Below are 72,089 nucleotides of genomic sequence, written 5' to 3'. Positions count from 1 at the left end.
TTCTAAACCCTTCTCTGGACTTCAGCTCCTCATTGAACTGGGTAAGTCCAATTCAACTCAATCGCTTTTGAACTCTAGAGGTGTGACAGTAGGGGTTATTTTCATGGAAAACCGAGTCTTACATGTACTCATGGTGACATTAATCAAGGATCAGGGTGTTCTTCCATAATTATCTTGTGTAGTGATTTAGTTACAGGAGCTGGTGGATTCATGATTTATTTCAGAGCAACATATGTAATTGGGAAAACTATTTCCTCTTAACTGGAAATAGATTTTAGGGTATGGAAATCTTTTCAGTAACTTTAGAAAGTCATTTAGCCATTTTCACTTAGCCGTATTAGGAAGAAAGTTTCCCAGGTTAGTCCAGTAAAGACGTATTAGGTGGTCTTTTACTTTCTTCAGATGCAGTTGTTACTAATCACTATTGGAGACAGGAGAATGGATTAAGCTGACAAGTGGTGAGATCCAGTCTAGCAATTCTTATGCTCTTTTCAGCAGAAATACCCCTTGAAGGTGCCTTTCCTCAGATGATGTAATTTAGTGTCCCTCCATGGAAGTCAGTGGACCTGAATCCCCAAGCTGAGGAGCTTGTCCTTAGTGATTTCTTTGGAGAAAAGTAAAGTTTTCTGTGTATTCATTAGCAAATATTGTTGACTCACAAGCTTTGGAAAATCAAAGAACTACACTGGGATATCGGACTCAAGTGGTTTGCACGCAGACATTAAATCCTCAAACGAAAGGAAGTGATTACCATGATCCCAGTCATATTCTCTTTGAGAAATGTCTAAAATGGACACAGAATGCCAGGTGTCCAGCATAGAAATAGTGACACTTATTCCAGTCGGCTGGAATTCCAGGCATTTCGAGCGGCTCAAGGGGGCCAGTTGAGAGGGAAGTTTAATGCGAGTGGACAAGAGGTATAGAAAGAGGCTATAGAAAGAAAGACATGGCCATGAACTAAGTCCACTCTTCCTTTCTCTCTTGGGCCGCACCGAGCTTTGAAGCCTTTCTTCCACCAGCCCTTCTACCTTCTCTTTACTCTAGTCCCTGTTGTGTGTTTCAGGTTTACCTCCATCCCAGAAAGATGACTTTCTCCAGCCTGTGCTATCCAGAATGCGGGGTGGCCCGACCCAGTCCAGTTACTGGCAGCTGCAACGAGCCGTGCGTTAGGCAGTGCCCTGACTCCGAAGTGGTGATCAGACCCTCACCGGTTGTCGTGACCCTCCCAGGACCCATTCTCAGCCATTACCCTCAGGAGAGTGTAGTGGGAGCCGTCGGAGCACCTGTGGTCGGAGCCGGTTTCGGGGGCTCATTTGGTTTGGGGGGATTGCATGGCTATGGAGGCCGTTATGGAGGATTGTACGGTTTAGGAGGATATGGTGGTTATGGCGGCCATTATGGTTATGGGGGATTATGTGGTTATGGGGGATTAGGCGGTTACCTGGGCGGATATGGTTATGGGGGATTATGTGGCTCTGGGGTATCTTGCCATAGGTACCTCCGTGGAAACTGTGGGCCATGTTAAACCCATCAGGAATATTTCGTGAACAAGGAAGAACCAGGATATGAACAGCAAGATACAGATTCGCGGCTGATCTTTTGGGCATGGCTTTCAGAAGTGCTGGGCAAACAGGGCTCCAGCTGAACTCAGTGGGAGCTGTGTGTGCTCAGCACCTTGGGCTGACAGCCATGCTGCATTTCTAATGTTACACTTTGTGACTCTTTCTGCCAAGGCTTTCCCACCCGTGTGGTGATTCTCACTTTCACCTGTGGACTCATTCTGAATTACATGCAGGCTGTTTACACAAACCCCACTGTTTAAAGGAAATAGGGGCCTTAAAACGGGCATCAGCTACATTTATTATTATTTTATGTCCCTTGAGAGTGGGAAAAAGAGACCTTGCTGGGAAGGAGAATTAGACCCTGTCTGTTCGATCCTTTCCACCAATACATGTCTTTAGCGTCTTGCTTTGACCTTCTCTCTGGCAGATGTTTAATTGAGAAGCTGCGTAGTCCTCTGCTTCTGTTTTGCTTTGTCTCACTTCTCACTGACTGGGGTAATAAAAGTAGCTTAACATGGGTGCAGAGGGGACTTGTCAACATCTACAGCTGCAACAATGACAAAAAAACATTGTGTGTGAAATAGATCCCATTGAGGTGGGTGATTGGTTGCAACCTTTCTTGAAAAACTGAAAATCTGTTTGTTCCGCTCTAGTATTTTTCTTGTAACTGTGTACTGCAAATGTCACTCGCATTAAAAACTCTTGACGCATCACAATATCTGTCTTCTGGTTCTCCTTGTTCCTCCCTCCTTTTTTAAACATTCCCCTGGACAAAATTCATCCCTGAAGAACCAGCTGCATCAGGCACTTCTCAAGATGTGACTTTTTGAATCCCTGGAGCAATAGGAGAATTCAGCCCTTGAAGTAGTTTACAGCATTAGGAGGGGCTTCCCTACTGGGGTGCAGTTCCACCTTGCATTACCGGCTCTAACAAAGTAAAGTTAACTCTGGCCCGAATTCCTTGAATGGCAGAGCAACTTTCAGGACAAGATGCCTTTGCTTCTAGAGCGCTTTGAAAGTTTGGCTCTTCACTAGGAAGCTCTTCCCAACAAGCACTACACAAATCCCCCTCCCTGTTCTATGGAGCTTCCCTTCCCCAGGGTTTGGGGGTTTCAACAGGGATTATTCATACAGGCGAATGTTGGGATAACTTTACTCACCTGACCATTTGTTATGGGTACTTTCTCTGGAGCCGTCAGATCAAATCAAATCCATTTCCATCACTACCTCTCCTCCCGGTGCTAAGGCTGAATGTTTAAACCAATGTATCTCTGGCATGTCATTTGAGAGCATTTCCAGTAAAAAACTCTCCAACAGAGACTCTGCTGAAACATCACTATGGAGTCAGCAGCCCTTTTTTAGACTAATTCTCCTTTTTCCAGGAAATTCTTCTCTTCACCTCTGACGGGACCTCCAGTGACATGTAGCATGTAGCACCCATCTCGGAAGCAGGCTGTCATGACAACCTAGTGGGAGGTGTAAATTCAACCAGCTCTGCTCCTTGACACCAAGTTTGCACTCACTTTGCATTGCTGGAGATGAGCTGACAAGATTTACGGCAATGGGGCAAAACTAGTTCAGCTTCACTCTGAGGCCTGGTCTACACTAGGAGTTTATGTCGAATTTAGCAGCTTTAATTCGACTTAGCCGTGCACCCGTCCACACCAGGAAGCTAATTAGTTCAACCTAGAGGGTTCTTTAGTTCGAATTCTATACTCCTCCCCGACGAGGGGAGTAGCGCCAAATTCGACATGGCTATGTCGAATTAGCCTAGGTGTGGACGGAAATTGACCTTAGTAGCTCCGGGAGCTATCCCACAGTGCACCACTCTGTTGACGCTCTGGACAGCAGTCCGAGCTTGGATGTTCTGACCAGCCACACAGGAAAAGCCCCGGGAAAATTTGAATTCCTTTTCCTGTCTGGCCAGTTTGAATCTCATTTCCTGGTTGGACATCGGGGCGAGCTCAGCAGCACTGGCAGCGATGCAGAGCTCTCCAGCAGAGGTTTCCATGCAATCTCTGAATAGAAAGAGGGCCCCAGCATGGACTGACCGGGAAGTCTTGGATCTGATCGGTGTGTGGGGTGAGGAGTCTGTGCTTTAGGAGCTGCGCTCCAAAAAACAGAATGCAAAGACCTACGAGAAGGTCTCCAAAGCCATGAGAGACAGAGGATACAGCCGGGATGCAACGCAGTATCGCGTGAACATCAAGGACCTGAGACAAGGCTACCAGAAGACCAAAGCGGCAAATGGACGCTCCGGAGCCCAGCCCCAGACATGCCGCTTCTACGAGGCACTGCATGCCATTCTCGGTGGGTCTGACACAACTGCCCCACCAGTGACCGTGGACTCCGACGATGGGATAGTGTCGACGGCCAGTTCCTCGGCGATGTTCGCGGACGGGGAAGATGAGGAAGGGTTTGTGGAGGACGAGGCAGGCGACAGTGCTTACAACACTGGTTTCCCCGACAGCCAGGATCTCTTCATCACCCTCAGGGAGATCCCCTACCAACCCTCCCCAGCAGTTACCCTGGACCCTGAATCAGGGGAAGGATCAGTCGGTAAGTGCTTTAAACGTAAACTTTTATTATTAATGTAACAGGAATCTGAACTATGTGAAAAGGAGGTCTCTCTATATATGGGGATAGAACAGAAATCCTCCTGGGAGATCTCCACTAAGCTCTCCTGGAGGTAATCGAAAAGCCTCTGCAGGAGGTTCCTGGGGAGAGCTGCCTTATTGGGTGCTCCGTGGTAGCACACTTTTCCATGCCAGGCTTTCATGAGGTATTCTGGGAGCATTGCCTCCACGAGCATGGCAGCATAGGCCCCTGGTTTGTGCTGGCTTTCACGCAGCATGCGCTCTCTATCTCCTTCAGTGACCCTCCTCAGGGTGATCTCACTCAGCGACGCCTGCATCTAATTAGGGGAATTACTGTAATGTTACGCCTGGTCCAAAGTATTTTTAAAAAATCTCCAGAGAGACGGCGTAGCAGAGACTCAGCACGCTACTGCGTGACAAGCGTAACGGAAAGCCAAAGAATCAAATGGATGCTCATGGAGGGAGGGAGGGGGGACTGAGGATGCAAGCTATCCCACAGTTCCTGCAGTCTCCAAAAAGCATTTTCATTCTTGACTGAGCTCCCAATACCTGTATGGTCAAACACATTGTCCGTGGTGGTTCAGGGCATAGCTCGTCAATGTACCCCCACCCCCCACCCCCAGAAGGAAAAGGAAAAAAATCGTCTCTTGACTCTTTTAAATGTCACCCTATGCTTACTGAATGCTGCTGGTAGACGCGATGCTGCGGCACTGTACTGTAGCATCCTCCCCCCACCGCCTCATGAGTGGCTGACGGTGCAATATGACTGGTATCCGTCCTCATCATCAGCCTTGTGGCAGATGGTGTAGTGCAGTAGGACAACTATCCGTCCTCGTCATCAGCCCATATGTAGACGGCCTGCTAACCGTCTTCATCATAGCAACAGGGGGCTGAGCTCCATCAGCCCCCGCCCTTCATGTGAAAAGAAAAGATTCTGTACTGCCTGGACTATCATAGCAGCAGGATGCTGGTCTCCTCTCCCGCACACTGCTTAATGTCCTGTCTGGACTATCATAGCAGCTGGAGGCTGCTTTCCACTCATTTCATTTCACTAACAAGTCACTGTTTCTTATTCCTGCATTCTTTATTACTTCAACACACAAATGGGGGGACACTGCAACGGTAGCCCGGGAAGGCTGGGGGAGGAGGGAAGCAACAGGTGGGGTTGTTTCAGGGGCACTCCCTGTGAATGGCATGCGGCTCATCATTCCTGCATGATCTGACACGGAGCAGCTGTGCTCTCTAGTTCTCTGATACACTACAGCCCTAGTACACTTGCCCCATATTCTAGGCAGGACTGATTCTATTTTTAGATACCATAAAGGAGGGATTGACTCATGGAGTCATTCCCAGTTTTGTCTTTTGCGCCCCCGGCTGATCTTGGCCAGGGGCACCTTTGACAGCAGCAGAAGGTATAGTGCAGTAGGACTGGTAACCGTCATCACATTGTCAATTTACAATGGCATGGTAGATGGTACAATATGGCTGATAACCATCTCTACTGTCATGCAAAAGCAAAGGAATGCTGCTGTGTAGCGCTGCTGAATCGCCTCTGTCCGCGGCATCTAGTACACATACGGTGACAGTGACAAAAGGCAAAACAGGCTCCATGGTTGCCACGCTATGGCGTCTGCCAGGGTAATCGAGGGAAAATGGGCTCGAAATGATTGTCTGCCGTTGCTTTCCCGGAGGAAGGAATGAGTGACGACATGTACCCAGAACCACCCGCGACACTGAAATTTGCACCATCGGGCACTGGGATCTCAACCCGGAATTCCAAGGGTTGGGGGACACTGCGATGGGGTGGAACAGGGGCAGAGTTTATGCTTTCCGGATTGCCTGGAGCAGGAGTGCGCACGAGATAGGTGCTGTGCATGGTCTTGTTCACAGAGACAGACTAGACTGTGTTCATTGTTCGCAGAAATGTATCTTTGCAAGGAATTCACTCCCTTTTTCCCATCACACAGCTTCGACTGTCTCCAGACCTGCCCCAGCATCCCCCTCACAGAGGCTGGCAAAGATTAGGCAGCGAAAGAAAAAGACACGGGACGAGATGTTCGCTGAACTTATGGGCTGCTCCCAAGCCGAGGCGGACCAGCAGAGCCAGTGGAGGGAGAACCTCTCTCTGTACCAGCGCTCACACAGCGAATGGGAGGAGAGGTGGCGTGAGGAAGAGAAGCAGGCGACTCAAACGCTGCTTGGACTAATGAGGGAGCAAACGGACATGCTCCGGCGCCTTGTGGATGTTCTGCAGGACCGCAGGCAGGAGGACAGAGCCCCCCTGCAGTGTATCTGCAACCGCCCTCCCCCGCCACAAAGTCCCATACCCCCCTCACCCAAAATAACCAGAAGGAGGGGCGCCAGGGGCCGTGAAAACTGTCACCGCACCCCAGCAGAGTGCTCAAGTACCCAAAAGCTCTGATTCCCTAAATTTTGAGAAGTCCTTCCCTTGCTGACTCACCCAAGCCCCAATCCCAGTTTCATCCCCTAACTGTCTAGTTAATTATTAAAAATACTTTGCTGTTAATTACTGTTTCCCTCATGTTTTTTTACAGAAGACTGTGTTTGAAGGGAGGGGTGGGGAAGGGGGTTGGTAATTGCATAGGACAGTCCCCTTGCCAGGGTACAGACACGGTGGCAGGATCAGCAGCAGGTCACACACACAGTGCAGTCAGTAGGCACCCTGGTCGGTATGGGAGGTGGTTTCCAGGTTCTGTGTGGGTGGGGGGGTACGTGACTTTGTAGCGGGGGAGGGCGGTTACAGATCTTATGCAGTGGTCCTTGTCCTGGACCACAGAGCCATGCAGCAGAGGAATCTGTATCCATCCTCCTCCGCCACAAGGTCACATAGCCCCCGCACACAGAGTCCCAAAAAGGAGGGATGGCAGGCTCCGTTGAAACAACCAGTCTGGCACTGCGGACCGCTCTAGGAGCAGGAGCCTGTCATTCCTTGAGTTTAGAGGCGGTCTTTACATCACCGCACACCTAGAATTACTCCTGCGTATGAGAAGCTAGCAGTTGCCAGGCTAGAAGAGAAGAATGGCCCAATGCAGTATCCTGTCTCAATGAGTGTCATTCACCAGCTGCTTCAGAAGAAAGCAGAAGCACAACGAGTTAGTTCTTTATGGAGGAAAGATGGAATTTCTTCCTAAATCCTAAATTAAAAATTGTGGGTGAGATTTTTCAGAGCTCCCTAAGGGATTTGAATGCCCACGTTCCAACTAAAATCAAGAGGCTCTAGTGTCTCAACTCCATCTCTTGCTCCGAAAATCCAGAGCTTAACTTCTAAACCATGAAAAGACCAATGCCTGCAACTCAAAAATGGGGAAAAATGAAAAGACCCCAATCCATTCCCATTGTTAAGAGTTATAAAGTGTATGTGCAAGATTCAGTGGTAAGTTAAAAGGATCACTAACACATCATATGAATGTGGCTGGAGCAAGCAAATTATAGGACATCTCTAGTTCACATAGGAGAATAAGTTAACGTGCTTAGAAGACCCCGTAGTCATGAGTGTTTTAATAAACTTTTTTAGACTGGCTGGAGGACTTGAGTCCCTTTTTTCCTGAAGGCCTGATTAGCTACAAACCAATCTTTGATAACTCCTCCAATAGATATAATTTTTTTCGGTGTGTTTTTGATGATTAATTTTTTCTAGGATTGTCTTTTAGTTGCTTTTAACTTACACGATTAACAGAAAAAAATTAATGACGACTAAAAAAATAATCGCAGTTTTCATCGTACTGTTAAACAACGGAATAAGAATTGAAATATATTAAATATTTTGGTTGTTTTTCTACAGTTCAAATATATTGATTTCTATGATGTCACAGAATACTTTTTTTGATTACAAATATTTGCACTGTAAAAATGGAAAACAAAAGAAATAGTATTTTTCAATTCACCTCATACAAGTGCTATAGTGGAATCTCTTTATCTTACGACACCGGCTACAACAGTGCCATGTCAACACCTGTTCTCACTTTCAGGTGATATTGTAAACAAGAAGCGGGCAGCGTTATCTCCTGCAAATGTAAACAAACTTGTTTTTCTGAGCGATTGCCTGAACTAAAAGTAGGACTGAGTGGATTTCTAGGTGCTAAAGATTTACATGGTTTGATTTCTGAATGCAGTTTTTTTTGCACATGATTTTACCTTTGTAAATTCAAGTTTCATGATAAAGAGATTGCACTATGGCACTTGTATTAGGTGAACTGAGAAATACTATTTCTTTTGTTTCTTTTTTACAGTGCAAATATTTGTAATAATAATAATATCAAGTGGGCACTGTACACTTTGTATTCGGTGTTGTAATTGAAATAAATATATATGAAAATGTAGTAAAAATACACAAATATTTAAATAAATGATACTCTATTATTGTTTAACAGTGTGATTAATTGTGATTAATTTTTTTAATCGTTTGACAGCCCTAATTAATTCCTAACTCTAAGTGGTGTGACGTGCACACAAGACTGGCCCTAGACCAAATGGTGCCCCAGGTGAGGAGCATCTTCAATGGTCCCTCCTCCAATTTTCAAACTTTTGAATACCATTTGTAGCCCATTTCTTGACCTTGATGTATGATTTGCATGCATGATTTATCCCTGTCACATAAGACGATATAGTTGCATGCTAGGGTCTGTAAATCTATATTTATTCATGCCATATATAAGCAATTAAAGACAGTCATTTCCTCTAAGCTTATAGAATTTTTTTTTTAATTTTAAGAATAACTGAACTGTACTAACATCCAGCAATTGAACTGTGCACCAACACTGGCTAGATCAGCATTAAATAGTATAGTATTACCGCAGGCGACAGCCTTAGGATGTTACCCTAGTGCTTTAGTTCAGAAGTTCGCTTTTCTAACCTTTGCCCTTGCAAACTGAAGCACAGCATCAGAGAGATCCAAACACTGGCCAATGGCATTTTCAAGTGATAAAAGAGCAAGCAATGTTAGTCTCTCATCGGCCATCATTGATTGAAGATATGTTTTTATGAGCTGGAGCTTTGAAAAACTGCACTCATCACTAGCCATTGTGACTGGCAGTGTGAGCAGAATCCTCAAAGCTGTCCACACATTAGGAAAAGTGTCCTTCAGCTCTTCATTATGAATGAATTGGAGAAGTTGGAGTGGAGAGTGCTTCCCATGTGGCAAAATGTGATGGATGTTGTCCAATTCGACACAGAGGTCTTTATCATTGAGGTCCGAATAGTCCCCATGCATCAGCATTCATTGATGATCTGTACAATTGGTCAAGAGTCTTTTTGTGTCTGTTGGCAGCTTTTTACGGTCATACAAAAAAACCCAGGTCTTTTCTCTGTGCTTCATTTGTCTGAACCTTTCTTCGATGAACACTCGAGCAGTGTTGACGAGTGAGCAAAAAAACTCCCTCTTGAATTTTTCTTTGAGCTTCCCATCACCTCGTCTCTGCCCTCATAACCAAACTGTCTCTTCTGCCAATGAATACGAATTTCCTTGAAGACAGCTCAGCTGCTAAGTTTTCTGCCATTTCTTTGGCAACAGTCAGGGCCTCTTCAAATCTGTTGTCTCTGTAGGCCACAACGAAATCAAGACAGCATCTCATCAAAATAGTAGCGGTCATGACGTCCATCGACTGAGTTTTTATTGTCTTTCTTACAACGTTTACTGGGAATGGGATATTGTGCTAAACCACTGAAATCAGTGATCTGGTTTGCCAACTTTTGCACCTCGTGTCGGATTCCAGCCTGTGAAAGAAACTGATTGGAACATCTCTGAGAGTGAGATTTTCTTGTACTCAGTTTCTTAATGTATTAGTCTTAGGGTACGTCTACACTACAAGACTATTTCGAATCTGCTTAATTCGAATTTGTGGAATCGACCTTATGAAGTCGAATTTGTGTATCCACACTAAATACACTAATTCGACTGTCTGAGTCCACAGTAACGGGGCCAGCGTCGACTTTGGAAGCGGTGCACTGTGGGAAGCTATCCCACAGTTCCCGCACTCCCCACTGCCCATTGGAATGCTGGGTAGAGCCCCCAATGCCTGCTGGGGGAAAAAATGTGTTGAGGGTGGTTTTGGGTAACTGTCATCATTGAACCGTCAATCACGCCCTCCCTCCCTGAAAGCGCCGGCGGGAAATCTGTTCGCGCCCTTCTCTGGTCGGTTACAGCGCGGACGCCACAGCACTGCGAGCATGGAGCCCGCTGTGATCATCACTGCACTTATGGCCATTGTCAACTCCTCGCACCTTATCGTCCACCTCTTCCACAGTCAGCTGCTGAGAAATCGGGCGAGGAGGCTCCGTCAGCGCGGTGAGGACAGGAAGTCACAGAGTGGCGCAGACCTCTCAGAAAGCAGGGTACGCCGCCCAGTGGAGATCATGGTGGCAATGGGTCAAGTTCATGGTGTGGAACGGCGATTCTGGGCCCGGGAAACAAGCACGGAGTGGTGGGACCGCATAGTGCTGCAGGTCTGGGATGAATCACAGTGGCTGCGAAACTTCAGGATGCGTAAGGGCACTTTCCTTGAACTCTGTGACTTGCTGGCCCCTGCCCTGAAGCACCAGGACACCCGGATGCGAGCAGCCCTGACTGTGCAGAAGCGAGTGACCATAGCCCTCTGGAAACTTGCAACGCCAGACAGCTACTGGTCAGTAGCGAACCACTTTGGCGTGGGCAAAACTACCGTAGGGCTTGCTGTGATTCAAGTAGCCCACGCAATCGTTGAGCAGCTGTTCTCAAAGGTAGTGACCCTGGGAAACGTCCAGGTCGTCATAGATGGCTTCGGCGCGATGGGATTCCCAAACTGCGGTGGGGCTATAGATGGCACTCACATCCCTATCCTGGGACCGGCCCACCAGGCCAGCGAGTACATTAACTGAAAGGGCTACTTTTCTATGGTGCTGCAAGCACTGGTGGACCATAGGGGACGTTTTACCAACATCTACGTGGGGTGGCCGGGCAAGGTTCATGACGCGCGTGTGTTCAGGAACTCTGGTCTGTTTAAACGCCTCCAGGCAGGTAGTTTCTTCCCGGACCACAAAATAACGGTTGGGGATGTGCAGATGCCTACAGTGATCCTCGGGGACCCAGCCTACCCGCTACTGCCCTGGCTCATGAAGCCCTATACAGGCGCCTTGGACAGTGAGAAGGAACTCTTCAACTACCGGCTGAGCAAGTGCAGAATGGTGGTGGAGTGTGCTTTCGGACGTCTCAAGGGGAGATGGCGGAGCTTACTGACTTGCTCGGACCTCAGCGAAAAAAATATCCCCGTTGTTATTGCTGCTTGCTGTGTGCTCCACAATCTCTGTGAGAGCAAGGGGGAGACCTTTATGGCTGGATGGGAGGTTGAGGCCAATCGCCTGGCTGCTGATTACGCTCACCCAGACAGCCGTGCCGATAGAAGATCCCAGCGGGAAGCGCTGTGCATCCGGGAGGCTTTGAAAGCTAGGTTCCTCGGAGAGCAGGGTAACCTATGACTCTCCAGTTGATTTACAGAGAAGCTGAACCTGAGCCTGTTTCAGTGACTGTTGACTTCGATCTGCGGTTACATACCCCGTTCTCCAGGTTTCCCCCCTTCCAACACACATTTTAAAATAACTTTAATGGAACACTGATTATTAATAAAGTTTTCTTTAATTATGAATTCCTGTTCAAGGGTTGAAACATGGACGCGGACTGTGGTGGATACGGTGTGCACTGATGTCCAGACCGCTTCTACACTAGAGGAATGACAGGCTCCTGCTCCTACAGCGGTCTCTGGGGGGAGGACTGTTGCAGGTGGGTGTGCAGGAAGGGGTGGGTTTGCAGGAAGGGGTGAGGGGTGCCGTCTTTGGGACGGAGTTTGGATGCAGGCTCTGGGCTGGGGGTTGGGGCGTAGGAAGGGGTGAGGGGGGTGTGGGAAGGGTGAGTATGTGTCCGTGGATGAGGGCTCTTGCTGGGGCTCAGGGCATCGGAGAGGCTCGTGGCTAGGGTGGAAGGGCATGGTAAGGGCAGCCTGCCTTGCCATTTGTGGATGTCAGGCGCTAGGACCCTGGGGCAGCATACACCTCACAGACTGACCTGGGGCAGCATTCACCTCCCAGAATGACCCTAGTGCCTAGTGACTGCAGTCTGTGTGTGTCCTGCTGTTGATCCTGCCCCCAAGTCTGTACCCTGGTAATGGAGGCTGTCCTATGCAATTAAAAAACCCCTCCCCCCCCTTCACACAAAGTCTTCTGACAAGGAAAACGTGACGGAAACAGTGAATAACAACAAACTACTTTTAATAGTCAACTACACAGTGGGGGGATGAAACTTGGATTTGGGACTGGGTGATCCAGGAAGGGAAGCACTTCTCATACTTTAGGGAATGAGAGCTGTTTGGTACATGAGCACTCTGCTGGGGTGGAGTGACAGTTTTCACGGCCCCTAGCACCCCTCCTTCTTGTGATTTTTGGTGAGGGGGGGACAGGACTTTGTGGCGGGGGAAGGCGGTTGCAGATACAGTTCAGGGAGGCTCTCTGCTCCTGCCTGCGGTCCTGCAGAACATCTACAAGGCGCCAGAGCGTGTCCGTTTGCTCCCTCATTAGCCCAAGCAGCGTTTGAGTCGCCTGCTGGTCTTCCTGCTGCCACCTGTCCTCCCGTTCGCTGTGTGAGCGCTGGTGCTGACATAGGGTCTCCCTCCACTGTCTCTGCTCGGCCGCCTCGGCTCTGGAGCAAGCCATCAGTTCCGAGAACATGTCGTCCCTAGTCTTTTTCTTTCGCCGCCTAATCTGCGCCAGCCTCTGTGAGGGGGATGCCGGGGCAGTTCGTGAAAGAGCCGCAGCTGTGTGATGGGAAAAAGGAAGTGATTTCCTTGAAAAGATACATGTTTGCGAACACTGAACACAGTCTAGTCAGTTTCTGTGAACAAGACCATACAGGGCACCTAGTCTCATGAGCTCTCAGGACAAGTTAGAGATTTCGGAATACGCTTTCATTGGCTGCGGTCTTGCACAGGAGATCGGACAAGCGGGGCGGTACAGCTGAATCCGTGTAGCAGCCAGGCCTGGTAAGCACTACACTATAGGCTGCTTAACAGTTAATGGATAGCTGTGCCCTCCCGCTGAAGGCAATCTGTAAAGCATAAAGTCTGACCCTGTTCCAGCCCCTCGCGGCTGTGCCCGGGAAAGATCACTGTATGCTTTTCCTCTGCGGCCTCCAACACGTGGCTGTTAAACGAAGGTCATTGCTATGCAAAGTAAAAGTCAAGCATTCACAATAGTAACAGTACACTAATTGCCCTAATTAGATGCAGCAGTCGCCGAACGAGATTACCCTGAGGCGGGTCACTCGGAGAGAGAGAGAGAGGATGCTGCTAGAATCCCTGCACAGACCAGGACCGTACGCTGCAATGCTGGTGGAGGCAATGATTCCGCTGTACATTAGGATGGCCTGGCGCGGAAGAGTGTGCTTCCACGGAGCACCAAATAAGGCACCTCTCCCCAGGAACCTCCTGCGGAGACTTTTCGAGCTGCTCTCCGAGAGCTTCGTGGAAGTGTCCCAGGAGGATTTCTGTTCCATCCCTATATGTGTGGACCTTCTCTTTATATAGTTTTTTAAGGAAAAGTTTTTATATAGTTTTTACATATTTTTTATTCCTGTTTTTAAAAAAATAAATGTTTCCATGTTTATAGCACTTACCGACTGATCCTTCCCCTGATTCTGAGTCCGGGTTAACGGCCGGGGAGGGTTGGTAGGGGATCTCTGTGAGGGTGATGAAGAGATCCTGGCTGTCGGGGAAAGCGGTATTGTAAGCGCTGTCGCCTGCATCGTCCTCCACAAACCCTTCCTCATATTCCCCATCGGCGAACATCGCCGAGGAACTGCCCCTCGACACTATCCCATACTCAGAGTCCACGGTCACTGGTGGGGCAGTGGTGGCAGACCCACCTAGAATGGCATGCAGTGCCTCGTAGAAGCGGCATGTCTGGGGCTGGGCTCCGGAGCGTCCGTTTGCCGCTCTGACTTTTTGGTAGCCTTGTCTCAGGTCCTTGATTTTCATGCGGCACTGCGTTGTATCCCGGCTGTATCCTCTGAGTGCCATGGCTTTGGAGACCTTCTCGTAGGTCTTTGCATTCCGTTTGTTGGAGCGCAGCTCCGAAAGCACAGACTCATCGCCCCACACAGCGATCAGATCCAGGACTTCACGGTCTGTCCATGCTGGGGACCTCTTTCTATTCTGGGATTGCATGGACTCCTCTGCTGGAGAGCTCTGCATCATTGCAGGTGCTGCTGAGCTCGCCCCGATGTCCAACCAGGACATCAGATTCAAAGTGCCCAGACAGGAAAAGGAATTCAAATTTTCCCGGGTCGTTTCCTGTGTGGCTGGTCAGAGAATCCAAGCTTGGACTGCTGTCCAGAGCGTCAACAGAGTGGTGCACTGTGGGATAGCTCCCGGAGCTACTAAGTTCGATTTGCATCCACACCTAGCCTAATTCAAGATAGCCATGTCGAATTTAGCGCTACTCCCCTTGTCGGGGTGGAGTACCGAATTCGAACTAAAGAGCCCTCTAGGTCGAATTAAACGGCTTCCTGGTATGGATGGTTGAGCGGTTAATTCAAATTAACGCTGCTAAATTCGATTTAAAGTCCTAGTGTAGACCAGGCCTTAGACTTGCATGTTTCGTTTTACTTTGCTTGGTAACTTACTTTGTCCTGTCTGTTATTACTTGGAATCACTTAAATCCTACTTTTTATACTTAATAAAATCACTTTTAACCCAGAATAAGGGATTAATAGCTGTGGGAGCAAACAGCTGTGCATATCTCTCTACCAGTGTTATAGAGGGTGGACAACTTATGAGTTTACTCTGGATAAGTTTACACAGAGTAAAACAGATTAATTTGGGGTTTGGATCCCATTGGAAGCTGGGTGTCTGGGTGCTGGAGACAGGAGCACTTGCTAAACTCTTTTCAGTTAAGTCCGCAGCTTTGGGGATGTGGTTCAGACCCTGGGTCTGTTTTGCAGCAGGCTTGTGTGCCCTGTCTCAACAAGGCAGGGTACTGGAATTCCCAAGCTGGCAGGGAAAATGGGCTCAGAGGTAGTCTCAGCACATCAGGTGACAGTCCCAAGGGGGTCTCTGTCACCGAACCCATCACAGTGTTCCTTTACTTGAATACAGCCATCCTCCTGGTCCTTACTGTAAAGGACATCTTTTCACTGTGACTAATGTTGGGAGTCCAGTCCATTATTACGGCATAGTACTTTACTTTGCTGAGTTGTATCAATGTTATCAAGCACCTTCCTTGCCATAAGGTCAATCGATTTTTTTTAATTGTTTTGCTGCAGTAATGGTCCATAATTTTTCTACAAACTACTCGACTTAGCTGGTCACACATGACATTGTCGTATTTTCCACGGAGCTGTACCACACCAAGGAAATTACTTTTATGTTCATCGAACAACCTACCCGATGAGCTCTGGCAAGCCAAATTATTCTTTGCAAGGAAGAGGGTAGTTGAGATCAGACGCTTGAGCACATTCCTCCAGTGCTGGGTTTCTACATTAATAATGTACTGGTTTTCTGTGTCTATGCGTTTATTCAGCTTGGGCCTGGACTTGACCTCCATCCATTTGGAGTAGGCCATAAAATGGCCGGGTGACTTTTCCTGTTGCTTCAGAACATCAGCTAAGTTATGCCAGTAATTGTATCCGAAAAGCTCAAGCAGAGACTTGGCATTCTTGTCAACTATTTTGCAACAAAAGCAGAAGACTTTGTCAGTTCATTTTGAGTAACTAGCCCAGGCCAAGTCAATTTCTCACCATTCGTGAGCATTCTTTTGCTGTGTGATCTGCTCATTTACTGGAAACATCATATCTTCCATTTTGCCAGAGCCCTTCAAAATTCTATGATCAATATCAGTAGAGATTAGGATCACTGATGAGAAAACAGGATCTGATTAATCCAGGGGTCAGCAACCTTTCAGAAGTGGTGTGCCGAGTCTTCATTCATTCACTCTAATTTAAGGTTTTGCGTGCCAGTAATACATTTTAACATTCTTAGAAGGTCTCTTTCAATAAGTCTATAATATATAATTAAACTATTGTTATATTTTAAATAAATTGGGTTTTTAAAACATTTAAGAAGCTTCATTTAACATTAAATAAAATGCAGAGCCCTGTGGACCAGTGGCCAGGACCCAGGCAGTGCCACTGAAAATCAACTCGTGTGCCGCCTTCGGCACCCGTGCCATAGGTTGCCTACCTCTGGATTAATTGATTTGATAAATGAAGCACATTACATTTGTCCTTATTGAATTTCATCCTATTTACTTCAGACCATTTCTCCAGTTTGTCTAGATCATTTTGAATTTTAATCCTACCCTCCAAAACTCTTGCAACCCCCATCCAGCTTGGTATCATCCACAAACTTTATAAGTGTACACTCTATACCATTATCTAAATCATTGCTGAAGATATTGAGCAGAACCAGACACAGAACCGGACACAGAACTGATCCCTGTGGGACCCTACTCGTTATGCCCTTCCAACATGACTGTGAACCACTGATAATTATCATCAGTTTCCTTTATTCTGCCAGGAAAACTGGATGATTCTCCATCACTTTCCTCACATTTGCATTCCTTATCTTCAGCTACATCTGCTCATTCCTTAGGCCTGGTCCACACTAGGACTTTAATTCGAATTTAGCAGCATTAATTCGAATTAACCGTGCACCCGTCCACACCAGGAAGCCATTTAATTCGACATAGAGGGCTCTTTAGTTCGAATTCTGTACTCCTCCCCGACGAGGGGAGTAGCGCTAAATTCAACATGGCCATGTCGAATTAGGCTATGTGTGGACGGAAATCGACCTTAGTAGCTCCGGGAGCTATCCCACACTGCACCACTCTGTTGACGCTCTGGACAGCAGTCCGAGCTTGGATGTTCTGATCAGCCACACAGGAAAAGCCCCGGGAAAATTTGAATTCCTTTTCCTGTCTGGCCAGTTTGAATCTCATTTCCTGGTTGGACATCGGGGCGAGCTCAGCAGCACCGGCAACGATGCAGAGCTCTCCAGCAGAGGGGTCCAGGCAATCTCTGAATAGAAAGAGGGCCCCAGCATAGACTGACCAGGAAGTCTTGGATCTGCTCGGTGTGTGGGGTGAGGAGTCTGTGCTTTAGGAGCTGCGCTCCAAAAAACGGAATGCAAAGACCTACGAGAAGGTCTCCAAAGCCATGACAGACAGAGGATCCAGCCGGGATGCAACGCAGTGCCGCCTGAAAATCAAGGACCTGAGACAAGGCTACCAGAAGACCAAAGCGGCAAACGGACGCTTCGGAGCCTGCCACCACTGCCTCACCAGTGACCGTGGATTCTGACGATGGGATAGTGTCGACGGCCAGTTCCTCGGCGATGTTCACAGACGGGGAAGATGAGGAAGGGTTTGTGGAGGACGAGGCAGGCGACAGCGCTTACAACACTGGTTTCCCCGACAGCCAGGATCTCTTCATCACCCTCACGGAGAGCCCCTACCAACCCTCCCCGGCCGTTAACCCGGACCCTGAATCAGGGGAAGGATCAGTTGGTAAGTGCTTTAAACATGTAAACTTTTATTATTAATGGAACAGGAATCTGAACTATGTGAAAAGGAGGTCTATATATATGGGGATAGAACAGAAATCCTCCTGGGAGATCTCCACGAAGCTCTCCTGGAGGTAATCGAAAAGCCTCCGCAGGAGGTTCCTGGGGAGAACTGCCTTATTGGGTGCTCCGTGGTAGCACACTTTTCTGCGCCAAGCTTTCAGGAGGTGTTCAGGGAGCATTGCCTCCTCGAGCATGGCAGCATAGGCCCCTGGTTTGTGCTGGCTTTCACGCAGCATGCGCTCTCTATCTCCTTCAGTGACCCTCCTCAGGGTGATCTCGCTCGGAGACTCCTGCATCTAATTAGGGGAATTACTGTAATGTTACGCCTGGTCCAAAGTATTTTTAAAAAATCTCCAGACAGACGGCGTAGCAGAGACTCAGCACGCAGCTGCGTGACAAGCGTAATGGAAAGCCAAAGAATCAAATGGACGCTCATGGAGGGAGGGGGGACTGAGGACGCAAGCTATCCCACAGTTCCTGCGGTCTCCGAAAAGCATTTGCATTCTTGGCTGATCTCCCAATACCTGTACGGTCAAACACATTGTCCGCGGCGGTTCAGGGCATAGCTCGTCAATGTACCCCCCTCCCCCACCCCCAGATGGAAAAGGAAAAAAAATAGTCTCTTGACTCTTTTAAATGTCACCCTATGTGTACTGAATGCTGCTGGTAGACGTGATGCTGCGGCACTGTACTGTTGCATCCTCCCCCCCCCCCGCCTCATGGGTGGCTGACGGTGCAATATGACTGACATCCGTTGTCATCATCATTAGCCTTGCTGTAGATGGTGTAGTGCAATACGACTGGTACCCGTCCTCGTCATCAGCCCATAAGTAGACGGCCTGCTAACCGTCTTCATCATAGCAACAGGGGGCTGAGCTCCATCAGCCCCCGCCCTTCATGTGCAAAGAAAAGATTCTGTACTGCCTGGACTGTCATAGTAGCAGGATGCTGTTTTCCTCTCCCCCACACTGCTTAATGTCCTATCTGGACAATCATAGCAGCTGGAGGCTGCCTTCCCCTCATTTCATTTCAGTAACAAGTCACTGTTTCTTATTCCTGCATTCTTTATTACTTCAGCACACAAATCAGGGGACACTGCAACGGTAGCCTGGGAAGGCTGGGGGAGGAGGGAAGCAACAGGTGGGGTTGTTGCAGGAGCACCCCCTGTGAATGCCATGCAGCTCATCATTCCTGCATAATCTGACACGGAGCGGCTGTGCTCTCTGGTTCTCTGATACACTGGATCTCTACTACACTAGCCCCATATTCTATGCAGGAATTATTCTATTTTTAGATACCATAAAGGAGGGATTGACTCGGGGAGTCATTCCCAGTTTTGTCTTTTGCGCCCCCGGCTGATCTCGGCCAGGGGCACCTATGACAGCAGCAGAAGGTATAATGCAATACAACTGGTAACCATCATCACCTTGCCAATTTACAATGGCATGGTAGATGGTACAATATGGCTGATAACCATCTCTGCTGTCATGCAAAAGCAAATGAATGCTGCTGTGTAGCGCTGCTGAATCGCCTCTGTCCGCGGCATCTAGTACACATACGGTGACAGTGACAAAAGGCAAAACAGGCTCCATGGTTGCCACGCTATGGCATCTGCCAGGGTAATCCAGGGAAAACGGGCTCGAAATGATTGTCTGCCGTTGCTTTCCCGGAGGAAGGAATGAGTGACTACATGTACCCAGAACCACCCACGACACTGAAATTTGCACCATCAGGCACTGGGATCTCAACCCGGAATTCCAAGGGTTGGGGGACACTGCGATGGGGTGCAACGGGCAGAGTTTATGCTTTCCGGATTGCCTGCAGCAGGAGTGCGCACGAGATAGGTGCTGTGCATGCTCTTGTTCACAGACACAGACTAACTGTGTTCATTGTTCGCAAAAATGTATCTTTGCAAGGAATTCACTCCCTTTTTCCCATCACACAGCTTCGACTGTCTCCAGACCTGCCACAGCATCCCCCTCACAGAGGCTGGCAAAGATTAGGCGGCGAAAGAAAAAGACACGGGACGAGATGTTCGCTGAACTTATGGGCTGCTAACGAGCCGAGGCGGACCAGCAGAGCCAGTGGAGGGAGACCCTCTCTCTGTACCAGCGCTCACACAGCGAACGGGAGGAGAGGTGGCGTGAGGAAGACAAGCAGGCAACTCAAACGCTGCTTGGACTAATGAGGGAGCAAACGGACACGCTCCGGCGCCTTGTGCATGTTCTGCAGGACCGCAGGCAGGAGGACAGAGCCCCCCTGCAGTGTATCTGCAACCGCCCTCCCCCGCCACAAAGTCCCATACCCCCCTCACCCAAAATAACCAAAAGGAGGGGCGCCAGGGGGCGTTAAAACTGTCACCGCACCCCAGCAGAGTGCTCAAGTACCCAAAAGCTCTCATATCCTAAATTTTGAGAAGTCCTTCCCTTCCAGACTCACCCAAGCCCCAATCCCAGTTTCATCCCCTAACTGTCTAGTTAATTATTAAAAATACTTTGCTGTTAATTACTGTTTCCATCATGTTTTTTCACAGAAGACTGTGTTTGAAGGGGGGGTGGGGAAGAGGGTTGGTAATTGCAAAGGACGGTCACCTTTTAGCAGGGTACAGACACGGGGGCAGGATCAGCAGCAGGTCACACACACAGTGCAGTCAGTAGGCACCCTGGTCGGTATGGGAGGTGGTTTCAAGGTTCTGTGTGGGTGGGGGGGGGACGTGACTTTGTAGCAGGGGAGGGCGGTTACAGATCTTATTCAGCGGTCCTTGTCCTGGACCGCAGAGTCATGCAGCAGAGGAATCTGTATCCGTCCTTCTCCGCCACAAGGTCACATAGCCCCCGCACACAGAATCCCAAAAAGGAGGGATGGCAGGCTCCGTTGAAACAACCAGTCCGGCACTGCGGACCGCTCTAGGAGCAGGAGCCTGTCATTCCTCGAGTTCAGAGGCGGTCTTTACATCACCGCACACCCTACCCAGCACAGTCTGCATCACAGTTTCAACCCTTTAACGCAAAGTCATTAATAAAGAAACCTTTGTTAAGTAACAATGGGACATGTATTTTATTTTTACACGTGTGTTGGAAGTGGGGGAAACGGGGTGAACGGGGTATGTAACTGCAGAGAAAGAAACAGGGGCAGGTTCAGCTTCTCTGTAAAGAAACTGAACAGTCACAGGTCACGCTGCTCGCTGGTCGCTGGTGCTTGAAGAGTTCCTTGTCGCTGTCCAAGGCGCCTGTATAGGGCTTCATGAGCCAGGGCATTAGCGGGTAGGCTGGGTCCCCGAGGATCACAATAGGCAGCTGCACATCCCCAACAGTTATTTTGTGGTCCGGGAAGAAACTACCTTCCTGCAGGTGTCTAAACAGACCACAGTTCCTGAAAACAGGCGCGTCATGAACCTTGCCTGGCCACCCGACGTTGATGTTGGTAAAACGTCCCCTATGGTCCACCAGTGCTTGCAGCACCATTGAAAAGTAGCCCGATTTCTCAGCAGCTGACTGTGGAAGAGGTGGACGATAAGGTGCAAGGAGGTGAAAACGGCCATAACTGCAGCGGGCTCCATGCTTGCAGTGCTGTGGCGTCCGCGCTGTCACTGACCAGAAAAGTGCACGAACAGATTGCCCGCAGGCGCTTTCGGGGAGGGAGGGAGGGCGTGATTGACGGTTCAATGATGACAGTTACCCAAAACCACCCTCGACACATTTTTTCCCCCAGCATGCATTGGGGGCTCTACCCAGCATTCCAATGGGCAGCGGGGACTGCAGGAACTGTGGGATAGCTGCCCACAGTGCACCGCTTCCAAAGTCGATGCTGGCTCCGTTAGTGTGGAATCACAAAGTCGAATTAGTGTCCTTAGTGTGGATACACAAATTCGACTTTGTAAGGTCGATTCCACAAATTCGAATTAAGTTGAATCGAACTACTCTTGTAGTGTAGACATACCCTTAGTAATAGGACTTTCCTCATTTATGCTTCGCTCCTCAATTTCTTCTGCACTGGGACGATGGCCAATGCCCGGTCTATGTAATTCTGTTTCAGATATTTTCCCATCAAATTTGCCCCTTTCTGCAAACTAGATTGTAACTGAGCTTTTTGCTCCTCTACTGAGCTCCTGAAGGCTTCTTTGGGGGCATCTTTTACTTTCTGTGAAGGAAAACAGAGAGTATTAGGGAGAGCAAAGGTCTATGTTCCGCAGTCTTAGAAAGTCATCAAACATTACATGTTAAGTATGGCAAAAGAAGTAATGGTAGATTTTTATATTGTTGCGTAGATAAGGGTTCGATAGATACCACATGTGTCTCGTTAAATATGTCCTGTATTAGTCGCTACTTACACTCTTCACCTCTTAAAACACAAGTACATTTTCACAATTACACAATAAAAAAAGATTGATGGTATCGCAGCTCGGCTCTCACTTCGCTTCGTTCTTATAGCTCACTGCCTGACTAGCAAGACCCCACCTCTTATACACCCGTGAGGGCCTGGCTGACAAGACTGTAGAAGGTTTGAGGAAAATATAGTTCTGAGGAGGTTAGTGAAAATGAATCCACATTCGGAATACCTGAAACATTTTACTTCAAACATTCTACTTTCCTTTATGCTGATAACAACAACAACATAGAAGCACTGTAGTGCAATCCCTTTATCGTGAATGTGCAACTTACACATATTGATTTTTTGTTACAGACTGCAGTCAAAAACAAAAAATGTAAAACTTTAGAGCCTACAGGTCCACTCAGTCCTACTTCTTGTTCAGCCAATTGCGAAGACAAACAAATTTGTTTACATTTATGGGACATACTGCTGCCTGCTTATTATTGACAATGTCACCTGAAAGAGAGACCAGGCATTCGCATGACATTTTCGTAGCTGACGTTGGAAAGTATCTATGTGCCACATATGCTAAACATTCGTATGCCCCTTCATGCTTTGGCCCCCGTTCCAGAGGACATGCTTCCATGCTGATGGTGCTCGTTAAAAAAATAATTTGTTAATTAAATTTGTGACTTCCAAAATCTGAGAGGAATGAGGTGTGGAGCATGCTTTCAGAAGTCTTTAAACAGCAACACTCCAATATGAAAACTTCAGAACCCAAATTTCCAAAAAGAAAATTAACCTTCTGCTTGTGGCATCTGACTCAGATGATCAAAATGAACATGCGTCAGTCTGCACTGCTTTGCATCATTATCGAGCAGAAACCATTATCATCATAGATGTATATCCTCTGGAATAGTGGTTGAAACATAAAGCAACATATGAATTTTTAGCCATTTGACACATAAATATCTTGTGACGCTGACTACAATAGTGCCATGTGAATGCCTGTTCTCACTTTCAGGTGACATTGTAAACAAGAAGTGGGCACCATTATCTCCTGCAAATGTAAACAAATTTGTTTGTCTGAGCGATTGGCTGAACAAGAAATAGGACAGAGTGACTTGTAAGTTCTAAAGATTTCCATAGTTTTATTTCTCAATGCATTTCTCTTTTGCGCATAATTCTATATTTGTAAGTTCAGCTTTCATGATAAAAAGATTTCACTACAGTACTTGCAATCGGGGAATTGAAACATACTCATTCTTGTCTTTTTTACACTGCAAATATTTGTAGTCAAAAATCAGTATAAACTGCGCACTGTGCATTTTGTACTCTGTGTTGCAATTGAAATCAATATATTTGCAAATGTAGACTACATCCAAAAATATTTAAATAAATAGTATCCTATTATTAACAGCACAATTAGTTGCACCATTACTCATGATTAATTTTTTTAATTGCTTCACAGCCCTAATACATATAAAAGGAAAATGCAAAGAATTTCAGAGACTAGGAATCATGAACTGAGCACTGGAGTGACATCTGAGACCTTGACACTCATTTTTAAAGTGAATCTAATCTTCAAGATTGGAGCATCTAATCCCAGTACCAATACATCTCTTTGACCATATTAACTCGATGAATGATTGTAAAGTGCTTTAAAGTGTTTAGATCAGAGGACGCCTCAGAGCATTCACCATGAAAGTTATAATTATACCTGTTTGACACGGAGGTAAATGGAGGCACATTCGGGTGAAGATCACACAGGGTGTGTTTCACAGGGTCAGAAATAAACCCCAATAGTTGGGACTACTCATACCAAACACTAACTGGTATCTCCTGAACCTACTGGACACTTATATTTCATGGCTTCCAAATACATCACTAATGGGAGAGTAACTCTTACACAGCCCATTCTGCATAGCACTGGAAGGGAGTGTGTGTGCAGGAGGGTTCACCGGACTGTGTGTGTAAGGGGGGTTCCGTGCAGGAGGGGGGTCTGGGCTGGAGCAGGAGTGCAGGGGGGACAAGGGGTGTGGGCTCTGACTGGCCTTACATCAGGCAGTTCCCGGTAGGTGGTGCAGTGGGTTTAAGGCAGGCTCCCTGCTTCCCCTGGCCCCGCACCACTTCCAGGAAGTAGCCAGCATATCCCGGCAGCCCCTGGGGAAGGAATAGGGGGCTCTGCACGCTGCACCCACCTCCAGTGCTGACTCTGCTGCTCCCATAGGTGGGGGACTGCCTTAGATCTGAGTTACATATTGGCCTGGCTATGTGGCTGATCTCTTAGGATAAGCAGAATCTTCTATATGATGAAATAGGTTTTTAATAACCAGTCATCATAAAGTGTTGGGGTGATGAAATAAGGGCTGGAGACTGCATTTTTGAATTCTTGTTAACCACTGTATTGAGACAGAAATTTACTTTTTTACTAGCTTGGGATCTAACGTCAGAATAACCACCAGCGTGAGGTGAGTCTGCCATATCCCTCAACAGTTTGTCCTGAATCTGGTATTCTCAGCTGTGAGCCACTGAGGCCAGGTGACACATACAAAAACCAGGGTCACTGTCGTTCAGTGACTCACCCAGATGTTCACCACGAACCATATGGTTAGTCTTCTTGATACCAAAGGAAAAACTTATATTCTTGAAGTGAAAAATGGGTCTATGTTTTCCAGGAAAAGACTCTTTGCTAAAATAGGTAACACAGGGAGGAACTGCACCCTGGTACCCAGGGCCTGCAGAAGGCTATCAGCCACTCCAAGGGACGGATTCTCCTATCACTCCAGATCTTTGAAAATTGCAAGTGGAGAAGTGCCCAGTGCTGCCGGTTCCACAGGGAGGAATTTTGTGATTTTTAAGCAAGGAGGGAGGAACAAGGAGAACCAGGAGACCGATATTATGATGCAGCAGAGTTTTTAATGCAAATGAAATTGGCAGTACACAGTTACAGAAGTAATACTACAGAGCAGAAAGAATGTATTTCCAGTGTTTCAAGAAGGGCCATGACCGATCGCAGGCCTCAATGGGTGTATTTCAGACAAGATGTTCTGCTTGCATTGGTGCAGCTGCAGAGGTTGACAAACAGGTCCCCTTTACAACCATTTTAAGGACCTTGTTTTACCCCAGTGGTTGGGAAATGAGACAAAACAAAATAAAAGCAGAGAATTAGGCAACTTCTCCCTATATGTCGGCCTCAGAAAAGGTCAAAGTGAGGTGCTAAAGATACGTCTTGATGGAAAGGGTAGAACATGTTGGGCCTAATTCTCCTTGACATGAAGGTCTCTTTTTCCCTTCTAAAGGGACTTAACTAAGAACAAATGTAACTGATATCTGTCTTAAGGCCCCTGTTTCCTTTACAAAGCGGGGTCAGTGTAAAAAGGCTGCGCCTAATTCAGATTGAGTCCACAGGTGAAAGCGAGAATCAGCACACGGGTGGGAAAGCCTTGGCAGAAAGGGTCATAAAGCGTAACATTAGTAAGGCAGCATGGCTGTCAGCCCAAGGTGCTGAGCACACACCGCTCCCACTGAGTTCAGCTGGAGCCCTGTTTGCCCAGTACTTCTGAAAGCCATGCCCAAAAGATCAGGGGTGAATCTGTATCTGGCAGTTCATTTCCTGGTTCTTCCTTCTTCCATGGATGTTCCTGCTGGGTTTAGCATGGCCCACAGTTTCCACTGAGGTACCTATGGCAAGATACCCCGGTACCACATAATCCCCCATAACCATAACCGCCTAGGTAACCGCAGTGTCCCCCATAACCACATAATCCCCCATAACCGTAACGGCCGCCGTAACCACCGTATCCACCGTATCCACCTAAACCATACAATCCTCCGTAATGGCCTCCATAGCCCCCCCAACCGAATGAGCCTCCGTAACCGGGTCCGACCACAGGTGCTCCTACAGCTCCCACTGCACTGTATTGAGGGAAATTGCTGAGAATGGGTCCTGGGAGGGTCACGACAACTGGTGAGGGTCTGATGATCACTTCAGAGTCTTGGCACTGCCTAACGCACGGCTCGTTGCAGGTACCAGTGACCGGACAGGGCCGGGCCACTCCGCATTCTGGATAGCACAGGCTGGAGCAAGTCATCTTTCTGGGATGGAGGTAAACCTGAAACACACAACAGGGACTAGAGTCAAAAGAAGGTACAAGTGCCGGTGGAAGAAAGGCTTCAAAGCTTGGTGACTATTGCAGCGAGGTCTGCACGGGGCGCAAGAGAGAGAGGAGAAGTGGCCTTAGTCTCTATGTATGTGGCCATGTATTTGTTCCTATTTTCTCTTTCTAGGCTTCTTCTCCACTCGCACTAAACTTCCCTCCAAACTGGTCCCTTTGAGCGCCTATCTAGAACATTATCAGAAAAAAACCCAACTAGAATAAGCATCACTCTTTCCATGATAGACACCTGCGATTCTGGGTCCATTGTAGACATTTCTCAAAGAGAACATGCCTGGGATCATGGTAATCACTTCCTTTCATTTCAGGATTTAACCTCTGCATGCAAATGAGTTGAGTCCAGTGTCAGAGTGTGGTTCATCGAGTTTCCAAAACTTGGAAGTCATCAATACTTGCTGATGAATAAACAGAAAACTTTACTTTTCTCCAAAGAAATCACTAAGGACATGCTCCTTAGCTGGGGTAAAATGAGTTCAGGTCCACTGACTTCCATAAGGTGACATTAATTTATACCATCTGAGGAGAAGCAGTGGATTTTTCACTCAGAAGAACATACGAATTGCTAGATTAGAGCACACCGTTTCTCATCTTCATCCATTTTTGTGTCTCCAATAGTGAGGAGTAACAGCTGCTTCAGAAGAAAGTAGGAGCGCACTGAACTGGCCCTTTCTCTACTAACCCAGGGAAATGTATTCCTAATTCAGATAAATGAAATTTGGGTAAGTGACTTTCTGAGGTTACTGAAAAGATTTAAATGCCCTAATTCTTTTTCCAGGTAATAGGAAATATGTTTCCAATGAATCCACCAGTGCCTGCAACTCAATAACTACACAAGTTAATTATTGAAGAACACCCTGATCCCTCATATAAAAACACATGAATAAACGCAAGTTTCAGTCTTCAATGAAAATAGCCCCTACTGTCACATCTCTAGAGTTCGTAAGCAATTGAGTGTAATTGGACTTACCGAGCTCACCGAGGAGATGAAGTCCGGAGAAATGATTAGATGAGCCCTGAGTTGTGAGCACATTTATACATTTCCTAGGACTGCCTGGAGGATCTGCGATGCTGTTTGTGATGGAGGTCCTAATTAGTTGCCAAACAAACTTGATTGCCTTGCTATGTCCTCCTTTGGCTGGAGCTGTTTTCCTCAGGGGCTTTGATCATTGGGCCAATCTCAGCGTCAGAGGGTGTGACGTGCACGTTGCACTCTTCATCTTTCTTTCATCTTAATATTGTATGGGCCAACTGCATTCCTCGTGTCATTTTACTGACTTTTTTGTGGCTGCAGTGAGAATGAATGTGAAGGTGATTCTGAGCGGCATCAAAAGCACAACTGGCACTGATGGAAGGAATCCAGTTTGGGCCTTTCAATTCATACTGGTCGTGGCCAGGTGCATTGGGTCCTTCATTGTAAACCTGCTAGGAAGGAGGGAGCCATTTTTCTGCATTCTCACCATCTCCATCCTCACTGGGTCAGATTAAATTCCTTTTGAAGACAATCGGAATCATTCCATTTTCTCCAGCATGTTTCCTGACAGGACCTTATATTTGATATTCACCTGTTGGCAGGGGTATAGTAAAATGCCCTATGAACAATTTTAGTCCCACTAAACTTTCAAACTGGATCTTAGCAGGGACCTAAGTGGAACATGGGCCTTTGTGATGGCCGTCTGCCTAGGGGTGAATCTTACCCTACGGTGATTAAAACTTTACCTAATATTGGACCTCCACTTGTGTCACTAATGAGGTCACAAAGTGCGGCCTAGAACAGATTTGCTCACGGGTCAAAGTAGGGATGATGGCGAGTGAAAGGATTCAATCCTCTTTTGTAGATAAGGCTTAAGTTAAGTCTTGGAATCTCTACTCCATCAGAAAACATCTCTCTATCCATGAGCAGGCAAAAATATGAAATTGTCTGATGGAATTCAAGCTGGTTCATGTGCAGTGTAGGAATACAAATCTCAATATTGGATTCAAATGGAAAATTTTTTGGGACCATACAATGTGTCTGCTCAAGTGTAAACATGCATCACTGAGGCTAAACCTTCAAACAAAGAGAATTAAAGTCCATGGCAAGACTTTAGGTGGTTGATTGTTGTTCACTCTTACATGAGAAGATGTTTCACCACAAAGATCCTCCAAAAAAAAATTAAAAAAAAAAAAAAGAAAAAATCCAGAATGAGCCTCTCTAAGAGTTACTCTCAGGTGAGTGATTTATTTGGAAGCCATGAAATGTAATGTATTAGATGGGTAGACATGTTAGACGATGCCACTGAAGAAGTGGGGGTTCAGTTTTGATTCTGTCAGTCGCTCCCTGTCTGACCTTCACTGAAACGTGCCATGGTAAACAGGTATAATTGTAATATGCAGGGTGGATCATCTGAAGTGTCCTCTGATCTAAGCATTTCAAAGCACTTTACAAACACACATCATGTTTTATATGGTCAAAGAGGTGTATTATTATAATAGTAATAACTTTTTAATGGGATTAAATGTTCCAATAATGAAGATGAGATTCTCTTTAAAATTACATGTCAAGGTCTCAGCTGTCACTCCAGTGCTCACTTCATGAGTCTGAGCCTCTGAAATTGGGGCTCTTTGATTTTCATTCAATGAAACTTTGCATTTCCCATTTATATATATTTTAAAGTTGAAGGGTAGATGCTGAACAAGCGTAAAGGAGGAGAGTTCCATCAATTTGAGATTGAAGGAAGCCACTTTACCCACCCTGGATTAGAGAAAACCTTTCTGCACCTCCACACTCAGCTGCTCATATCTAATAAACAGTGAAATCAATGGAAACCATCAGCCATTGCATCTCCATGCATGGGCAGCCAAGAGAACTGGGTCTTGTGAGAGACTTCAGCTAATAAAGAAAAGGAAGACACACAAGAATGAGTTAAGGGGAACTTCTTCAATGGTCAGATTGCTGTGGGATTAATTGCAAGTCTGATCAGCCTAGAGCATTCTGGAAGCCCCTTCTCTGATAAAGATTTTCAGCCAGAATTAGAATAATTTCAAAGTGCAAAATTGACCCTCGCCAGGATTTCTTCTAACCTGAACAGGATAAAATGCCTCTCCATAATTGTAGGGCACAGAATATCATTGAAGTGTATGGAACTGGACTGAGGTACATTATCTGAGGATCCTTTACAGAGCAATGTTTGTTAATCAAAGGGAAATGCAAAGCTTTTTTGAAGGAAAAACCAAACAGGCCCGAATAAGGAATGAGGTTGTGTTTCGGTCAGGGACAGGCATTTCTTTGGCCTATTAGTGTTTCCTATCCCCATCCCCCTCCAGGCAGGCTGCTTGATCTTATCTCGGGAGAGGAGTTAGAGACGGGACCATCCTTCAATGTACACTCGTGTATTAAACTCCCACCCTACCCAGCAACACTTTACATCTATCTCTTCCCCCGGCCATCTGCTTGCGGGCAGACGTAACACACAGCGTCTTTGTTCTTTGCTGACATATAGTGGTAAGAATGTAAAAAGTATCAAAAATCAAATGAGCAAAAAAGACCCAAAATTCTCTCTCAGGCAAATAGACAGGCCTAAATACAACATTATCATCACTATCACACTAACACTCCTGAAGAGCTGTTACCAAGGGCAGTGAGATGTGCCACCTTGGTGTTTGCATTGGTGCCTCCAGCACTGATCAGCACCATGCACTGTGTAGCTTCCTCAGGGCCTCTGGGCAGTGCCTCTGGATATACGTGGGGCCAGTGTGCATGGCACCAGAGGCAGCTCTTGTCAGTGGAGGTGGCTGCGGCATTTCGTCACTGGGTGTGTGACTTTGCACTCCTTATGTTTTATTGAAATATGCTTATGAGTTTGAATATAATGTAACTGGAATATGCTTTATGAAAAAGGTCTCTTGTAAGGTATCCTAAGAAAGATTATAATCCTACTGACTATAGTCCTCCTCTTTGTATGCATGTATCATTCTTGTATGTGAAGCTAGAAATAGGAAGTAGAACTCTGAGGTTCTATTGTAATTATGCAAATTGTGGGCCATTAATGATGGTTTAGAATCTTGATGGCTCCCAGTGACTAGGACAATTGGTTGTAAATGGTTTATTTACCTGCAAACCTTCCTGTCTATTTGTGGGCCAACCCAGGAAGAATGGAGACTGGGGTCTTACAGTGACACGTGACCATGTCACATGCTACTGGAGTCCATCTTAATCCTTGTACTTTTCCATGGATGAGGCGGGGATGGGGACAAGCACAGACAAAAGATTCTCGCCCTGTGCCAAAGCTATAGAAGGGGGTGGAGCAGGACAAAAGGGCTGCCAATCTTGAGAAACCCCTTGCTTACCACCTGAGATGTCTGCTGGAACTAACAAAGACGGTACCGGGGAAAGGACTGGGCCCAGACTAGGAAGGAGTCTAGTCTGTGAAAGAAGCTTATTGGATGATCTTTGAGGGTTAGATACTACCTGTAATCAGTTTCTTAATGTATTAGGCTTCGACTTGCATATTTTGCTTTGTGACTTACTTTATTCTGGCAGCTATTACTTGAAGCCACTTAAATCCTACTTGGGAAACTTAATAAAATCACTTTTGTTTATTAAGAAAGCCAGAGTAAGTGCAAACAGTTGTGCATGTCTCTCTATCAGTGTTATAGAGAGCAGACAGTTTACGAATTTACCCTGTGTAAGCTTAATACAGAGTAAATTGAATTTTTGCGGGGGGTGGATCCCATTGGCAACTGCGTGTCTGGAGGCTGGAGACAGATAATCTGCTGAGTTGTTTTCAGTTAAGTCTGCAGCTTTGGGGATATAGACCACACGCTGGATCTGGGCTGCATCACGCTAGTGTCTTTGGCTCAACAAGACAGGGTTCTGGAAGTCCCAGGCTGACAGGGAAAATGGTATCAAAGGTAATTTCAGCACATCAGGTGACAATCCCAAGGAGGTCTCTGTGACCAAACCCATCACAGGGTGTTCTCCTGGCCATCTGCCCTGCTTGCATGTGGCTGGGGAACGGCGAGCCCGAGACTCTGCAGCTGATCGGATGGTTCCTGGGGCAGGCTCTCGCTGAAGACCTGGGGGAGGCAGGGACAGAGAGACGGTTTTCTCAGAGCAGCCATCAGCAGACTCTGATTAAAGAGAGAGAAAAGGAGAAAGGTAAAGACAAGTGCAAAGTATTTCACTTAGGAAAAATATCCAATGCATATGAGACGTTGTCTGGAGAGACTCATGGTCCTCAGGGTAGACCATGGGTCTCAAACTCAAATGACCCCGAGGGCCGCATGAGGACTAGTGCATTGGCCCGAGGGCCGCATCACTGACATGCCCCCTTGCTGCCCCTGGCCCCACCCCCAATCCACCCCTTCCATGAGGCCCCGCCCCTGCCCTGTCTCTTCTCCATCTCCTCCCCTAAGCGTGTGGCTCCCCGCTCCTCCCTCCTCCCTCCTGGAAAGTGCTAAGCGCCACCAACAGCTGTTTGGCGACTTGGCGGCGGGAAGCGTCTGGAGGTAGGCAGAAAAAAAAATGAAGAGTAATATAGTAGTATAGTATTAAAATATAGTATGCTATTAAAAGTCAATTTATTAACTTTTTTATTAACTTCTTTAACTGTAATGTGAAACATCAGTGCTAATTTTGACAGTCATTTCATTTTTGGCCACTTAGCTGGCAGCGTTTTGCATCAACCAGAGCATCAATATTAGGTTTGATATCCTGAGACGAAACCAATCTCAGTGTTGCTTGCAAATGTTCATCAGTGAGCCTTGACCTTAACACAGATTTGTTAATCTTCATGGAAGAGAAAAACTGTTCACATATATATGTACTTCCAAACATTGCCATTATCCTTGCAGAAGCAGAGAATAACATGGGAAATCTTTCTTGTGAAAGAACCTGTAGAATTCTGGAATTCCAACATCTGTATACTTCTGCTTCAAAATCGTGTCACACTGAAGCTCCACTAACTCCATCTGCATTTCCTCTGCAACATTGTCAATTTCAACAGCAAATGGTGTGGGAAAAAAGTTGAAAATGTGGTTCAAGTGCCTTGAAATCTTTAAACCGCACATCAAACTGTTTGTGTAAGTTAGAAATGATCTCTGCATATTCTTTCAAGGATTTGGGTTCAACTTTTCCTAAGGAATTCAGAGTTGAGAAATGGACCAAATTGCCAGCAGTCAGCTGTTTCCCCCATAAAGTAAGCTTGACTTTGAATGACTTAATACTGTCATACATCTGTGTTATCACCTGTTTTCTACCCTGAAGTTTCAAGTTCAGTGCATTCAGGTGATCAGTTACATCTGTTAGAAAAGCAAGGTTGCAGATAAAAGTGGAATCAGCAAGCTGTGGAACCTCCTTGTTATTCAGTTTCATGAAGGAATCAATCTCCTCTTTAAGTGCAAAAAAACGCTTCAAAACATTTCCACGACTCAGCCATCTAACTTGAGTGTGATACAGAAGTTCCCCATATTCACTGTCCATACTTGCTAGAAAAGAAGTGAACTGTCTGTGATTCAGCCCTTGTGCACGTATAAAATTAACAGTTTTAACAACTACATCCATAACTTCTTTCATTTGTAGACTTTTACTACACAGGGCTTCTTGGTGCAAAATACAATGTATACTGGTGAAGCTAATTCCTGGTATATTGAGGCTGTTCAGTTTGGTCTTCAATAATCCAACCACACCAATGTTTTCAGAGCACATTGATGGCGCACTGTCCGTAGCCAAAGATACGAGTTTGTTCCATGGCAGCGCAGCTTTTTCAATGCACTCTTCCAATCCTTGAAATATGTCACGTCCCGTTGTGGTACCCTTCAGTGGCATTAACTCTAGCAATTCTTCAGTTATATTCAAATTGCAGTCCACACCTCTAATGAACACTGCACACTGTGCGGTATCTAATACATCTGTACTCTCATCAAGAGCAATTGAAAATACTTCAAAGTCTTTTGCCATTTGAATCAATTGTTTTTGCACATTATCAGCTAAATCCGTTATCCTGCAGGCAACTGTATTTGCAGACAAGCTTATGCCTTCAAAAACTTTCTTCCTATCAGGACATAAAATTTCACTGGCCTTCATAAGACATTCTTTTATGAATAAGCCTTCTGTAAAAGGTCGCGATGATTTAGCTATCATTTCGCTTATCACAAAACTTGCTCTTACTGAATCTTCGCTAGACTTGTTAATCCCTGAAAATAAATTTCTTTGCTTGGCAAATGCTGCTTTAAATTGCTGAACTTTTTCCTCTCGGATTTTTCCGGTGAATGCATCATATTTTTCACAGTGCATCATGTCATAGTGCCGACGTACGTTATACTCCTTGGGAACAGCAATCGTTTGCTGACAAATAAGGCATTGAATTTTATCCTTTACCTCTGTGAAAAAATATAAATTCTCCCATTTGTCTTGGAAAACTCTCTTTTCTTCCATGAGTGTTCTTTTTTTTGACGAAGTCATTTCCAAGCAGTTTTAATAAATATATACACTCAGTAATGCACCTCACTCAAAGGACAAAACACGCACTTAGATTTACTGCCTAAGGCTCTGGGAGGGAGTTTGGGTGGGGGAGGGGGTCTGGAGTGCAGGCTCTGTGCTCGGTTCAGGCTGCGGCAGGGGGTGAGGGTGCAGGCTTTGGGACGGAGTTTGGGGATAGGAGGGGGTGCAGGGGTGAGGGCTGTGGGGCTGAGGGTGAGGGGTTTGAGGCATTGGAGAGGCTCAGGGCATTGGAGAGTCTCAGGACTAGGGGGGAAGGGAAGCCTGCCCTGGCCCTAGTGCAGGGGGGCGCTAGGACCCTGCGGCAGCAGGTGATGCCGGAAGCTGGCATAGCGGAGGAGTGGAGTCAGCGTGAGCTCTCGGGTGGTGAGGGGGCAGCAAGTGGGGGCCGGGAGACACTGGGGGGAGGCGCGTGGGGGCGGCAGGTGGGGCCAGGGGAGAGACCCGGCCCCAAACATTGGGGAGCAGCGCGCGGGGAGCTTATGCACAGAAAATAACTCGCGGAGGGGGGCGGGGGTGAGGGGAGTTTGGCAGCGACAGGAAGTAACTGGGGGAGCTCCGCGGGCCGCAGGGAAGAGCTCCGAGGGCCGCATGCGGCCCGCGGGCCGCATGTTTGAGACCCCTGGGGTAGACTGTCAAAAAGCAGGGCCGAGATCCTAGCTGGTGCTATGCTCTATATTTATAAGTATCAAGTGTGAAACTTCCAAAGTACTATAATAGTTTGACAATGGAGTCACAGACGGTCCCCTTACACACTCCAGTCTCTCTTGCCTCGCCGGCAAGCTGGACTGTGTGCTAAATGGTGGTGACTTTCTGCAAAAATCAAGAAAATAGTCACATTGTATCTAGTTCCACACTCACCCAGGTCGATTTGCATCCCAGATCTCACATGAAAAACACTGCTAGTCAATTCGACAGTAAACTAACTAAAGTTACTAGCTAAGAGAAAGGAAGGAGAGTTATTGAGATGTTAAAGCAGATAAAAATATATGTACAGGTTAGTCACAGTCTAGAATTCCTAAAGGCAGCAGAGATTTGGGAAACTGGCAGTTTTTGGGCGACCCAGAGGAACTCTTCTTCTCATTCCATTATTCTGCCTGTTAGAATCCCACCAGTCCAGAGATGAAGAATTTTCACTTGTGTCCATACTTATAGTTTCTTCTCACATAAAGAAGCTCAGAGAGTCACAACCGATGTGGACTCCTTCTCTGATGGCAGAGGGAGAAGGATGCATTTAAGGTCCTTGATCAGCACACACAGTGACCGCTTGCCTTCAAATGCACAAAAATTTCCACCTTCCCATTAAATTTCTTCATTTGCATTACACAAGGCTTCTTTCTCATTGGATGGGTGAGTTTGTCAGTTCTCAGCTGACACTTGGTTTACCAGCATCACAGCACAACTACAAAATGGGGAATAACTGGTTAGGTGGTAGGATAGCTGAAAAGGATCTTGGGTTCCCTAAAGCTTAGGCTGAGTTCACTGGAGTCTCAGTTAAAGTCTCCGATCACTAAATCTACACAGTCTGCTGAGTCAAAAGCAACATCTTCCTTCCAATTGTTTTCAGGAATCTTCCCTTGAAATCCAGGCAGACTGATTAACCAACCACCCCATTAAGTATATAGATTTAAAAAAACCCAACTCTGTTGCAAGTAAATGCAAAACTGAGAACAGCAAAACATAAAGGACTCTTTCCCACGATCACATTTACAGAAAAGTTGGTGACTCACACTTGTTGAGACAATTTAATTAAAGGAGTTTGGCTAAAATCAAAAATTCAAAGTGTACAATTAAAATAAAAGAAATTACTTTTCCCTCCCAGTTTCCCCTGTAACTTACAGTCCCCAGGCTTCCCTGTTGGAGGGTTGTAACAATATCACTGACCTGCGGCAAAATGCTTCCGACTTCGGGCAAACAGCCTGTTTCCTGCTCCTGGGCCCAGCTTCTCCCTGCTGCACAGAGCACAGGGCCTGGCGCAAAGCAGCTGCCCTGACTGCTGCCCTCATGGAGTCTGAGCCCAGCACCAGGGAACCTATTGGAGCAGCCCCTAAACGACCACACCCAATTCCAGAAGCTTCTGGCTGGGGAGTGCGAAATCTGCCTAACAACAATGACCCAGACACAACTCACTCCTATCCACCCTGCCCCACCAGAGAGCTCTTAAAGAGACAGCTCCCTGTTAGGGACATGGGTTAATCTGCAGCAAGGGAGGTTTAGGTTAGATCAGGGGTCACCAACTGGTCAATGGTGATCGACTGCTCTATCCTAGAGAATCTCCCAGTCAATTGTGATCTCTAGTGGCGCAGCAGGGCTGCTGCTAAGTCAGGCTCCTTGCCTACCCTGGCCCCACACTGCTCCCAGAAGTGGCCAGGGAGGCCCCAGAGGTGTGGGGGGCAGGGTGCCTTAGCCTCACTGTGATGCCGACCGGGAGCAGCCCAAGGCAAGAGCCGCTCGGCGGGAGGCCACATCCCAAGGCCCAGCGCTGAGACCCCTCCTGGAGCCAGCACCCTGTGAACCATCCTTCATCCCAACAACCCACCCCAGGCTGGAGACCTCTCCTGCACCCAAACTCCCTCCAAGAGCTTGCACCCCTCATCCCCTCCTGCACCCCAACCCTCTGCCCCAGGCTCAGGCCACACAGGGAATCCCTCAGGCCCAGACCAGAGCCCACAACCCTCCCAATCCCCGACCCCCTCCCCAGCCTGGTGAAAGTGAGTGAGGGTGGGGCAGAGCGGGCGAGGGAGTGATGCAGGGATGGAGTGAGCAGGACAGGGCTTTGCGGAAAGAACAGGGCCTCAGGGAAGGGATCCTGCATAGCCCTTTAATTCAAAAAGTGATCTTGGGTGTTGTTGTCAGAGTGCTACCGGTGCGGTGCTCTGCTTTCTCCAATGTTGATATCACTCACCTGCATGCGTGTGTTCCCTCTGTGTTCTGCCCTAGCTCTGCGCAGATAGCTGACCCAGAAGACCCGATGAGAACCCCCAATAACCACAGAGTCTAGTAAGGTACGAAGGCACGTCGGCCAGGTTTATTGTCGAAAAAAGCACAGTCTCCAGCTCCCTGGCAAACGTAGTCCAAGGCGCTGCTAAGATACAGCTAGCCAGTACATATGTACTCCCTGACATTGGACTCAGCTCAATCAGTGGCGGGACTTTCCACTGCCCCCTCGGCTGGCCAAAGACACCGCCCCGGGATGCATTCTTATACACAGATACAAACAAGTTACACATCACACCTGACGTATGAGGTACAACCCCTTTACGCAGGAAGGTTCAACCGCTCTACGTATTTAGTTGCCGCCTCTTACCTTGTACATGTTGGCTCGATCAAAACAACTCTATCCATCATTTTACCCTTTTGCCCCTGTCATTGGGATGGGTCGGCCTGTCCTTTTATTATCTATGGAATGTTCCAGTATAGTGTATTCTGGTGCTGTGTTTATACTTCGGTACGCTAGGTGAATATATGTTTATGCAACATTAGCCCTTTTCTTGCCAGCTTCTGTGAACCGAGCCGGCCTTCAGCTCACAGCCTTACTTTGCTTTTTAGCTAAGTCTTGTCCATTACTTTAGTTTAGGCCTCAGGCCTCATACTGGGCTTTTATCAGGGCCTTCACTTACTACAGGTGTAAAAAGGTTGGAGACCACTGGGTTAGCTATCAGGAAAAACATAACACTAGGGGTAATTAAGCTCTGGAATAGCCTAACCAGTGACTATAGCTTGTCAGACTGTGGTGCAAATTCCATGAAATGCGCCAGTGTCGAGAAGCCCTTAGATTTGATGGAGGCTCTGGGGAGGGCAGTACTGAGGAAAGAGGACAGCCTGGAGGGGAGTATGTCACTCGTTTTAAGGAGAATTTACAGGTAATGAGGAATAGAGGGAGACAGAGCCTTGAAAAAGGTCAGGGAACTCAGCACGTTTCATACGATCGGCGATCTGGAGAAAGGTGGTTTGACACTGCTGATTTGGTGTTAGTGCCGACCCCAGTGAGGGGAAACAAAAGGCAGGATTATAGGAAGGACCTTTTGAGGTGACTGAAGGGGTGAAGGTCGTCACATCTGATGTAAGGAAGCCCAGCGGCAGAGGAACGGTGCAAACTGTGCATATCAATAGAGTAAATCTTACTCTCAAAGGGAGATGGCAGTAAATTTGATTTGTTGAAACATTCTGTGTCCGTTTAAATAGATTTGGTCAGGGAGAGCAGGGCAGACAATCCCCTGGAAAGCTCTGAGTTCAGGGTGGGTTTAGATCCACCTCCAAAGCAGGAAACGCCGGCCCTTTCGAAGCACCACAAACAGGGATTTTCCTCGCCAGGTTTAACTGCCAAGATTGCAGACTCCAGGCAAACCTCAGGGCCCCGCCCTGCTCCTAGCAGAGCATCCCCGGCTGAAGGGGAAATGCAGAAACAAGTTCCGGAGGAGGTGCAAAGCCTGCCTGAAACGGGGGTAATCACTGAGTCAGAAAGCCCCTGGGTGTCTCCTATTGTAACGGTACCTGAACAGGACAAAGCCGTGAGAGTGTGACAGACCCAGGGCACAGTCTAGACTAGTGAGTAGCTGTGTCACCCGGGCTCTAACCTGGGGTGCCCTGCACCCTGCTCTGCTTCTGTAGCCTCCAGTCCTGGGCTGCTCCCCAACAGGCTCCAGCACGTCAGTCCCTTCCAGCTTGGTGTGCGTGTGATCTGCAGCCAGGCACAGCTCAGCTCTTACCAGCCTTGTTCATACTGCAGGGTGACGCCAGCACAGACCCAGTCTTATATTTACCCCAGAAATGGATGTCCTGTACTGCTCAGCCTCTCCCGGAAAATACAACCTGTAGTAAGATGAGGCCCAGAAACATGAACCCCTGGTATGAGTCATCTGGTATCAGAGGCCTGAGCCTGAGCCAAAGGAATTGTCAAGAGTTTGCTAACAAAAACCAAAGTTCAGCTGTGAGCCTAGGGTGACCAGATGTCCTGATTTTATAGGGACACTCCTGATTTTTGGGTCTTTTTTCTTATATAGGGTCCTCTTACCCCCCACCCCCATCCTGATTTTTCCCCTTTGCTGTCTGGTCACCCTCTGTGAGCCACAGGCAGGCCCTGCTTACAAAAGTTAGCAAGAAGGCTGCTAATTGGACATATACACATATCTAAAGGGTATCAAGCGCTAATAGGATAAACATGGGCCAGTATGGCACCAGAACCGTCCCCTACGAACGCATTCCTCAGAGATAATAAGGAACAGGGTGACCCATCCTAAAAGACAAGATCAAAAGGGTAATATGATGGAATGAGTTGTTTGTTCCAACCAACATGTACCAGCAGAGAGGCAGCACCCCAACCCGGAGAGAGGTTGTACCTCCATACGTCAGGAGTGATGTGTAACTTGGTTGTACCTCTGTGTAAGAATGGATCCCTGAGTGGTTATCTTTTCTCGCCGAGGGGACAGTGGAGAGTCCTGCCACTGACTGAGCCGGTCCCTTGGCATGCGGCACATATTTGTAGTATGTCCAGTAGAGTCTGCTGGGAAGTATCACTGTGCTTCATTTGTTAATAAACCTGGCCGGGTGCCTTCATACCTTATCAGAGTCTGTGATCATTGGGGGTTTCTCAGGGCCTGCTGTGCCAGTGATCTGCAGAGCCCATGCAGCACACAGAGGGAACACACACACACACGAAACCGACTGTTATCAACATTGGACAAGAGCAGAGCACTGTTGTCAGAGCTGTACCGGTGTGGTGCTCTGCTCTCTCCAATGTTGATATCACTCAGCTGTGTGCGTGTGTTCCCTCTGTGTGCTGCCCCAGCTCTTCGAAGATAGCTGACCCAGCAGACCCGATAAGAACCCCCAATAACCACAAAGTCTAGTAAGGTACGAAGGCACGTCGGCCAGAGTTATTGTCGAAAAAAGTACAGCCTCCGGCTCCCCGGCAAACGTAGTCCAAGGTGCTGCTGCAATACAGCTAGCCAGTACATATGTACTCCCTGACAATGGACTCAGCTCAGTCAGTGGCGGGATTTCCACTGCCCCCTAGGCTGGACAAAAGGCACCTCCCCAGGAATGCATTCTTATACACAGATACAAACAAGTTACACATCACACCTGACGTATTGAAGTGCAACCTTTCTACGTAGCAGGTTACAACCTTTCTACGTATTAAGGCACCGCCTTCTACCTTGTACATGTTGGTTCGATCAAAACAACTCTATCCATCATATTACCCTTTTGCCCCTGTCATTGGGATGGGTCGGCCTGTCCTCCTGTTATCTATGGAATGTTTCAGTATAGTGTGTTCTAGTGCTGTGTTTATGCTAGGTGAATATATGTTTATGCAGCATCAGCCCTTTTCGTGCCAGTTTCTGTGAGCAGGGCCTACCTCTGGCTCACAGCTTGACTTTGCTTTATGTTAGCAAAGTCTTGACCATTACTTTAGTTTAGGCCTCAGGCCTCATACCAGGCCTCTGATACCAAGGTTTATATCTTAGGGCCTCCTCTTACTACAAGCACCACATTGGTGACATCCGATGGCACAACCTTAACCTGCATCAAGGGAGATTTAGGTGACATATTAGGGAAACCTTGCTAACTGTAACAATAGTTGAGTATTGGAACAAGCTTCCAAGGGAGACCCTTACAGATTGTCCTCCTTTGGTACGGCTACACGGCAGAAAAGTTACCAACTCCAGGCTGATGCCCTGGAGCACAGGGCTGCAGGAATATGATATGGAAATTGTCCATATTAAAGGTAAAGAAAATGTGGTGGCAGAGGCACTGTCTGGGCAAGAGGGTTCCAAGCTGACGCATGCAGATTAGCTAGTAACAGAGGGAGTGCAAGGGGTGAGGTGTGACCCAGCACCCTCAGCAGACACAGAATTGCATGGCGTTTTACAGGGATACCCTGCAGTTAGATGTGTACAGGTTAAGTTTACAACGGGTGCTATGTGAGGGCTGTGCCCAGAGCCGAGAGCCCGCTGGTCATCATAATCATTGCAAAGTGTACGGACAGATAATGTTTAATTATCAGATCATTGTACAGATAATTATGTATCTGTACTGGAAATCATGTGCTTAAGGTCTAGGAGCTAAGTCAGGTCACACAAAGGGATGAAGTTGCTCCAGTCACGCAGGAGGGAAGAACAGGTGGCAGACAGATTTGATTGTCAAACTCTGCAACTGCAATAAAGATGCAAGAGAACTGTGTGAGAAATACATCAGTTTGGAGCTGCTGATAGGACACGGCCTTTCATGAAACCAGGGAAATCTAGTCTTGCTACTCTGCTTTCCTTCTTTATTCTTTATTTTGACAAGTTTCAACTCCCCTTTATTCCAAATTCAAATATATACTACCTCATACTACTGGTCTTCTAATTTAATTGCTCGTCCTTTCGTTATCTTTTCATATTGCCAAAGGCTTTGACATCGTTTGGCCAAAAATGTCGTCCAGGTTTGGATACCTCCAGTGTTGGCGCACAACTCAGGAAACCTTGTAGCCTGTTATAAATAAATGTTGAGCGTGAACCGCTCCGGTTTGCTTCAGTGGGACTTTTGAGTACTCAGCACTTCAGAAAAATGGGCTTTTATATAAAATCAATGACTCCTTTGGAAAGAGGTTGGCTTAGCTCCATCCGGAAGTCAGATCATTGAACTATTGTCTTATTTAGCCCCGGTGCAATTCTCTTAGGTCTGAATTCTTGTTTGAAATGCTCTCCCTGGAATTCACAGGTCCAGATTTCCTAGGCCTTCCAATTTAAAGAAAAGAAAAGGTGTGTTTGCAACATACTTGTGAAAACATCTTTTGGTCATGTCATTTCAGCAAGGAGTGGAGATTGCTGCTGACCAGTTGATGAACACATCAGGGCAAAGAATGAGAAGAAGATTAATTTCATGGAGTTATATTGGTGCAATGAAATAAAAAATTCTCAATATGAGGCTGATCTATTTCTGCCTCATTCCCCTACAGCTCCACCATTGCAAAGTAAGTTCAAAGCTCATGTCAAGGAGCTGACTCAGTTGAATTTAACGCCCCCTCCAGTAGGTTGCCTTAAAAGACAACTTTCCAGATGGATGCTTCATGCTACAAGTCACTGGACATTCCATTAGAGGAGAAGAGAAAAATGTCCTGGAAAAAGGAGAAATATTCAGAGACGGCTACTGACTCCATAATTATGTTTCCGCAGAGTCTCTGTTGGAGAGTTTATTTCTTCAAAATGCTCTCAAATGACATGCCAGAGATACGTTGGTTTTTACATTTATCCTTAGCGCCGGGAGGAGCGGTGATGATGGAAATGGGGTTTTGTTTTCTCTGAGGGCTCCTGATAGGGTTGCCAACTATCCAGTCAACCAAATCCAAACACTGTTGTCTCACCTCTGCCCCTTCCCCAAGACTCCATCCCCCACTTCACTCCTTCTCTGCAGCCCAACCACGTTCATTCCATCCCAGGGCCACCCGGGGGGGGGGGCAAGTGGGGAATTTGCCCCAGGGCCCGAGCCCCGCAGGGGCCTATACAAGAGTTTTTCAGGGCCCCTGGAGCGGAGTCCTTCACTGACTCTGGAGGCCCCGGAAAATTCTCGTGCCGCCGAATTATAGCTGAAGTGGGGGGCCCCTGCTGCTGAATACCCCAGGCCCCCTGAATCCTCTGGGTGGCCCTACTCCATCCCCCCTCCCTCCATCACTTGCTTTCCCTTACTTTCACTCACTTTCACGGGGCTGAGCTTGGGAGTTGGGGTGCGGGAGCGAGTGCTGGCTCTGGGCTGCGGCCGAGGGGATTGGAGTGTGGGAAAGAACTAAACCTGGGGCAGGGGGCCTGGGGTGCAGAAGGGATGCGGGGTACAAGCACTGGAAGGCAGTGTGTGTGCAGGAGGGTTCACCGGACTGTGTGTGCAGGGGGGGGTTCCGTGCAGTAGAGGGGGTCTGGGCTGGAGCAGGAGTGCAGGGGGGATAAGGGGTGTGGGCTCAGACTGACCTTACGTCAGGCAGTTCCCGGTAGGTGGTGCAGTGGCTTTAAGGCAGGCTCCCTGCCTCCCCTGGCCCCGCACCACTTCCAGGAAGTAACCAGCATATCCCGGCAGCCCCTGGGGAAGGAATAGGGGTCTCTGCGTGCTGCCCCCACCTCCAGTGCTGACTCTGCTGCTCCCATAGGTGGGGGACTGCCTTAGATCTGAGTTATATATTGGCCTGGCTATATGTCTGATCTCTTAGGATAAGCAGAATCTTCTATATGATGAAATAGGTTTTTAATAACCAGTCATCATAAAGTGTTGGGGTGGTGAAATAAGGGCTGGAGACTGCATTTTTGAATTCTTGTTAACCACTGTATTGAGACAGAAATTTACTTTTTTATTAGCTTGGGATCTAACGTCAGAATAACCACCAGCGTGAGGTGAGTCTGCCATATCCCTCAACAGTTTGTCCTGAATCTGGTATTCTCAGCTGTGAGCCACTGAGGCCAGGTGACACATACAAAAACCAGGGTCACTGTCCTTCAGTGACTCACCCAGATGCTCACCACGAACCATATGGTTAGTCTTCTTGATACCAAAGGAAACACTTATATTCTTGAAGTGAAAAATGGGTCTGTTTTTTCCAGGAAAAAACTCTTTGCTAAAATAGGTAATACAGGGAGGAACTGCACCCTGGTACTCAGGGCCTGCAGAAAGCTATCAGCCACTACAACTCTGGATTCCCCTATCACTCCAGATCTTTGAAAATTGCAAGTGGAGAAGTGCTCAGTGCTACCGGTTCCACAGGGAGGAATTTTGTGATTTTTAAGCAAGGAGGGAGGAACAAGGAGAACCAGGAGACCGATATTATGATGCAGCAGAGTTTTTAATGCAAATGAAATTGGCAGTACACAGTTACAGAAGTAATACTACAGAGCAGAAAGAATGTATTTCCAGTGTTTCAAGAAGGGCCATGACCGATCGCAGGCCTCAATGGGTGTATTTCAGACAAGATGTTCTGCTTGCATTGGTGCAGCTGCAGAGGTTGACAAACAGGTCCCCTTTACAACCATTTTAAGGCCCTTGTTTTAGCCCAGTGGTTGGGAAATGAGACAAAACAAAATAAAAGCAGAAAATTAGGCAACTTCTCCCTAAATGTCGGCCTCAGAAAAGGTCAAAGTGAGGTGCTAAAGATACGTCTTGATGGAAAGGGTAGAACATGTCGGGCCTAATTCTCCTTGACATCAAGGTCTCTTTTTCCCTTCTAAAGGGACTTAACTAACAACAAATGTAACTGATATCTGTCTTAAGGCCCTTGTTTCCTTTACACAGCGGGGTCAGTATAAAGAGGCTGCGCCTAATTCAGATTGAGTCCACAGGTGAAAGCGAGAATCAGCACACGGGTGGGAAAGCCTTGGCAGAAAGAGTCATAAAGCGTAACATTAGAAAGGCAGCATGGCTGTCAGCCAAAGCTGCTGAGCACACACAGCTCCCACTGAGTTCAGCTGGAGCCCTGTTTGCCCAGTACTTCTGAAAGCCATGCCCAAAAGGTCAGGGGTGAATCTGTATCTGGCTGTTCATTTCCTGGTTCTTCCTTTTTCCACGGATGTTCCTGCTGGGTTTAGCATGACCCACAGTATCCACCGAGATACCTACGGCCATATCCCCCATATCCCCATAATCTTCCGTAACCACAGAAGCCTGGGTAACCACAGTATCCCCCATAACCACATAATCCCCCATAACCATAACCACCTGGGTAACCGCAGTGTCCCCCATAACCACATAATCCCCCATAACCATAATGGCCGCCGTAACCACCGTATCCACCTAAACCATACAATCCTCCGTAATGGCCTCCATAGCCGTGCAATCCCCCCCAACCGAATGAGCCTCCGTAACCGGGTCCGACCACAGGTGCTCCTACAGCTCCCACTGCACTGTATTGAGGGAAATTGCTGAGAATGGGTCCTGGGAGGGTCACGACAACTGGTGAGGGTCTGATGATCACTTCAGAGTCTTGGCACTGCCTAACGCACGGCTCGTTGCAGGTACCAGTGACCGGACAGGGCCGGGCCACTCCGCATTCTGGATAGCACAGGCTGGAGCAAGTCATCTTTCTGGGATGGAGGTAAACCTGAAACACACAACAGGGACTAGAGTCAAAAGAAGGTACAAGTGCCTGTGGAAGACAAGGCTTCAAAGCTTGGTGACTATTGCAGCGAGGTCTGCACGGGGCGGGCAAGAGAGAGGAGAAGTGGCCTTAGTCTCTATGTATGTGGCCATGTATTTGTTCCTATTTTCTCTTTCTAGGCTTCTTCTCCACTCGCACTAAACTTCCCTCCAAACTGGTCCCTTTGAGCGCCTATCTAGAACATTATCTGAAAAACACCAACTAGAATAAGCATCACTCTTTCCATGATAGACACCTGCGATTCTGGGTCCATTGTAGACATTTCTCAAAGAGGACATGCCTGGGATCATGGTAATCACTTCCTTTCATTTCTGAATTTAACCTCTGCATGCAAATGCGTTGAGTCCAGTGTCAGAGTAGGGCTCATCGGGTTTCCAAAGCTTGGAAGTCATCAATAATTGCTGATGAATAAACAGAAAACTTTACTTTTCTCCAAAGAAATCACTAAGGACATGCTCCTTAGCTGGGGTAAAATGAGTTCAGGTCCACTGACTTCCATAAGGTGACATTAATTTATACCATCTGAGGAGAAGCAGTGGATTTTTCACTCAGAAGAACATACGAATTGCTAGATTAGAGCACACCGTTTCTCATCTTCATCCATTTTTGTGTCTCCAATAGTGAGGAGTAACAGCTGCTTCAGAAGAAAGTAGGAGCGCACTGAACTGGCCCTTTCTCTATTAACCCAGGGAAATGTATTCCTAATTCAGATAAATGAAATATGGGTAAGTGACTTTCTGAGGTTACTGAAAAGATTTAAATGCCCTAATTCTTTTTCCAGGTAATAGGAAATATGTTTCCCATGAATCCACCAGTGCCTGCAACTCAATAACTATACAAGATAATTATGGAAGAACCCCTGATCCCTCATACAAAAACACATGAATAAAAGCAAGATTCAGTCTTCAATGAAAATAGCCCCTACTGTCACATCTCTAGAGTTCGTAAGCAATTGAGTGTAATTGGACTTACCGAGCTCACCGAGGAGATGAAGTCCGGAGAAATGATAAGAAGAGCCCTGAGTTGTGAGCACTTTTATACAGTTCCTAGGACTGCCTGGAGGATCTGCGATGCTGTTTGTGATGGAGGTCCTAATTAGTTGCCAAACAAACTTGATTGCCTTGCTATGTCCTCCTTTGGCTGGAGCTGTTTTCCTCAGGGGCTTTGATCATTGGGCCAATCTCAGCCTCAGAGGGTGTGACGTGCACGTTGCACTCTTCATCTTTCTTTCATCTTAATATTGTATGGGCCAACTGCATTCCTTGTGTCATTTTACTGACTTTTTTGTGGTTGCAGTGAGAATGAATGTGAAGGTGATTCTGAGCGGCATCAATAGCACAACTGGCACTGATGGAAGGAATCCAGTTTGGGCCTTTCAATTCATATTGGTCGTGGCCAGGTGCATTGGGTCCTTCATTGTAAACCTGCTAGGAAGGAGGGAGCCATTTTTCTGCATTCTCACCATCTCCATCCTCACTGGGTCAGATCCAATTCCTTTTGAAGACAATCGGAATCATTCCATTTTCTTCAGCATGTTACCTGTCAGGACCTTATATTTGATATTCAGCTGTTGGCAGGGGTATAGTAAAATGCACTATGAACAATTTTAGTCCCACAAAACTTACAAACTGGATCTTAGCAGGGACCTAAGTGGAACATGGGCCTTTGTGATGGCCGTCAGCCTAGGGGTGAAACTTACCCTACGGTGAGTAAAACTGTACTTAATATTGGACCTCCACTTGTGTCACTAATGAGGTCACAAAGGGCTGCCTAGAACAGATTTGCTCACGGGTCAAAGTAGGGATGATGACGAGTGAAAGGATTCAATCCTCTTTTGTAGATAAGGCTTAAGTTAAGTCTTGGAATCTCTACTCCATCAGAAAACATCTCTCCATCCATGAGCAGGCAAGAATCTGAAATTTTCCGATGGAATTCAAGCTTGTTCCTGTGCAGTGTCGGAATACAAATCTCAATATAGGATTCAAATGGAAAAATTTTTGGGACCATACAATGTGTCTGCTCAAGTGTAAATATGCACCACTGAGGCTAAACCTTCAAACAAAGAGAATTAATGTCCATGGCAAGACTTTAGGTGGTTGATTGTTGTTCACTCTTACATGAGAAGATGTTTCACCACTAAGATCCTCCAAAAAAAAATTAAAAAAAAAATAAAGAAAAAACCCAGAATGAGCCTCTCTAAGAGTTACTCTCAGGTGAGTGATTTATTTGGAAGCCATGAAATGTAATGTATTAGATGGGTAGACATGTTAGACGATGCTACTGAAGAAGTGGGGGTTCAGTTTTGACTCTGTCAGTCGCTCCCTGTCTGACCTTCACTGAAACTTGCCATGGTAAACAGGTATAATTGTAATACGCAGGGTGGATCATCTGAAGTGTCCTCTGATCTTAGCATTTCAAAGCACTTTACAAACACACATCATGTTTTATATGGTCAAAGAGGTGTATTATTATAATAGTAGTAACTTATTAATGGGATTAAATGTTCCAATAATGCAGATGAGATTCTCTTTAAAATTGCATGTCAAGGTCTCAGCTGTCACTCCAGTGCTCACTTCATGAGTCCGAGACTCTGAAATTGGGGCTCTTTGATTTTCATTCAATGAAACTTTGCATTTCCCATTTATATATATTTTAAAGTTGAAGGGTAGATGCTGAACCAGCGTAAAGGAGGAGAGTTCCATCAATTTGAGATTGAAGGAAGGCACCTTACCCACCCTGGATTAGAGAAAACCTTTCTGCACCTCCACCCTCAGCTGATCATATCTAATAGACAGTGAAATCAATGGAAACCATCAGCCATTGCATCTCCATGGATGGGCAGCCAAGATAACTGGGTCTTGTGAGAGAATTCAGCTAATAAAGAAAAGGAAGACACACAAGAATGAGTTAAGGGGAACTTCTTCAATGGTCAGTTTGCTGTGGGATTAATTGCAAGTCTGATCAGCCTAGAGCATTCTGGAAGCTCCTTCTCTGATAAAGATTTTCAGCCAGAATTAGAATAATTTCAAAGTGCAAAATTGACCCTCGCCAGGATTTCTTCTAACCTGAACAGGATAAAATGCCTCTCCATAATTGTAGGGCACAGAATATCATTGAAGTGTATGGAACTGGACTGAGGTACATTATCTGAGGATCCTTTACAGAGCAATGTTTGTTAATCAAAGGGAAATGCAAAGCTTTTTTGAAGGAAAAACCAAACAGCCCCGAATAAGGAATGAGGTTGTGTTTCGGTCAGGGACAGGCATTTCTTTGGCCTATTGATACTTTGGCCTATTAGTGTTTCCTATCCCCACCCCCTCCAGGCAGGCTGCTTGATCTTATCTCGGGAGAGGAGTTAGAGACGGGACCGTCCTTCAATGTACACTCGTGTATTAAACTCCCACCCTACCCAGCAACACTTTACATCTATCTCTTCCCCCAGCCATCTGCTTGCGGGCAGACGTAACACACAGCGTCTTTCTTCTTTGCTGACATATAGTGGTAAGAATGTAAAAAGTATCAAAAATCAAATGAGCAAAAAAGACCCAAAATTCTCTCTCAGGCAAATAGACAGGCCTGAATACAACATTATCATCACTATCACACTAACACTCCTGAAGAGCTCTTACCAAGGGCAGTGAGATGTGCCACCTTGGTGTTTGCATTGGTGCCTCCAGCACTGATCAGCACCATGCACTGTGTAGCTTCCTCAGGGCCTCTGGACAGTGCCTCTGGATATACGTGGGGCCAGTGTGCATGGCACCAGAGGCAGCTCTTGTCAGTGGAGGTGGCTGCGGCATTTCGTCATTGGGTGTGTGACTTTGCACTCCTTATGTTTTATTGAAATATGCTTATGAGTGTGAATATAATGTAACTGGAATATGCTTTATGAAAAAGGTCTCTTGTAAGGTATCCTAAGAAAGATTATAATCCTACTGACTATAGTCCTCCTCTTTGTATGCATGTATCATTCTTGTATGTGAAGCTAGAAATAGGAAGTAGAACTCTGAGGTCCTATTGTAATTATGCAAATTGTGGGCCATTAATGATGGTTTAGAATCTTGATGACTTCCAGTGACTAGGACAATTGGTTGTAAATGGTTTATTTACCTGCAAACCTTCCTGTCTATTTGTGGGCCAACCCAGGAAGAATGGAGACTGGGGTCTTACAGTGACAGGTGACCATGTCACATGCTACTGGAATCCGTCTTAATCCTTGTACTTTTCCATTGATGAGGCAGGGATGGGGACAAGCACAGACAAAAGATTCTCGCCCTGTGCCAAAGCTATAGAAGGGGGTGGAGCAGGACAAAAGGGCTGCCAATCTTGAGAAACCCCTTGCTTACCACCTGAGATGTCTGCTGGATCTAAAAAAGACGGTACCGGAGAAAGGACTGGGCCCAGACTAGGAAGGAGTCTAGTCTGTGAAAGAAGCTTATTGGATGATCTTTGAGGGTTAGATACTACCTGTAATCAGTTTCTTAATGTATTAGGCTTCGACTTGCATATTTTGCTTTGTGACTTACTTTATTCTGGCAGCTATTACTTGAAGCCACTTAAATCCTACTTGGGAAACTTAATAAAATCACTTTTGTTTATTAAGAAAGCCAGAGTAAGTGCAAACAGCTGTGCATGTCTCTCTATCAGTGTTATAGAGAGCGGACAGTTTACGAATTTACCCTGTGTAAGCTTTATATAGAGTAAACTGATTTTTTGCGGGGGTTTGGATCCCATTGGCAACTGCGTGTCTGGAGGCTGGAGACAGATAATCTGCTGAACTGTTTTCAGTTAAGTCTGCAGCTTTGGGGATATAGACCAGATGCTGGATCTGGGCTGCAGCAGGCTAGTGTCTCTGGCTCAACAAGACAGGGTTCTGGAAATCCCAGGCTGACAGGGAAAATGGGATCAAAGCTAATTTCAGCACATCAGGTGACAATCCCAAGGGGGTCTCTGTGACCAAACCCATCACAGGGTTTTCTCCTGGTCATCTGCCCTGCTTGCATGTGGCTGGGGAACGGGGAACCCGAGACTCTGCAGGTGATCGGATGGTTCCTTGGGCAGGCTCTCGCTGAAGACCTGGGGGAGGCAGGGACAGAGAGACAGTTTTCTCAGAGCAGCCATCAGCAGACTCTGATTAAAGAGAGAGAAGAGGAGAAAGGTAAAGACAAGTGCAAAGTACTTCACTTAGGAAAAAAATCCAATGCATATGAGACGCTGTCTGGAGAGACTCATGGTCCTCAGGGTAGACTGTCAAAAAGCAGGGCCGAGATCCTAGCTGGTGCTATGCTCTATAATTATAAGTATCAAGTGTGAAACTTCCAAAGTACTATAATAGTTTGACAATGGAGTCACAGACGGTCCCCTTACACACTCCAGTCTGTCTTGCCTCGACGGCAAGCTGGACTGTGTGCTAAATGGTGGTGACTTCCTGCAAAAATCAAGAAAATAGTCACATTGTATCTAGTTCCACACTCACCCAGGTCGATTTGCATCCAAGATCTCACATGAAAAACACTGCTAGTCAATTCGACAGTAAACTAACTAAAGTTACTAGCTAAGAGAAAGGAATGAGAGTTATTGAGATGTGAAAGCAGATAAAAATATATGTACAGGATAGTCACAGTCTAGAATTCCTAAAGGCAGCAGAGATTTGGGAAACTGGCAGTTTTTGGGCGACCCAGAGGAACTCTTCTTCTCATTCCATTATTCTGCCTGTGAGAATCCCACCAGTCCAGAGATGAAGAATTTTCCCTTGTGTCCATACTTATAGTTTCTTCTCACATAAAGAAGCTCAGAGAGTCACAACCGATGTGGACTCCTTCTCTGATGGCAGAGGGAGAAGGATGAATTTAAGGTCTTTGATCAGCACACACAGTGACCGCTTGCCTTCAAATGCACAAAAATTTCCACCTTCCCATTAAATTTCTTCATTTGCATTACACAAGGCTTCTTTCTCATTGGATGGGTGAGTTTGTCAGTTCTCAGCTGACACTTGGTTTACCAACATCACAGCACAACTACAAAATGGGGAATAACTGGTTAGGTGGTAGGATAGCTGAAAAGGATCTTGGGTTCCCTAAAGCTTAGGCTGAGTTCACTGGAGTCTCAGTTAAAGTCTCCGTTCACTAAATCTACACAGTCTGCTGAGTCAAAAGCAACATCTTCCTTCCAATTGTTTTCAGGAATCTTCCCTTGAAATCCAGGCAGACTGATTAACCAACCACCCCATTAAGTATATAGATTTAAAAAAACCCAACTCTGTTGCAAGTAAATGCAAAACTGAGAACAGCAAAACATAAAGGACTCTTTCCCACGATCACATTTACAGAAAAGTTGGTGACTCACACTTGTTGAGACAATTTAATTAAAGGAGTTTGGCTAAAATCAAAAATTCAAAGTGTACAATTAAAATAAAATAAATTACATTTCCCTCCCAGTTTCCCCTGTAATTTACATTCCCCAGGCTTCCCTGTTGGAGGGTTGTAACAATATCACTGACCTGCTGCAAAATGCTTCCGACTTCGGGCAAACAGCCTGTTTCCTGCTCCTGGGCCCAGCTTCTCCCTGCTGCACAGAGCACAGGGCCTGGCGCAAAGCAGCTGCCCTGACTGCTGCCCTCATGGAGTCTGAGCCCAGCACCAGGGAACCTATTGGAGCAGCCCCTAAACGACCACCCCCAATTCCAGAAGCTTCTGGCTGGGGAGTGCGAAATCTGCCTAGCAACAATGACCCAGACACAACTCACTCCTATCCACCCTGCCCCACCAGAGAGCTCTTAAAGAGACAGCTCCCTGTTAGGGACATGGGTTAATCTGCAGCAAGGGAGGTTTAGGTTAGATCAGGGGTCACCAACTGGTCAATGGTGATCGACTGCTCTATCCTAGAGAATCTCCCAGTCAATTGTGATCTCTAGTGGCGCAGCAGGGCTGCCTCTAAGTCAGGCTCCTTGCCTACCCTGGCCCCACACTGCTCCCAGAAGTGGCCAGGGAGGCCCCAGAGGCGTGGGGGGCAGGGTGCCTTAGCCTCACTGTGATGCCGACCGGGAGCAGCCCAAGGCAAGAGCCGCTCGGCGGGACGCCACATCCCAAGGCCCAGCGCTGAGACCCCTCCTGGAGCCAGCACCCTGTGAACCATCCTTCATCCCAACACCCCACCCCAGGCTGGAGACCTCTCCTGCACCCAAACTCCCTCCAAGAGCTTGCACCCCTCATCCCCTCCTGCACCCCAACCCTCTGCCCCAGGCTCAGGCCACACAGGGAATCCCTCAGGCCCAGACCAGAGCCCACAACCCTTCCAATCCCCGACCCCCTCCCCAGCCTGGTGAAAGTGAGTGAGGGTGGGGCAGAGCGGGCGAGGGAGTGATGCAGGGATGGAGTGAGCAGGACAGGGCTTTGCGGAAAGAACAGGGCCTCAGGGAAGGGATCCTGCATAGCCCTTTAATTCAAAAAGTGATCTTGGGTGTTGTTGTCAGAGTGCTACCGGTGCGGTGCTCTGCTTTCTCCAATGTTGATATCACTCACCTGCGTGCGTGTGTTCCCTCTGTGTTCTGCCCTAGCTCTGCGCAGATAGCTGACCCAGAAGACCCGATGAGAACCCCCAATAACCACAGAGTCTAGTAAGGTACGAAGGCACGTCGGCCAGGTTTATTGTCGAAAAAAGCACAGTCTCCAGCTCCCTGGCAAACATAGTCCAAGGCGCTGCTAAGATACAGCTAGCCAGTACATATGTACTCCCTGACATTGGACTCAGCTCAGTCAGTGGCGGGACTTTCCACTGCCCCCTCGGCTGGCCAAAGACACCGCCCCGGGATGCATTCTTATACACAGATACAAACAAGTTACACATCACACCTGACGTATGAGGTACAACCCCTTTACGCAGGAAGGTTCAACCGCTCTACGTATTTAGGTGCCGCCTCTTACCTTGTACATGTTGGCACGATCAAAACAACTCTATCCATCATTTTACCCTTTTGCCCCTGTCATTGGGATGGGTCGGCCTGTCCTTTTATTATCTATGGAATGTTCCAGTATAGTGTATTGTGGTGCTGTGTTTATACTTCGGTATGCTAGGTGAATATATGTTTATGCAACATCAGCCCTTTTCTTGCCAGCTTCTGTGAACCGAGCCGGCCTTCAGCTCACAGCCTTACTTTGCTTTTTAGCTAAGTCTTGTCCATTACTTTAGTTTAGGCCTCAGGCCTCATACTGGGCCTTTATCAGGGCCTGCACTTACTACATTCCCCCGCTTTTTGTCTTTTTATGGGGAGGATGTTTACCCATCGTCCCCGAAAAGCATCATGTACAGACTAAAGATAACCCAGTGGGCTAAACACTGTTATGTGGTTACCTTATCTTACCATCCATACACTCATGCCCCATATGTCATTTTAGTCTGCACATTCCCTCGTACGACTATTAGACAGACTTTATTATCCAATTATTTTAGTCCCTTATGTTGGGCCTGGGAATGTTAGGCCCGGGACCATGGATACATGGGGGTCAGTAGCCTCTTTGGTGTTTTATTGAGGGCCTTGTGAGAATATACAACTGTAAATGTAAATATAAATGTAAAATATGGGATATACATATTATGTATATAGATATGAATATGTATATTATGTAATGTAATATATACTAATCATTACCTCTCTCTATATAGGTATATAGCTTATAGATGATTGTTATTAATTTGTTAATTGTGTTTATACTTCTTATTCCATGACATGATTGTTTGGGTGTACCACAGCAGTGTTGATTGCCATTTCCATTCCCTTGTTCACTCTACCTTGCAACTTGGCTTTCTTTGTTTGACGGGACATATAGCAACACATTCCTATTAAAACCACAACAGTTAGGGCCTGAATTCCCATTAAAAATACGCTTAGAGTGCGGAGTGCGGACTACTGGATGCAAAGTCACATCCTCAGGGATTGCCCATCAGGGTGTTTTGAAATACTGGGATAGGGATTATTATAGTGTGTCCCACAGTGCTATGGATATGAGAAATAAAACAGAAATTTGGAGTAGTGACACTACCACTGAGGCCTTTATATATAAATATATTGTAATTAGTTACTACACAGTACTGTCCATTCATGTTATAGGTTATCCTTAAGGCTGGTTGTCACCCTCTGGTCGGCTTTACTGGACAGGAAACAGAAGTGATCCATTGGTTGATGTAGATCCAGTTGTTTCTTATGGATGCTGTCTTCCAGATAACCTACTGAACAGACAGTAACCAATTTATCAAATATTGCTGTGTCAGGATTTAATATTGGTACCCAGACACTGAACAAGATTGTTTTGAATAACATGTGCCTCAGTTAGGATGCAGTGTCACTGACCCAAATTATGACTGGTACTAACAGGAAATTTGTTTACCCAATTTGTAGTTACTATGTAACTTAGTTTCTTTACCAATTTGTTTTTTCCTTGTCTTCATGTTGTTTGCTGCTATTCGTTTGTTGATTTTTACCTGTGTGTTGGTTAAACAATTTAGCAAGGTTATACATCGTGTACATATTGTACATCAATCATACAATACAGCAATAATACAGCAGTACAATAATAGAGTAGTACAACAATAATACAGTTGTTTTTACACAGTAACAAAGTAGAAATTAAATGACAGTTTTCCTGGTCCAGCTAGTGGTTTTTAGCTGATTGTTAAATTAATTGTCCATATATGGTAGATAGAGGTGTATTTGACCAGTCTCTTATTTATAAAACACTTCATTTTTCTTTTCTTGATGCTTGGGGGGTTCTTCACTGTATACAGATATGAACTGGTGTCTTCAGGGTGTGATATTTTCTGGCATCTTTGGTCTGTGGGATGCAACTCAAACAACTTTTGTTAGTTAACACAGTAAAGTTTTTTGTTTGTTTGTTTGTTTTCAATAACCCAAACTTAATACACGGTTTTAACTTAGTTTCTTTACAATGTAATAAGAACAATGTAATAGGGACCGAGCCTTTTATAACACAAGCTATACTTTTGCAATTGTTGTATAGACATTCATTTTTATTTGGGGTGCATTACTAATATTTAATACTAAATGTAATGCTTAACAGCAAAAATAAATGCTCACAATCTTCCATAAGAAGGTATATTGCTTTCCCTTGCTGAACACTTTGTTTCAGCAAAAGAGTTAATAACATAATTTTAACAAGCTTTTTAGAGTTAATTTGCTTGTGATACCAACTTCATTTTTAACTGTTTAGAAGCACAAACCTTAACAACCGTTGCTTCCCATTAACATAACATAACAAAAGAAAAGCATATAAAACTAAACCAACTATAAAATTACACCAAAATAATTTTTAAATACAGATACATGCAAATACTTTGAGGGTATTTGAGGGTATACTTTTATGATGCTTTGTTATGTTTGGGAGCCAAAGGTGGAAACCTGTTGAAAATGTGAAAACCTGTTGAAATTGTTTGGTTAGCTTAATGCATAAATTGTTATTTTAAAACATTTTGGTTATGACATTCTTATAATATTATCTTTACCTTAATGTTGAGGTTTCCCCTTACATTTTTTCTTTGAATAACAATTTAAAAAAAAACTAAAAAAAAAAAACTGTAATTGATGAGAGAATTATTTTTGTTTGCAATTGCATTATTTGTTGAGGCAGAAATATATGTACATATATTTGTAACTGAAACCTTTTTGAACTTTGCACAAAAATTGGTGCTAATAATACTATGATTACACCCCAACCATGATTTTAAAATAGTGTGGTACCATATCTTATATATATTTTTAAAAGGGTATAAAATTGACTTTTGTTGCAACAAAATAAAAATAATTTTAAAAAAATAGTCACGTGACACACACAACATAGACACAAGACACACACATGACATACAAGTCAAACTTACAATTAAAACCAAATGGCGCCAGAATTCTATTCATAACTATACAAAATAACACAACCAAAAATAAAAAGTAAAAAAGTTATTACCTTATTTAAAACTTGTAGCATAAATTTGATAAAAATATATTAATATTTGCCAAATGTATTGTATTAATTTGGTAACAGGGAATTTTGCATTACTTTATATTTAACATTATTTTAAAACTCTGCTATATGGAAGTAAGAAAAGCCCATGTTTCAAATATTAGTTAGTGGTTAGGATTAGAAGCAGAGAGTGCATTTCTGTTGCTTGGCAACCATATCTTCAAGAAAGTTAGGAATAATTCCAGCTGTTGCATCCCTGAAGGGTTAAAATAATTAATTTACTGGATTTAAAGTTTTTACCTTGTTTTCTTTTTGTTTCTTGTTTTGTTCTGTTTTCAGTTGCTTTATTTTTTGAAGGCTTCTGTAAAAACTATAACTTTTAACTTTTAAAACAAAAAGAGAGAGACGAAGTGAGGAGAGGCAGGGGGTGGGGGGAAAGGGGGAGTTAAGAGCAACCTAGGAAGGTAGCGAGACCTGAGCCAAGAGAGATTAACTCCATCGAGGTATTTGAAAGTACAGGCAGCAGCAGCATGTTTAGCAAATTGAGAAATCATATAAAGGACAAAACTTAACTGGTATGTAAAAATATTTGAGAAAGAAGGTTCCATTTTCAGATATGAGCGCGAGTGTGGTTCCATGGGTCAAAGCAATTGGGAACCTGCACAGTTGGGAATTGCGCCCCTGGTTTTTATCCTGGCTCTGAGAGGAGATTGGGGGTAGTTACCTGCTCTTGTAAAACCTGAATTTGTTACCCCAGTGTCTGTTGCTTTTGTGTGCAAGCCAAATGGATAGTGGGAGTGCCCTTTTTTGCTGCAGTTAACTGTTTTGGGGCAACTTTAATTCTAGGTGTCAACCTGCTTAATTTCAGTTTTTTATTTTGAAATTCTTTTTTATTCACTCCCCTGCGATCGAGTCGCAGCTCCTGTCTCCTAATGTGCTCTGTGAACTGTTCCATTTTTTCCTTCATTTGATTTACCAATTCAGTGAGAGTGCTGTGTGCTCCTCTCTCCTTCTGTGCACTTACTTGTCCCGTTCTGACAGGCACCAGTCTAGGTTCCAGTTTAAGTTTAACTGGAACCTGGTTTTTATCATAAGGTGATGGTTGCAATGCAGTGGACCCTGTTTCATCTTTTAATTTTACTAGGGCCACCTTTTTCCACTTCTGTCCCCATTCTTCAGGCACAGCGTAGCTACCTGAAGCCTGCTGTTTACCACCAATATTTATAACAGGGGACGGCACATGTATTTTTTGTAGGTTCCTTACAGCTGTTTCCAGTGTTTCACTCTGTTCCTGTACTGGTTGTCTCTGGGCTGCTTGCCACCCTGCAAATCGGGTGGGAGCATTCCAGGGCTGTGTAGCTTCTTTTGATTCTTTTAACTCTTTCTTTGTTACTGTTACTTGCTTGGCCAGCATGCCAGCATGCTGTTTAAGCCATCTCACTGCCATAGACATGAGTTGCAAAAGTTTTGCTTTTTTACTTTTATTACTATTTCTTAGAGCCTCGGTTTGTACCATCGCTCTACATATGCCAGTCCATGTTTCCCCACTCTCCTTTTTAAATTCATATGGCCCCCCCTTACTGGCAATCCAGCGGGTCCAGGAGTTATCAAACTCCATGGGGATCAAAAGGGAGGGGATCAGGGGGTTCCCTAGCTCGAGGTTTTCTGCCATGTTAGATTGCAATTCTTACAGTGGACAGGTCGCTTACTCACCAGATCAGCGGTCGGGGTCACCAGTGTTGTCAGAGTGCTACCGGTGCGGTGCTCTGCTTTCTCCAATGTTGATATCACTCACCTGCGTGCGTGTGTTCCCTCTGTGTGCTGCCCCAGCTCTGCGCAGATAGCTGACCCAGCAGACCCGATGAGAACCCCCAATAACCACAGAGTCTAATAAGGTACGAAGGCACATCGGCCAGGTTTATTGTCGAAAAAAGCACAGTCTCCAGCTCCCTGGCAAACGTAGTCCAAGGTGCTGCTAAGATACAGCTAGCCAGTACATATGTACTCCCTGACATTGGACTCAGCTCAGTTAGTGGCGGAACTTTCCACTGCCCCCTCGGCTGGCCAAAGACACCGCCCCGGGATGCATTCTTATACACAGATACAAACAAGTTACACATCACACCTGACGTATGAGGTACAACCCCTTTACGCAGCAAGGTTCAACCGCTCTACGTATTTAGGTGCCGCCTCTTACCTTGTACATGTTGGCTCGATCAAAACAACTCTATCCATCATTTTACCCTTTTGCCCCTGTCATTGGGATGGGTCGGCCTGTCCTTTTATTATCTATGGAATGTTCCAGTATAGTGTATTCTGGTGCTGTGTTTATACTTCGGTACGCTAGGTGAATATATGTTTATGCAACATCAGCCCTTTTCTTGCCAGCTTCTGTGAACCGAGCCGGCCTTCAGCTCACAGCCTTACTTTGCTTTTTAGCTAAGTCTTGTCCATTACTTTAGTTTAGGCCTCAGGCCTCATACTGGGCTTTTATCAGGGCCTTTACTTACTACAGGTGTAAAAAGGTTGGAGACCACTGGGTTAGCTATCAGGAAAAACATAACACTAGGGGTAATTAAGCTCTGGAATAGCCTAACCAGTGACTATAGCTTGTCAGACTGTGGTGCAAATTCCATGAAAAGCGCCAGTGTCGAGAAGCCCTTAGATTTGATGGAGGCTCTGGGGAGGGCAGTACTGAGGAAAAAGGACAGCCTGGAGAAGAGTATGTCACTCATTTTAAGGAGAATTTACAGGTAATGAGGAATTGAGAGAGACAGAGCCTTGAAAAAGGTCAGGGAATCAGCACGTTTCATACGATTGGCGAACTGGAGAAAGGTGGTTTGACACTGCCGATTTGGTGTTAGTGCCGACCCCAGTGAGGGGAAACAAAAGGCAGGATTATAGGAAGGACCTTTTGAGGTGACTGAAGGGGTGAAGGTCGTCACATCTGATGTAAGGAAGCCCAGCGGCAGAGGAACGGTGCAAACTGTGCATATCAATAAAATAAAACTTACTCTCAAAGGGAGATGGCAGTAAATTTGATTTGTTGAAACATTCTGTGTCCGTTTAAATAGATTTGGTCAGGGAGAGCAGGGCAGAGAATCCCCTGGAAAGCCGTGAGTTCAGGGTGGGTTTAGATCCACCTCCAAAGCAGGAAACGCCGGCCCTTTCGAAGCACCACAAACAGGGATTTTCCTCGCCAGGTTTAACTGCCAAGATTGCAGACTCCAGGCAAACCTCAGGGCCCCGCCCTGCTCCTAGCAGAGCATCCCCGGCTGAAGGGGAAATGCAGAAACAAGTTCCGGAGGAGGTGCAAAGCCTGCGTGAAACGGGGGTAATCACTGAGTCAGAAAGCCCCTGGGTGTCTCCTATTGTAACGGTACCTGAACAGGACAAAGCCGCGAGAGTGTGACAGACCCAGGGCACAGTCTAGACTAGTGAGTAGCTGTGTCACCCGGGCTCTAACCTGGGGTGCCCTGCACCCTGCTTTGCTTCTGTAGCCTCCAGTCCTGCGCTGCTCCCCAACAGGCTCCAGCACGTCAGTCGCTTCCAGCTTGGTGTGCGTGTGATCTGCAGCCAGGCACAGCTCAGCTCCTACCAGCCTTGTTCATACTGCAGGGTGACGCCAGCACAGACCCAGTCTTATATTTCCCCCCAGAAATGGATGTCCTGTACTGCTCAGCCCTCTCCCGGACAATACAACCTGTAGTAAGATGAGGCCCAGAATCATGAACCCCTGGTATGAGTGATCTGGTATCAGAGGCCTGAGCCTGAGCCAAAGGAATTGTCAAGAGTTTGCTAACAAAAAGCAAAGTTCAGCTGTGAGCCTAGGGTGACCAGATGTCCTGATTTTATAGGGACAGTCCTGATTTTTGGGTCTTTTTCTTATATAGGGTCCTCTTACCCCCCACCCCCATCCTGATTTTTCCCCTTTGCTGTCTGGTCACCCTCTGTGAGCCACAGGCAGGCCCTGCTCACAAAAGTTGGCAAGAAGGCTGCTAATTGGACATATACACATATCTAAAGGGTATCAAGCGCTAATAGGATAAACATGGGCCAGGATGGCACCAGCACCGTCCCCTACGAACGCATTCCTCAGAGATAATAAGGAACAGGGTGACCCATACTAAAAGACAGGATCAAAAGGGTAATATGATGGAATGAGTTGTTTGTTCCAACCAACATGTACCAGCAGAGAGGCAGCACCCCAACCCGGAGAGAGGTTGTACCTCCATACGTCAGGAGTGATGTGTAACTTGGTTGTACCTGTGTGTAAGAATGCATCCCTGAGTGGATATCTTTGTCTCGCCGAGGGGACAGTGGAGAGTCCTGCCACTGACTGAGCCGGTCCCTTGGCATGCGGCACATATTTGTAGTATGTCCAGTAGAGTCTGCTGGGAAGTATCATGTGCTTCATTTGTTAATAAACCTGGCTGGGTGCCTTCATACCTTATCAGAGTCTGTGATCATTGGGGGTTTCTCAGAGCCTGCTGTGCCAGTGATCTGCAGAGCCAGGCAGCACACAGAGGGAACACACACACACGAAACCAACTGTTATCAACATTGGACAAGAGCAAAGCACTGTTGTCAGAGCTGTACCGGTGTGGTGCTCTGCTCTCTCCAATGTTGATATCACTCAGCTGCGTGCGTGTGTTCCCTCTGTGTGCTGCCCCAGCTCTTCGAAGATAGCTGACCCAGCAGACCCGATAAGAACCCCCAATAACCACAAAGTCTAGTAAGGTACGAAGGCACGTCGGCCAGGTTTATTGTCGAAAAAAGTACAGCCTCCAGCTCCCCGGCAAACGTAGTGCAAGGTGCTGCTACAATACAGCTAGCCAGTACATATGTACTCCCTGACAATGGACTCAGCTCAGTCAGTGGCGGGATTTCCACTGCCCCCTAGGCTGGACAAAAGGCACCTCCCCAGGAATGCATTCTTATACACAGATACAAACAAGTTACACATCACACCTGACGTATTGAAGTGCAACCTTTCTACGTAGCAGGTTACAACCTTTCTACGTATTAAGGCACCGCCTTCTACCTTGTACATGTTGGTTCGAACAAAACAACTCTATCCATCATTTTACCCTTTTGCCCCTGTCATTGGGATGGGCCAGCCTGTTCTCCTATTATCTATGGAATGTTTCAGTATAGTGTGTTCTAGTGCTGTGTTTATGCTAGGTGAATATATGTTTATGCAGCATCAGCCCTTTTCGTGCCAGCTTCTGTGAGCAGGGCCTACCTCTGGCTCACACCTTGACTTTGCTTTATGTTAGCAAAGTCTTGACCATTACTTTAGTTTAGGCCTCAGGCCTCATACCAGGCCTCTGATACCAAGGTTTATATCTTAGGACCTCCTCTTACTACAAGCACCACACTGGTGACATCCGATGGCACAACCTTAACCTGCATCAAGGGAGATTTAGGTGACATATTAGGGAAACCTTGCTAACTGTAACAATAGTTGAGTATTGGAACAAGCTTCCAAGGGAGACCCTTACAGATTGTCCTCCTTTGGTACGGCTACACGGCAGAAAAGTTACCAACTCCAGACTGATGCCCTGGAGCACAGCGCTGCAGGAATATGATATGGAAATTGTCCATATTAAAGGCAAAGGAAATGTGGTGGCAGAGGCACTGTCTGGGCAAGAGGGTTCCAAGCTGACGCATGCAGATTAGCCAGTAACAGAGGGAGTGCAAGGGGTGAGGTGTGACCCAAGGCCTTCAGCAGACACAGAATTGCATGGCGTTTTTACAGGGATACCCTGCAGCTGGATGTGTACAGGTTAAGTTTACAACAGGTGCTATGTGAGGGCTGTGCCCAGAGCCGAGAGCCCGCTGGTCATCATAATCATTGCAAAGTGTACGGACAGATAATGTTTAATTATCAGATCATTGTACAGATAATTATGTATCTGTACTGGAAATCATGTGCTTAAGGTCTAGGAGCTAAGTCAGGTCACACAAAGGGATGAAGTTGCTCCAGTCACGCAGGAGGGAAGAACAGGTGGCAGACAGATTTGATTGTCAAACTCTGCAACTGCAATAAAGATGCAAGAGAACTGTGTGAGAAATACATCAGTTTGGAGCTGCTGATAGGACACGGCCTTTCATGAAACCAGGGGAAATCTAGTCTTGCTACTCTGCTTTCCTTCTTTATTCTTTATTTTGACAAGTTTCAACTCCCCTTTATTCCAAATTCAAATATATACTACCTCATACTACTGGTCTTCTAATTTAATTGCTCGTACCTTTCGTTATCTTTTCATATTGCCAAAGGCTTTGACATTGTTTGGCCAAAAGTGTCGTCCAGGTTTGGATACCTCCAGTGTTGGCGCACAACTCAGGAAACCTTGTAGCCTGTTATAAAATAAATGTTGAGCGTGAACCGCTCCGGTTTGCTTCAGTGGGACTTTTGAGTACTCAGCACTATCAGAAAAATGGGCTTTTTATATAAAATCGATGGCTCCTTTGGAAAGAGGTTGGCTTAGCTCCATCCGGAAGTCAGATCATTGAACTATTGTCTTATTTAGCCCCGGTGCAATTCTCTTAGGTCTGAATTCTTGTTTGAAATGCTCTCCCTGGAATTCACAGGTCCAGATTTCCTAGGCCTTCCAATTTAAAGAAAAGAAAAGGTGTGTTTGCAACATACTTGTGAAAACATCTTTTGGTCATGTCATTTCAGCAAGGAGTGGAGATTGCTGCTGACCAGTTGATGAACACATCAGGGCAAAGAATGAGAAGAAGATTAATTTCATGGAGTTATATTGGTGCAATGAAATAAAAAAATCTCAATATGAGGCTGATCTATTTCTGCCCCATTGCCCTACAGCTCCACCATTGCAAAGTAAGTTCAAAGCTCATGTCAAGGAGCTGACTCAGTTGAATTTAACCCCCCGTCCAGTAGGTTGCCTTAAAAGACAACTTTCCAGATGAATGCTTCATGCTACAAGTCACTGGACATTCCATTAGAGGAGAAGAGAAAAATGTCCTGGAAAAAGGAGAAATATTCAGAGACGGCTACTGACTCCATAATTATGTTTCCGCAGAGTCTCTGTTGGAGAGTTTATTCTTCAAAATGCTCTCAAATGACATGCCAGAGATACGTTGGTTTTTACATTTATCCTTAGCGCCGGGAGGAGCGGTGATGATGGAAATGGGGTTTTGTTTTCTCTGAGGGCTCCTGATAGGGTTGCCAACTATCCAGTCAACCAAATCCTAACACTGTTGTCTCACCTCTGCCCCTTCCCCAAGACTCCATCCCCCACTTCACTCCTTCTCTGCAGCCCAACCACGTTCACTCCATCCCAGGGCCACCCGGGGGGGGGGGGGCAAGTGGGGAATTTGCCCCAGGGCCCGAGCCCCGCAGGGGCCTATACAAGAGTTTTTCAGGGCCCCTGGAGCGGAGTCCTTCACTGACTCTGGAGGCCCCGGAAAATTCTCGTGCCGCCGAATTATAGCTGAAGTGGGGGGCCCCTGCTGCTGAATACCCCAGGCCCCCTGAATCCTCTGGGTGGCCCTACTCCATCCCCCCTCCCTCCATCACTTGCTTTCCCTTACTTTCACTCACTTTCACGGGGCTGAGCTTGGAAGTTGGGGTGCGGGAGCGAGTGCTGGCTCTGGGCTGCGGCCGAGGGGATTGGAGTGTGGGAAAGAACTAAACCTGGGGCAGGGGCCTGGGGTGCAGAAGGGATGCGGGGTACAAGCACTGGAAGGCAGTGTGTGTGCAGGAGGGTTCACTGGACTGTGTGTGTAGGGGGGGGTTCCGTGCAGGAGAGGGGTCTGGCCTGTAGCAGGAGTGCAGGGGGACAAGGGGTGTGGGCTCTGACTGGCCTTAGGTCAGGCAGTTCCCGGTAGGTGGCGCAGTGGGTTTGAGGCAGGCTCCCTGCCTCCCCTGGCCCCGCACCACTTCCAGGAAGTAGCCAGCATATCCCGGCAGCCCCTGGGGAAGGAATAGGGGTCTCTGCGTGCTGCCCCCACCTCCAGTTGCTGACTCTGCTGCTCCCATAGGTGGGGGACTGCCTTAGATCTGAGTTAGATAGTGGCCTGGCTATGTGTCTGATCTCTTAGGTTAAGCAGAATCTTCTATATGATGAAATAGGTTTTTAATAATCAGTCATCATAAAGTGTTGGGGTGGTGAAATAAGGGCTGGAGACTGCATTTTTGAATTCTTGTTAACCACTGTATTGAGACAGAAATTTACTTTTTTACTAGCTTGGGATCTAACGTCAGAATAACCACCAGCGTGAGGTGAGTCTGCCATATCCCTCAACAGTTTGTCCTGAATCTGGTATTCTCAGCTGTGAGCCACTGAGGCCAGGTGACACATACAAAAAACCAGGGTCACTGTCCTTCAGTGACTCACCCAGATGCTCACCACGAACCATATGGTTAGTCTTCTTGATACCAAAGGAAAAACTTATATTCTTGAAGTGAAAAATGGGCCTATGTTTTCCAGGAAAAAACTCTTTGCTAAAATAGGTAATACAGGGAGGAACTGCACCCTGGTACTCAGGGCCTGCAGAAAGCTATCAGCCACTACAACTCTAGATTCCCCTATCACTCCAGATCTTTGAAAATTGGCAAGTGGAGAAGTGCTCAGTGCTACCGGTTCCACAGGGAGGAATTTTGTGATTTTTAAGCAAGGAGGGAGGAACAAGGAGAACCAGGAGACCGATATTATGATGCAGCAGAGTTTTTAATGCAAATGAAATTGGCAGTACACAGTTACAGAAGTAATACTACAGAGCAGAAAGAATGTATTTCCAGTGTTTCAAGAAGGGCCATGACCGATCGCAGGCCTCAATGGGTGTATTTCAGACAAGATGTTCTGCTTGCATTGGTGCAGCTGCAGAGGTTGACAAACAAGTCTCCTTTACAACCATTTTAAGGCCCTTGTTTTAGCCCAGTGGTTGGGAAATGAGACAAAACAAAATAAAAGCAGAGAATTAGGCAACTTCTCCCTAAATGTCGGCCTCAGAAAAGGTCAAAGTGAGTTGCTAAAGATACGTCTTGATGGAAAGGGTAGAACATGTCGGGCCTAATTCTCCTTGACATCAAGGTCTCTTTTTTTGCAGGAGTGCAGGGGGGACAAGGGGTGTGGGCTCTGACTGGCCTTAGGTCAGGCAGTTCCCGGTAGGTGGCGCAGTGGGTTTGAGGCAGGCTCCCTGCCTCCCCTGGCCCCGCACCACTTCCAGGAAGTAGCCAGCATATCCCGGCAGCCCCTGGGGAAGGAATAGGGGTCTCTGCGTGCTGCCCCCACCTCACAGTGCTGACTCTGCTGCTCCCATAGGTGGGGGGACTGCCTTAGATCTGAGTTAGATAGTGGCCTGGCTATTGTGTCTGATCTCTTAGGTTAAGCAGAATCTTCTATATGATGAAATAGGTTTTTAATAATCAGTCATCATAAAGTGTTGGGGTGGTGAAATAAAGGGCTGGAGACTGCATTTTTGAATTCTTGTTAACCACTGTATTGAGACAGAAATTTACTTTTTTATTAGCTTGGGATCTAACGTCAGAATAACCACCAAGCGTGAGGTGAGTCTGCCATATCCCTCAACAGTTTGTCCTGAATCTGGTATTCTCAGCTGTGAGCCACTGAGGCCAGGTGACACATACAAAAACCAGGGTCACTGTCCTTCAGTGACTCACCCAGATGCTCACTCACGAACCATATGGTTAGTCTTCCTTTGATACCAAAGGAAAAACTTATATTCTTGAAGTGAAAAATGGGTCTATGTTTTCCAGGAAAAAACTCTTTGCTAAAATAGGTAATACAGGGAGGAACTGCACCCTGGTACTCAGGGCCTGCAGAAAGCTATCAGCCACTACAACTCTGGATTCCCCTATCACTCCAGATCTTTGAAAATTGCAAGTGGAGAATGGTGCTCAGTGCTACCGGTTCCACAGGGAGGAATTTTGTGATTCTTTAAGCAAGGAGGGAGGAACAAGGAGAACCAGGAGACCGATATTATGATGCAGCAGAGTTTTTAATGCAAATGAAATTGGCAGTACACAGTTACAGAAGTAATACTACAGAGCAGAAAGAATGTATTTCCAGTGTTTCAAGAAGGGCCATGACCGATCGCAGGCCTCAATGGGTGTATTTCAGACAAGATGTTCTGCTTGCATTGGTGCAGCTGCAGAGGTTGACAAACAAGTCTCCTTTACAACCATTTTAAGGCCCTTGTTTTACCCCAGTGGTTGGGAAATGAGACAAAACAAAATAAAAGCAGAGAATTAGGCAACTTCTCCCTAAATGTCGGCCTCAGAAAAGGTCAAAGTGAGGTGCTAAAGATACGTCATGATGGAAAGGGTAGAACATGTCGGGCCTAATTCTCCTTGACATCAAGGTCTCTTTTTCCCTTCTAAAGGGACTTAACTAACAACAAATGTAACTGATATCTGTCTTAAGGGCCCTTGTTTCCTTTACACAGCGTGGTCAGTATAAAGAGGCTGCGCCTAATTCAGATTGAGTCCACAGGTGAAAGCGAGAATCAGCACACGGGTGGGAAAGCCTTGGCAGAAGGAGTCATAAAGCGTAACATTAGAAAGGCAGCATGGCTGTCAGCCCAAGGTGCTGAGCACACACAGCTCCCACTTAGTTCAGCTGGAGCCCTGTTTGCCCAGTACTTCTGAAAGCCATGCCCAAAAGGTCAGGGGTGTATCTGTATCTGGCTGTTCATTTCCTGGTTCTTCCTTTTTCCACGGATGTTCCTGCTGGGTTTAGCATGACCCACAGTATCCACCGAGATACCTACGGCCATATCCCCCATATCCCCATAATCCTCCGTAACCACAGAAGCCTGGGTAACCACAGTATCCCCCATAACCACATAATCCCCCATAACCATAACCACCTGGGTAACCGCAGTATCCCCCATAACCACATAATCCCCCATAACCATAACGGCCGCCGTAACCACCATATCCACCTAAACCATACAATCCTCCGTAATGGCCTCCATAGCCGTGCAATCCCCCCCAACCGAATGAGCCTCCGTAACCGGGTCCGACCACAGGTGCTCCTGCAGCTCCCACTGCACTGTGTTGAGGGAAATTGCTGAGAATGGGTCCTGGGAGGGTCACGACAACTGGTGAGGGTCTGATGATCACTTCAGAGTCTTGGCACTGCCTAACGCACGGCTCGTTGCAGGTACCAGTGACCGGACAGGGCCGGGCCACTCCGCATTCTGGATAGCACAGGCTGGAGCAAGTCATCTTTCTGGGATGGAGGTAAACCTGAAACACACAACAGGGACTAGAGTCAAAAGAAGGTACAAGTGCCTATGGAAGAAAGGCTTCAAAGCTTGGTGACTATTGCAGCGAGGTCTGTACGGGGCGGGCAAGAGAGAGGAGAAGTGGCCTTAGTCTCTATGTATGTGGCAATGTATTTGTTCCTATTTTCTCTTTCTAGGCTTCCCTCCAAACTGGTCCCTTTGAGCGCCTATCTAGAAACATTATCTGAAAAACACCAACTAGAATAAGCATCACTCTTTCCATGATAGACACCTGCGATTCTGGGTCCATTGTAGACATTTCTCAAAGAGGACATGGCCTGGGATTATGGTAATCACTTCCTTTCATTTCTGAATTTAACCTCTGCATGCAAATGCGTTGAGTCCAGTGTCAGAGTAGGGCTCATCGGGTTTCCAAAGCTTGGAAGTCATCAATAATTGCTGATGAATAAACAGAAAACTTTACTTTTCTCCAAAGAAATCACTAAGGACATGCTCCTTAGCTGGGGTAAAATGAGTTCAGGTCCACTGACTTCCATAAGGTGACATTAATTTATACCATCTGAGGAGAAGCAGTGGATTTTTCACTCAGAAGAACATACGAATTGCTAGATTAGAGCACACCGTTTCTCATCTTCATCCATTTTTGTGTCTCCAATAGTGAGGAGTAACAGCTGCTTCAGAAGAAAGTAGGAGCGCACTGAACTGGCCCTTTCTCTATTAACCCAGGGAAATGTATTCCTAATTCAGATAAATGAAATATGGGTAAGTGACTTTCTGAGGTTACTGAAAAGATTTAAATGCCCTAATTTTTTTCCAGGTAATAGGAAATATGTTTCCCATGAATCCACCAGTGCCTGCAACTCAATAACTATACAAGATAATTATGGAAGAACCCCGGATCCCTCATATAAAAACACATGAATAAAAGCAAGATTCAGTCTTCAATGAAAATAGCCCCTACTGTCACATCTCTAGAGTTCGTAAGCATTGAGTGTAATTGGACTTACGAGCTCACCGAGGAGATGAAGTCCGGAGAAATGATTAGAAGAGCCCTGAGTGTGTGAGCACTTTTTATACAGTTCCTAGGACTGCTGCCTGGAGGATCTGCGAGGCTGTTTGTGATGGAGGTCCTAATTAGTTGCCAAACAAACTTGATTGCCTTGCTATGTCCTCCTTTGGCTGGAGCTGTTTTCCTCAGGGGCTTTGATCATTGGGCCAATCTCAGCGTCAGAGGGTGTGACGTGCACGTTGCACTCTTCACTCTTTTTCATCTTAATATTGTATGGGCCAACTGCATTCCTTGTGTCATTTTACTGACTTTTTTGTGGTTGCAGTGAGAATGAATGGTGAAGGTGATTCTGAGCGGCATCAATAGCACAACTGGCACTGATGGAAGGAATCCAGTTTGGGCCTTTCAATTCATACTGGTCGTGGCCAGGTGTTGGGTCCTTCATTGTAAACCTGCTAGGAAGGAGGGAGCCATTTTTCTGCATTCTCACCATCTCCATCCTCAACTAAGGGTCAGATCCAATTCCTTTTGAAGACAATCGGAATCATTCCATTTTCTCCAGCATGTTTCCTGTCAGGACCTTATATTTGATATTCACCTGTTGGCAGGGGTATAGTAAAATGCCCTATGAACAATTTTAGTCCCACTAAACTTACAAACTGGATCTTAGCAGGGACCTAAGTGGGAACATGGGCCTTTGTGATGGCCCGTCAGCCTAGGGGTGAAACTACCCTACGGTGAGTAAAACTGTACCTAATATTGGACTTCCACTTGGTGTCACTAATGAGGTCCACAAAGGGCTGCCTAGAACAGATTTGCTCACGGGTCAAAGTAGGGATGATGACGAGTGAAAGGATTCAATCCTCTTTTGTAGATAAGGCTTAAGTTAAGTCTTGGAATCTCTACTCATCAGAAAACATCTCTCCATCCATGAGCAGGCAAGAATCTGAAATTTTCCGATGGAATTCAAGCTTGTTCCTGTTGCAGTGTAGGAATACAAATCTCAATATTGGATTCAAATGGAAAATTTTTTGGGACCATACAATGTGTCCTGCTCAAGTGTAAATATGCACCACTGAGGCTAAACCTTCAAACAAAGAGAATTAAAGTCCATGGCAAGATCTTTAGGTGGTTGATGGTTTGTTCGCTCTTACATGAGAAGATGTTTCACCACTAAGATCCTCCAAAAAAAAATTTAAAATAAAATAAAGAAAAAACCCAGAATGAGCCTCTCTAAGAGTTACTCAGGTGAGTGATTTATTTGGAAGCCATGAAATGTAATGTAGTAGATGGGTAGATATGTTAGATGATGCTACTGAAGAAGTGGGGGTTCAGTTTTGACTCTGTCAGTCGCTCCTGTCTGACCTTCACTGAAACTTGCCATGGTAAACAGGTATAATTGTAATACGCAGGGTGGATCATCTGAAGTGTCCTCTGATCTTAGCATTTCAAAGCACTTTACAAACACACATCATGTTTTTATATGGTCAAAGAGGTGTATTATTATAATAGTAGTAACTTTTTAATGGGATTAAATGTTCCAATAATGAAGATGAGATTCTCTTTAAAATTGCATGTCAAGGTCTCAGCTGTCACTCCAGTGCTCACTTCATGGGTCCGAGCCTCTGAAATTGGGTCTCTTTGATTTTCATTCAATGAAACTTTGAATTTCCCATTTATATATATTTTAAAGTTGAAGGGTAGATGCTGAACCAGCGTAAAGGAGGAGAGGTTTCCATCAACTTGAGATTGAAGGATGGCACCTTACCGCACCCTGGATTAGAGAAAACCTTTCTGCACCTCCATCCTCAGCTGCTCATATCTAATAGACAGTGAAATCAATGGAAACCATCAGCCATTGCATCTCCATGGATGGCCAGCCAAGATAACTGGGTCTTGTGAGAGAATTCAGCTAATAAAGAAAAGGAAGACACACAAGAATGAGTTAAGGGGAACTTCTTCAATGGTCAGTTTGCTGTGGGATTAATTTGCAAGTCTGATCACCTAGAGCATTCTGGAAGCTCCTTCTCTGATTAAAGATTTTCAGCCAGAATTAAGAATAATTTCAAAGTGCAAAATTGACCCTCGCCAGGGATTTCTTCTAACCTGAACAGGATAAAATGCCTCTCCATAATTGTAGGGCACAGAATATCATTGAAGTGTATGGAACTGGACTGAGGTACATTATCTGAGGCTTTTACAGAGCAATGTTTGTTAATCAAAGGGAAATGCAAAGCTTTTTTGAAGGAAAAACCAAACAGCCCCGAATAAGGAATGAGGTTGTGTTTCGGTCAGGGACAGGCATTTCTTTGGCCTATTAGCAACAAAGAATCCTGTGGCACCTTATAGACTAACAGACGTTTTGCAGCATGAGCTTTCCGTGGGTGAAAAAATCTCATGCTGCAAAACGTCTGTTAGTCTATAAGGTGCCACAGGATTCTTTGTTGCTTTTACAGATCCAGACTAACACGGCTACCCCTCTGATACTTTGGCCTATTAGTGTTTTCTATCCCACCCCCTCCAGGCAGGCTGCTTGATCTTATCTCGGGAGAGGAGTTAGAGACGGGACCGTCCTTCAATGTACACTCGTGTATTAAACTCCCACCCTACCCAGCAACACTTTACATCTATCTCTTCCCCCATCCATCTGCTTGCGGGCAGACGTAACACACAGCGTCTTTTCTTCTTTGCTGACATATAGTGGTAAGAATGTAAAAAGTATCAAAAATCAAATGAGCAAAAAAGACCCAAAATTCTCTCTCAGGCAAATAGACAGGCCTGAATACAAACATTATCATCACTATCACACTAACATCCTGAAGAGCTCTTACCAAGGGCAGTGAGATGTGCAACCTTGGTGTTTGCATTGGTGCCTCCAGCACTGATCAGCACCATGCACTGTGTAGCTTCCTCAGGGCCTCTGGACAGTGCCTCTGGATATACGTGGGGCCAGTGTGCATGGCACCAGAGGCAGCTCTTGTCAGTGGAGGTGGCTGCGGCATTTCGTCATTGGGTGTGTGACTTTGCACTCCTTATGTTTTATTGAAATATGTTATGAGTGTGAATATAATGTAACTGGAATATGCTTTATGAAAAAGGTCTCTTGTAAGGTATCCTAAGAAAGATTATAATCCTACTGACTATAGTCCTCCTCTTTGTATGCATGTATCATTCTTGTATGTGAAGCTAGAAATAGGAAGTAGAACTCTGAGGTCCTATTGTAGTTATGCAAATTGTGGGCCATTAATGATGGTTTAGAATCTTGAAGACTTCCAGTGACAAGGACAATTGGTTGTAAATGGTTTATTTACACTGCACAACCTTCCCCCCCCTGTCTATTCTGTGGGCGCAATCCAGGAAAGAAATGGAAGAGAGCTGGGGTCTTCACAGTGACAGGTGACCATGTCACATGCTGTACCTGGATATCACGTCTTAGATCCTGTGTTACTTTTCCATTGATGAGGCAGGGATGGGGACAAGCAACAGACAAAAGATTCTCCGCCCTCGTGCAAAAGCTATAAGAAGGGGGGGTGGTGAGCAGTGAGCAAAAGGGCTGCCAATCTGTGAGAAACCCCCTTTGCTTACCAATCCATGAGATGTCTGCTGCTGGAGATCTAAAAAAAGACTTTAGTGGTAACCCGCGGAAGAAAAGGAACTGGGTCCAGACTAGGAAGGAGTCTAGTCCCTGTGAAAGACAGCTTATTGGGATGAATCTTTGAGGGTTTTAGATATCTAACCTGTATATCAGTTTCTATAACTGTATATTAGGCTTCGACTTGGTGATTCCCTTTGGTCTGCTGTTTGATTGACTTACTTGTATTCTGGCCAGATATTACATTGAAGCCACATTTAAACTCCTACTTGGGAAACATTAATAAAATCACTATTTGTTTATTAAGGAAAGCCAGAGTAAGTTGCAAACAGCTGCTGCATGTCTTCTCTTTCAGGTGTTATATGAGAGCGGACAGTTTACGAGTGTTACCCTGTGGTAAGCTTAATAACAGAGTAAGAATTGATATTTTTGCGG

The 72,089-nt window shown here is 46.1% G+C and overlaps 2 protein-coding genes across 3 annotated transcripts; both read right to left on the bottom strand.

The window, feature by feature from the left end:
* Positions 1–44,269: 44,269 nt before the first annotated feature.
* LOC123343913 (claw keratin-like) lies at positions 44,270–51,453 on the bottom strand. Of its 2 annotated transcripts, none has more exons than XM_044979481.1 (2): positions 51,342–51,453; positions 44,270–44,785 (listed from the first exon to the last, which is right to left on the bottom strand). In XM_044979481.1, the coding sequence occupies exon 2, from the start codon at positions 44,762–44,764 to the stop codon at positions 44,270–44,272; it is 495 nt and encodes a 164-aa protein (XP_044835416.1). In that variant the 5' UTR covers positions 44,765–44,785; positions 51,342–51,453. The 2 variants fall into 2 exon arrangements, with proteins under 2 accessions (XP_044835416.1, XP_044835406.1); XM_044979471.1 differs by lacking the exon at positions 51,342–51,453 and adding an exon at positions 45,815–46,362.
* A 15,061-nt stretch (positions 51,454–66,514) lies between these two features.
* LOC123350405 (claw keratin-like) lies at positions 66,515–67,051 on the bottom strand. Its single transcript, XM_044988988.1, has one exon. It carries the CDS (start codon positions 67,031–67,033, stop codon positions 66,539–66,541), a length of 495 nt encoding a protein of 164 aa, XP_044844923.1. The 5' UTR covers positions 67,034–67,051; the 3' UTR covers positions 66,515–66,538.
* Between the last annotated feature and the right edge of the window lie 5,038 nt (positions 67,052–72,089).

This window comes from Mauremys mutica, chromosome 1 (genome assembly GCF_020497125.1).
Source record: "Mauremys mutica isolate MM-2020 ecotype Southern chromosome 1, ASM2049712v1, whole genome shotgun sequence".
NCBI lineage: Eukaryota > Metazoa > Chordata > Testudines > Geoemydidae > Mauremys > Mauremys mutica.
Note: the sequence above shows the minus strand (reverse complement) of the source record. Positions and strands in the feature narration are given on the sequence as shown.

Bases quoted from the DNA above. Each gene is read 5' to 3' on its own strand.
- LOC123343913 (XM_044979481.1), bottom strand. From the start codon at position 44,764: ATGACTTGCTCCAGCCTGTGCTATCCAGAATGCGGAGTGGCCCGGCCC.
- LOC123350405 (XM_044988988.1), bottom strand. From the start codon at position 67,033: ATGACTTGCTCCAGCCTGTGCTATCCAGAATGCGGAGTGGCCCGGCCC.